Source organism: Oncorhynchus mykiss, unplaced genomic scaffold (genome assembly GCF_013265735.2).
Source record: "Oncorhynchus mykiss isolate Arlee unplaced genomic scaffold, USDA_OmykA_1.1 un_scaffold_530, whole genome shotgun sequence".
NCBI lineage: Eukaryota > Metazoa > Chordata > Actinopteri > Salmoniformes > Salmonidae > Oncorhynchus > Oncorhynchus mykiss.
Genome location: NW_023493977.1, coordinates 1 through 72,089, shown reverse-complemented (window position 1 = coordinate 72,089; position 72,089 = coordinate 1). Strand labels below are relative to the sequence as shown.

Sequence of the window (72,089 nt, the reverse complement as noted above, 5' to 3'; positions counted from 1 at the left end):
ACTGAGAATGAGTAAATGTTCAAAGTCTTATTTTTCAAGAGTCAGTTGAGAATTCGACCAAGACCAGAGATTTCTGTTTGCCTGGCAATCTAACACAGATTTCCTCCTCAGGGGTTTGCATACTTGTCGAAATGACATGTTCAAAACTTCCTGCATTGGCCGGGAATCGAACCCGGGCCTCCCGCGTGGCAGGCGAGAATTCTACCACTGAACAACCAATGCCTTGGAAGGCTGAGTTAACCTCAAAGGCAGGAAATTGTATCATAAAGCTTTTTTTCCAAGAATATGTTCCACTTTGTGGGCTCAACAACATTGTTCACCCTAAAAAAAGAGCAGTACTTTCTCCCCGTCGGGGAATTGAACCCCGGTCTCCCGCGTGACAGGCGGGGATACTCACCACTATACTAACGAGGAGCAGGTGGGTTGGAACTTTGAAAAAACGTGGAGCATTGGTACTAACCCTAAATTTGGAATGTTGGGCTTAAACCCTTCTAACAAAAATATCTGTAGAGACTGAATGGTTGGAGCTAGGAACTACTATGACCCAGCTATGGAAAGCTGAGACTCTCACAAACACGTACATGTAATCGATTTTGCTCTATACCGCTCACAAGCCACACAATACTAGTTTGCAGGTGAGGCGTTTGTGGGTAATCCCAGGACATTGTCACAAATGCCAAACTCAAGACAGTTGTCACTGACAAGTTGGTTACTCTTTCCCATTTAACAACTAAAGCCTTGCAAAAAGTTAATCACCTCACACACTGGAAATCTGCAATGGATTCACCAAAGTCTACTGAGAATGAGTAAATGTTCAAAGTCTTATTTTTCAAGAGTCAGTTGAGAATTCGACCAAGACCAGAGATTTCTGTTTGCCTGGCAATCTAACACAGATTTCCTCCTCAGGGGTTTGCATACTTGTCGAAATGACATGTTCAAAACTTCCTGCATTGGCCGGGAATCGAACCCGGGCCTCCCGCGTGGCAGGCGAGAATTCTACCACTGAACAACCAATGCCTTGGAAGGCTGAGTTAACCTCAAAGGCAGGAAATTGTATCATAAAGCTTTTTTTCCAAGAATATGTTCCACTTTGTGGGCTCAGCAACATTGTTCACCCTAAAAAAAGAGCAGTACTTTCTCCCCGTCGGGGAATTGAACCCCGGTCTCCCGCGTGACAGGCGGGGATACTCACCACTATACTAACGAGGAGCAGGTGGGTTGGAACTTTGAAAAAACGTGGAGCATTGGTACTAACCCTAAATTTGGAATGTTGGGCTTAAACCCTTCTAACAAAAATATCTGTAGAGACTGAATGGTTGGAGCTAGGAACTACTATGACCCAGCTATGGAAAGCTGAGACTCTCACAAACACGTACATGTAATCGATTTTGCTCTATACCGCTCACAAGCCACACAATACTAGTTTGCAGGTGAGGCGTTTGTGGGTAATCCCAGGACATTGTCACAAATGCCAAACTCAAGACAGTTGTCACTGACAAGTTGGTTACTCTTTCCCATTTAACAACTAAAGCCTTGCAAAAAGTTAATCACCTCACACACTGGAAATCTGCAATGGATTCACCAAAGTCTACTGAGAATGAGTAAATGTTCAAAGTCTTATTTTTCAAGAGTCAGTTGAGAATTCGACCAAGACCAGAGATTTCTGTTTGCCTGGCAATCTAACACAGATTTCCTCCTCAGGGGTTTGCATACTTGTCGAAATGACATGTTCAAAACTTCCTGCATTGGCCGGGAATCGAACCCGGGCCTCCCGCGTGGCAGGCGAGAATTCTACCACTGAACAACCAATGCCTTGGAAGGCTGAGTTAACCTCAAAGGCAGGAAATTGTATCATAAAGCTTTTTTTCCAAGAATATGTTCCACTTTGTGGGCTCAGCAACATTGTTCACCCTAAAAAAAGAGCAGTACTTTCTCCCCGTCGGGGAATTGAACCCCGGTCTCCCGCGTGACAGGCGGGGATACTCACCACTATACTAACGAGGAGCAGGTGGGTTGGAACTTTGAAAAAACGTGGAGCATTGGTACTAACCCTAAATTTGGAATGTTGGGCTTAAACCCTTCTAACAAAAATATCTGTAGAGACTGAATGGTTGGAGCTAGGAACTACTATGACCCAGCTATGGAAAGCTGAGACTCTCACAAACACGTACATGTAATCGATTTTGCTCTATACCGCTCACAAGCCACACAATACTAGTTTGCAGGTGAGGCGTTTGTGGGTAATCCCAGGACATTGTCACAAATGCCAAACTCAAGACAGTTGTCACTGACAAGTTGGTTACTCTTTCCCATTTAACAACTAAAGCCTTGCAAAAAGTTAATCACCTCACACACTGGAAATCTGCAATGGATTCACCAAAGTCTACTGAGAATGAGTAAATGTTCAAAGTCTTATTTTTCAAGAGTCAGTTGAGAATTCGACCAAGACCAGAGATTTCTGTTTGCCTGGCAATCTAACACAGATTTCCTCCTCAGGGGTTTGCATACTTGTCGAAATGACATGTTCAAAACTTCCTGCATTGGCCGGGAATCGAACCCGGGCCTCCCGCGTGGCAGGCGAGAATTCTACCACTGAACAACCAATGCCTTGGAAGGCTGAGTTAACCTCAAAGGCAGGAAATTGTATCATAAAGCTTTTTTTCCAAGAATATGTTCCACTTTGTGGGCTCAACAACATTGTTCACCCTAAAAAAAGAGCAGTACTTTCTCCCCGTCGGGGAATTGAACCCCGGTCTCCCGCGTGACAGGCGGGGATACTCACCACTATACTAACGAGGAGCAGGTGGGTTGGAACTTTGAAAAAACGTGGAGCATTGGTACTAACCCTAAATTTGGAATGTTGGGCTTAAACCCTTCTAACAAAAATATCTGTAGAGACTGAATGGTTGGAGCTAGGAACTACTATGACCCAGCTATGGAAAGCTGAGACTCTCACAAACACGTACATGTAATCGATTTTGCTCTATACCGCTCACAAGCCACACAATACTAGTTTGCAGGTGAGGCGTTTGTGGGTAATCCCAGGACATTGTCACAAATGCCAAACTCAAGACAGTTGTCACTGACAAGTTGGTTACTCTTTCCCATTTAACAACTAAAGCCTTGCAAAAAGTTAATCACCTCACACACTGGAAATCTGCAATGGATTCACCAAAGTCTACTGAGAATGAGTAAATGTTCAAAGTCTTATTTTTCAAGAGTCAGTTGAGAATTCGACCAAGACCAGAGATTTCTGTTTGCCTGGCAATCTAACACAGATTTCCTCCTCAGGGGTTTGCATACTTGTCGAAATGACATGTTCAAAACTTCCTGCATTGGCCGGGAATCGAACCCGGGCCTCCCGCGTGGCAGGCGAGAATTCTACCACTGAACAACCAATGCCTTGGAAGGCTGAGTTAACCTCAAAGGCAGGAAATTGTATCATAAAGCTTTTTTTCCAAGAATATGTTCCACTTTGTGGGCTCAGCAACATTGTTCACCCTAAAAAAGAGCAGTACTTTCTCCCCGTCGGGGAATTGAACCCCGGTCTCCCGCGTGACAGGCGGGGATACTCACCACTATACTAACGAGGAGCAGGTGGGTTGGAACTTTGAAAAAACGTGGAGCATTGGTACTAACCCTAAATTTGGAATGTTGGGCTTAAACCCTTCTAACAAAAATATCTGTAGAGACTGAATGGTTGGAGCTAGGAACTACTATGACCCAGCTATGGAAAGCTGAGACTCTCACAAACACGTACATGTAATCGATTTTGCTCTATACCGCTCACAAGCCACACAATACTAGTTTGCAGGTGAGGCGTTTGTGGGTAATCCCAGGACATTGTCACAAATGCCAAACTCAAGACAGTTGTCACTGACAAGTTGGTTACTCTTTCCCATTTAACAACTAAAGCCTTGCAAAAAGTTAATCACCTCACACACTGGAAATCTGCAATGGATTCACCAAAGTCTACTGAGAATGAGTAAATGTTCAAAGTCTTATTTTTCAAGAGTCAGTTGAGAATTCGACCAAGACCAGAGATTTCTGTTTGCCTGGCAATCTAACACAGATTTCCTCCTCAGGGGTTTGCATACTTGTCGAAATGACATGTTCAAAACTTCCTGCATTGGCCGGGAATCGAACCCGGGCCTCCCGCGTGGCAGGCGAGAATTCTACCACTGAACAACCAATGCCTTGGAAGGCTGAGTTAACCTCAAAGGCAGGAAATTGTATCATAAAGCTTTTTTTCCAAGAATATGTTCCACTTTGTGGGCTCAGCAACATTGTTCACCCTAAAAAAAGAGCAGTACTTTCTCCCCGTCGGGGAATTGAACCCCGGTCTCCCGCGTGACAGGCGGGGATACTCACCACTATACTAACGAGGAGCAGGTGGGTTGGAACTTTGAAAAAACGTGGAGCATTGGTACTAACCCTAAATTTGGAATGTTGGGCTTAAACCCTTCTAACAAAAATATCTGTAGAGACTGAATGGTTGGAGCTAGGAACTACTATGACCCAGCTATGGAAAGCTGAGACTCTCACAAACACGTACATGTAATCGATTTTGCTCTATACCGCTCACAAGCCACACAATACTAGTTTGCAGGTGAGGCGTTTGTGGGTAATCCCAGGACATTGTCACAAATGCCAAACTCAAGACAGTTGTCACTGACAAGTTGGTTACTCTTTCCCATTTAACAACTAAAGCCTTGCAAAAAGTTAATCACCTCACACACTGGAAATCTGCAATGGATTCACCAAAGTCTACTGAGAATGAGTAAATGTTCAAAGTCTTATTTTTCAAGAGTCAGTTGAGAATTCGACCAAGACCAGAGATTTCTGTTTGCCTGGCAATCTAACACAGATTTCCTCCTCAGGGGTTTGCATACTTGTCGAAATGACATGTTCAAAACTTCCTGCATTGGCCGGGAATCGAACCCGGGCCTCCCGCGTGGCAGGCGAGAATTCTACCACTGAACAACCAATGCCTTGGAAGGCTGAGTTAACCTCAAAGGCAGGAAATTGTATCATAAAGCTTTTTTTCCAAAAATATGTTCCACTTTGTGGGCTCAGCAACATTGTTCACCCTAAAAAAAGAGCAGTACTTTCTCCCCGTCGGGGAATTGAAACCCGGTCTCCCGCGTGACAGGCGGGGATACTCACCACTATACTAACGAGGAGCAGGTGGGTTGGAACTTTGAAAAAACGTGGAGCATTGGTACTAACCCTAAATTTGGAATGTTGGGCTTAAACCCTTCTAACAAAAATATCTGTAGAGACTGAATGGTTGGAGCTAGGAACTACTATGACCCAGCTATGGAAAGCTGAGACTCTCACAAACACGTACATGTAATCGATTTTGCTCTATACCGCTCACAAGCCACACAATACTAGTTTGCAGGTGAGGCGTTTGTGGGTAATCCCAGGACATTGTCACAAATGCCAAACTCAAGACAGTTGTCACTGACAAGTTGGTTACTCTTTCCCATTTAACAACTAAAGCCTTGCAAAAAGTTAATCACCTCACACACTGGAAATCTGCAATGGATTCACCAAAGTCTACTGAGAATGAGTAAATGTTCAAAGTCTTATTTTTCAAGAGTCAGTTGAGAATTCGACCAAGACCAGAGATTTCTGTTTGCCTGGCAATCTAACACAGATTTCCTCCTCAGGGGTTTGCATACTTGTCGAAATGACATGTTCAAAACTTCCTGCATTGGCGGGAATCGAACCCGGGCCTCCACATGGCAGGCGAGAATTCTACCACTGAACAACCAATGCCTTGGAAGGCTGAGTTAACCTACAAAGGCAGGACTGAATTGGTTGAATGTTGGAGCTAGGAACTACTATGACCCAGCTATGGAAAGCTGAGACTCTCACAAACACGTACATGTAATCGATTTTGCTCTATACCGCTCACAAGCCACACAATACTAGTTTGCAGGTGAGGCGTTTGTGGGTAATCCCAGGACATTGTCACAAATGCCAAACTCAAGACAGTTGTCACTGACAAGTTGGTTACTCTTTCCCATTTAACAACTAAAGCCTTGCAAAAAGTTAATCACCTCACACACTGGAAATCTGCAATGGATTCACCAAAGTCTACTGAGAATGAGTAAATGTTCAAAGTCTTATTTTTCAAGAGTCAGTTGAGAATTCGACCAAGACCAGAGATTTCTGTTTGCCTGGCAATCTAACACAGATTTCCTCCTCAGGGGTTTGCATACTTGTCGAAATGACATGTTCAAAACTTCCTGCATTGGCCGGGAATCGAACCCGGGCCTCCCGCGTGGCAGGCGAGAATTCTACCACTGAACAACCAATGCCTTGGAAGGCTGAGTTAACCTCAAAGGCAGGAAATTGTATCATAAGCTTTTTTTCCAAAATATGTTCCACTTTGTGGGCTCAGCAACATTGTTCACCCTAAAAAAAGAGCAGTACTTTCTCCCCGTCGGGGAATTGAACCCCGGTCTCCCGCGTGACAGGCGGGGATACTCACCACTATACTAACGAGGAGCAGGTGGGTTGGAACTTTGAAAAAACGTGGAGCATTGGTACTAACCCTAAATTTGGAATGTTGGGCTTAAACCCTTCTAACAAAAATATCTGTAGAGACTGAATGGTTGGAGCTAGGAACTACTATGACCCAGCTATGGAAGCTGAGACTCTCACAAACACGTACATGTAATCGATTTTGCTCTATACCGCTCACAAGCCACACAATACTAGTTTGCAGGTGAGGCGTTGTGGGTAATCCCAGGACATTGTCACAAATGCCAAACTCAAGACAGTTGTCACTGACAAGTTGGTTACTCTTTCCCATTTAACAACTAAAGCCTTGCAAAAGTTAATCACCTCACACACTGGAAATCTGCAATGGATTCACCAAAGTCTACTGAGAATGAGTAAATGTTCAAAGTCTATTTTTCAAGAGTCAGTTGAGAATTCGACCAAGACCAGAGATTTCTGTTTGCCTGGCAATCTAACACAGATTTCCTCCTCAGGGGTTTGCATACTTGTCGAAATGACATGTTCAAAACTTCCTGCATTGGCCGGGAATCTAACCCGGGCCTCCCGCGTGGCAGGCGAGAATTCTACCACTGAACAACCAATGCCTTGGAAGGCTGAGTTAACTCAAAGGCAGGAAATTGTATCATAAAGCTTTTTTTTCCAAAAATATGTTCCACTTTGTGGCTCAGCAACATTGTTCACCCTAAAAAAGAGCAGTACTTTCTCCCCGTCGGGGAATTGAACCCCGGTCTCCCGCGTGACAGGCGGGGATACTCACCACTATACTAACGAGGAGCAGGTTGGGTTGGAACTTTGAAAAAACGTGGAGCATTGGTACTAACCCTAAATTTGGAATGTTGGGCTTAAACCCTTCTAACAAAAATATCTGTAGAGACTGAATGGTTGGAGCTAGGAACTACTATGACCCAGCTATGGAAAGCTGAGACTCTCACAAACACGTACATGTAATCGATTTTGCTCTATACCGCTCACAAGCCACACAATACTAGTTTGCAGGTGAGGCGTTTGTGGGTAATCCCAGGACATTGTCACAAATGCCAAACTCAAGAACAGTTGTCACTGACAAGTTGGTTACTCTTTCCCATTTAACAACTAAAGCCTTGCAAAAGTTAATCACCTCACACACTGGAAATCTGCAATGGATTCACCAAAGTCTACTGAGAATGAGTAAATGTTCAAAGTCTTATTTTTCAAGAGTCAGTTGAGAATTCGACCAAGACCAGAGATTTCTGTTTGCCTGGCAATCTAAGACAGATTTCCTCCTCAGGGGTTTGCATACTTGTCGAAATGACATGTTCAAAACTTCCTGCATTGGCCGGGAATCAAACCCGGGCCTCCCGCGTGGCAGGCGAGAATTCTACCACTGAACAACCAATGCCTTGGAAGGCTGAGTTAACCTCAAAGGCAGGAAATTGTATCATAAAGCTTTTTTTCCAAAATATGTTCCACTTTGTGGGCTCAGCAACATTGTTCACCCTAAAAAAAGAGCAGTACTTTCTCCCCGTCGGGGAATTGAACCCCGGTCTCCCGCGTGACAGGCGGGGATACTCACCACTATACTAACGAGGAGCAGGTGGGTTGGAACTTTGAAAAAACGTGGAGCATTGGTACTAACCCTAAATTTGGAATGTTGGGCTTAAACCCTTCTAACAAAAATATCTGTAGAGACTGAATGGTTTGGAGCTAGGAACTACTATGACCCAGCTATGGAAAGCTGAGACTCTCACAAACACGTACATGTAATCGATTTGCTCTATACCGCTCACAAGCCACACAATACTAGTTTGCAGGTGAGGCGTTTGTGGGTAATCCCAGGACATTGTCACAAATGCCAAACTCAAGACAGTTGTCACTGACAAGTTGGTTACTCTTTCCCATTTAACAACTAAAGCCTTGCAAAAAGTTAATCACCTCACACACTGGAAATCTGCAATGGATTCACCAAAGTCTACTGAGAATGAGTAAATGTTCAAAGTCTTATTTTTCAAGAGTCAGTTGAGAATTCGACCAAGACCAGAGATTTCTGTTTGCCTGGCAATCTAACACAGATTTCCTCCTCAGGGGTTTGCATACTTGTCGAAATGACATGTTCAAAACTTCCTGCATTGGCCGGGAATCTAACCCGGGCCTCCCGCGTGGCAGGCGAGAATTCTACCACTGAACAACCAATGCCTTGGAAGGCTGAGTTAACCTCAAAGGCAGGAAATTGTATCATAAAGCTTTTTTTCCAAAAATATGTTCCACTTTGTGGGCTCAGCAACATTGTTCACCCTAAAAAAGAGCAGTACTTTCTCCCCGTCGGGGAATTGAACCCCGGTCTCCCGCGTGACAGGCGGGGATACTCACCACTATACTAACGAGGAGCAGGTGGGTTGGAACTTTGAAAAAACGTGGAGCATTGGTACTAACCCTAAATTTGGAATGTTGGGCTTAAACCCTTCTAACAAAAATATCTGTAGAGACTGAATGGTTGGAGCTAGGAACTACTATGACCCAGCTATGGAAAGCTGAGACTCTCACAAACACGTACATGTAATCGATTTTGCTCTATACCGCTCACAAGCCACACAATACTAGTTTGCAGGTGAGGCGTTTGTGGGTAATCCCAGGACATTGTCACAAATGCCAAACTCAAGACAGTTGTCACTGACAAGTTGGTTACTCTTTCCCATTTAACAACTAAAGCCTTGCAAAAAGTTAATCACCTCACACACTGGAAATCTGCAATGGATTCACCAAAGTCTACTGAGAATGAGTAAATGTTCAAAGTCTTATTTTTCAAGAGTCAGTTGAGAATTCGACCAAGACCAGAGATTTCTGTTTGCCTGGCAATCTAACACAGATTTCCTCCTCAGGGGTTTGCATACTTGTCGAAATGACATGTTCAAAACTTCCTGCATTGGCCGGGAATCGAACCCGGGCCTCCCGCGTGGCAGGCGAGAATTCTACCACTGAACAACCAATGCCTTGGAAGGCTGAGTTAAACCTCAAAGGCAGGAAATTGTATCATAAAGCTTTTTTTCCAAAAATATGTTCCACTTTGTGGGCTCAGCAACATTGTTCACCCTAAAAAAAGAGCAGTACTTTCTCCCCGTCGGGGAATTGAACCCCGGTCTCCCGCGTGACAGGCGGGGATACTCACCACTATACTAACGAGGAGCAGGTGGGTTGGAACTTTGAAAAAACGTGGAGCATTGGTACTAACCCTAAATTTGGAATGTTGGGCTTAAACCCTTCTAACAAAAATATCTGTAGAGACTGAATGGTTGGAGCTAGGAACTACTATGACCCAGCTATGGAAAGCTGAGACTCTCACAAACACGTACATGTAATCGATTTTGCTCTATACCGCTCACAAGCCACACAATACTAGTTTGCAGGTGAGGCGTTTGTGGGTAATCCCAGGACATTGTCACAAATGCCAAACTCAAGACAGTTGTCACTGACAAGTTGGTTACTCTTTCCCATTTAACAACTAAAGCCTTGCAAAAAGTTAATCACCTCACACACTGGAAATCTGCAATGGATTCACCAAAGTCTACTGAGAATGAGTAAATGTTCAAAGTCTTATTTTTCAAGAGTCAGTTGAGAATTCGACCAAGACCAGAGATTTCTGTTTGCCTGGCAATCTAACACAGATTTCCTCCTCAGGGGTTTGCATACTTGTCGAAATGACATGTTCAAAACTTCCTGCATTGGCCGGGAATCGAACCCGGGCCTCCCGCGTGGCAGGCGAGAATTCTACCACTGAACAACCAATGCCTTGGAAGGCTGAGTTAACCTCAAAGGCAGGAAATTGTATCATAAAGCTTTTTTTCCAAAAATATGTTCCACTTTGTGGGCTCAGCAACATTGTTCACCCTAAAAAAAGAGCAGTACTTTCTCCCGTCGGGGAATTGAACCCCGGTCTCCCGCGTGACAGGCGGGGATACTCACCACTATACTAACGAGGAGCAGGTGGGTTGGAACTTTGAAAAAACGTGGAGCATTGGTACTAACCCTAAATTTGGAATGTTGGGCTTAAACCCTTCTAACAAAAATATCTGTAGAGACTGAATGGTTGGAGCTAGGAACTACTATGACCCAGCTATGGAAAGCTGAGACTCTCACAACACGTACATGTAATCGATTTTGCTCTATACCGCTCACAAGCCACACAATACTAGTTTGCAGGTGAGGCGTTTGTGGGTAATCCCAGGACATTGTCACAAATGCCAAACTCAAGACAGTTGTCACTGACAAGTTGGTTACTCTTTCCCATTTAACAACTAAAGCCTTGCAAAAAGTTAATCACCTCACACACTGGAAATCTGCAATGGATTCACCAAAGTCTACTGAGAATGAGTAAATGTTCAAAGTCTTATTTTTCAAGAGTCAGTTGAGAATTCGACCAAGACCAGAGATTTCTGTTTGCCTGGCAATCTAACACAGATTTCCTCCTCAGGGGTTGCATACTTGTCGAAATGACATGTTCAAACTTCCTGCATTGGCCGGGAATCGAACCCGGGCCTCCCGCGTGGCAGGCGAGAATTCTACCACTGAACAACCAATGCCTTGGAAGGCTGAGTTAACCTCAAAGGCAGGAAATTGTATCATAAAGCTTTTTTTCCAAAAATATGTTCCACTTTGTGGGCTCAGCAACATTGTTCACCCTAAAAAAAGAGCAGTACTTTCTCCCCGTCGGGGAATTGAACCCCGGTCTCCCGCGTGACAGGCGGGGATACTCACCACTATACTAACGAGGAGCAGGTGGGTTGGAACTTTGAAAAAACGTGGAGCATTGGTACTAACCCTAAATTTGGAATGTTGGGCTTAAACCCTTCTAACAAAAAATATTTGTAGAGACTGAATGGTTGGAGCTAGGAACTACTATGACCCAGCTATGGAAAGCTGAGACTCTCACAAACACGTACATGTAATCGATTTTGCTCTATACCGCTCACAAGCCACACAATACTAGTTTGCAGGTGAGGCGTTTGTGGGTAATCCCAGGACATTGTCACAAATGCCAAACTCAAGACAGTTGTCACTGACAAGTTGGTTACTCTTTCCCATTTAACAACTAAAGCCTTGCAAAAAGTTAATCACCTCACACACTGGAAATCTGCAATGGATTCACCAAAGTCTACTGAGAATGAGTAAATGTTCAAAGTCTTATTTTTCAAGAGTCAGTTGAGAATTCGACCAAGACCAGAGATTTCTGTTTGCCTGGCAATCTAACACAGATTTCCTCCTCAGGGGTTTGCATACTTGTCGAAATGACATGTTCAAAACTTCCTGCATTGGCCGGGAATCGAACCCGGGCCTCCCGCGTGGCAGGCGAGAATTCTACCACTGAACAACCAATGCCTTGGAAGGCTGAGTTAACCTCAAAGGCAGGAAATTGTATCATAAAGCTTTTTTTCCAAAAATATGTTCCACTTTGTGGGCTCAGCAACATTGTTCACCCTAAAAAAAGAGCAGTACTTTCTCCCCGTCGGGGAATTGAACCCCGGTCTCCCGCGTGACAGGCGGGGATACTCACCACTATACTAACGAGGAGCAGGTGGGTTGGAACTTTGAAAAAACGTGGAGCATTGGTACTAACCCTAAATTTGGAATGTTGGGCTTAAACCCTTCTAAACAAAAATATCTGTAGAGACTGAATGGTTGGAGCTAGGAACTACTATGACCCAGCTATGGAAAGCTGAGACTCTCACAAACACGTACATGTAATCGATTTTTGCTCTATACCGCTCACAAGCCACACAATACTAGTTTGCAGGTGAGGCGTTTTGTGGGTAATCCCAGGACATTGTCACAAATGCCAAACTCAAGACAGTTGTCACTGACAAGTTGGTTACTCTTTCCCATTTAACAACTAAAGCCTTGCAAAAAGTTAATCACCTCACACACTGGAAATCTGCAATGGATTCACCAAAGTCTACTGAGAATGAGTAAATGTTCAAAGTCTTATTTTTCAAGAGTCAGTTGAGAATTCGACCAAGACCAGAGATTTCTGTTTGCCTGGCAATCTAAGACAGATTTCCTCCTCAGGGGTTTGCATACTTGTCGAAATGACATGTTCAAAACTTCCTGCATTGGCCGGGAATCAAACCCGGGCCTCCCGCGTGGCAGGCGAGAATTCTACCACTGAACAACCAATGCCTTGGAAGGCTGAGTTAACCTCAAAGGCAGGAAATTGTATCATAAAGCTTTTTTTCCAAAAATATGTTCCACTTTGTGGGCTCAGCAACATTGTTCACCCTAAAAAAAGAGCAGTACTTTCTCCCCGTCGGGGAATTGAACCCCGGTCTCCCGCGTGACAGGCGGGGATACTCACCACTATACTAACGAGGAGCAGGTGGGTTGGAACTTTGAAAAAACGTGGAGCATTGGTACTAACCCTAAATTTGGAATGTTGGGCTTAAACCCTTCTAACAAAAATATCTGTAGAGACTGAATGGTTGGAGCTAGGAACTACTATGACCCAGCTATGGAAAGCTGAGACTCTCACAAACACGTACATGTAATCGATTTTGCTCTATACCGCTCACAAGCCACACAATACTAGTTTGCAGGTGAGGCGTTTGTGGGTAATCCCAGGACATTGTCACAAATGCCAAACTCAAGACAGTTGTCACTGACAAGTTGGTTACTCTTTCCCATTTAACAACTAAAGCCTTGCAAAAAGTTAATCACCTCACACACTGGAAATCTGCAATGGATTCACCAAAGTCTACTGAGAATGAGTAAATGTTCAAAGTCTTATTTTTCAAGAGTCAGTTGAGAATTCGACCAAGACCAGAGATTTCTGTTTGCCTGGCAATCTAAGACAGATTTCCTCCTCAGGGGTTTGCATACTTGTCGAAATGACATGTTCAAAACTTCCTGCATTGGCCGGGAATCAAACCCGGGCCTCCCGCGTGGCAGGCGAGAATTCTACCACTGAACAACCAATGCCTTGGAAGGCTGAGTTAACCTCAAAGGCAGGAAATTGTATCATAAAGCTTTTTTTCCAAAAATATGTTCCACTTTGTGGGCTCAGCAACATTGTTCACCCTAAAAAAAGAGCAGTACTTTCTCCCCGTCGGGGAATTGAACCCGGTCTCCCGCGTGACAGGCGGGGATACTCACCACTATACTAACGAGGAGCAGGTGGGTTGGAACTTTGAAAAAACGTGGAGCATTGGTACTAACCCTAAATTTGGAATGTTGGGCTTAAACCCTTCTAACAAAAATATCTGTAGAGACTGAATGGTTGGAGCTAGGAACTACTATGACCCAGCTATGGAAAGCTGAGACTCTCACAAACACGTACATGTAATCGATTTTGCTCTATACCGCTCACAAGCCACACAATACTAGTTTGCAGGTGAGGCGTTTGTGGGTAATCCCAGGACATTGTCACAAATGCCAAACTCAAGACAGTTGTCACTGACAAGTTGGTTACTCTTTCCCATTTAACAACTAAAGCCTTGCAAAAAGTTAATCACCTCACACACTGGAAATCTGCAATGGATTCACCAAAGTCTACTGAGAATGAGTAAATGTTCAAAGTCTTATTTTTCAAGAGTCAGTTGAGAATTCGACCAAGACCAGAGATTTCTGTTTGCCTGGCAATCTAACACAGATTTCCTCCTCAGGGGTTTGCATACTTGTCGAAATGACATGTTCAAAACTTCCTGCATTGGCCGGGAATCGAACCCGGGCCTCCCGCGTGGCAGGCGAGAATTCTACCACTGAACAACCAATGCCTTGGAAGGCTGAGTTAACCTCAAAGGCAGGAAATTGTATCATAAAGCTTTTTTTCCAAAAATATGTTCCACTTTGTGGGCTCAGCAACATTGTTCACCCTAAAAAAAGAGCAGTACTTTCTCCCCGTCGGGGAATTGAACCCCGGTCTCCCGCGTGACAGGCGGGGATACTCACCACTATACTAACGAGGAGCAGGTGGGTTGAAACTTTGAAAAAACGTGGAGCATTGGTACTAACCCTAAATTTGGAATGTTGGGCTTAAACCCTTCTAACAAAAATATCTGTAGAGACTGAATGGTTGGAGCTAGGAACTACTATGACCCAGCTATGGAAAGCTGAGACTCTCACAAACACGTACATGTAATCGATTTTGCTCTATACCGCTCACAAGCCACACAATACTAGTTTGCAGGTGAGGCGTTTTGTGGGTAATCCCAGGACATTGTCACAAATGCCAAACTCAAGACAGTTGTCACTGACAAGTTGGTTACTCTTTCCCATTTAACAACTAAAGCCTTGCAAAAAGTTAATCACCTCACACACTGGAAATCTGCAATGGATTCACCAAAGTCTACTGAGAATGAGTAAATGTTCAAAGTCTTATTTTTCAAGAGTCAGTTGAGAATTCGACCAAGACCAGAGATTTCTGTTTGCCTGGCAATCTAACACAGATTTCCTCCTCAGGGGTTTGCATACTTGTCGAAATGACATGTTCAAAACTTCCTGCATTGGCCGGGAATCGAACCCGGGCCTCCCGCGTGGCAGGCGAGAATTCTACCACTGAACAACCAATGCCTTGGAAGGCTGAGTTAACCTCAAAGGCAGGAAATTGTATCATAAAGCTTTTTTTTCCAAAAATATGTTCCACTTTGTGGGCTCAGCAACATTGTTCACCCTAAAGAAAGAGCAGTACTTTCTCCCCGTCGGGGAATTGAACCCCGGTCTCCCGCGTGACAGGCGGGGATACTCACCACTATACTAACGAGGAGCAGGTGGGTTGGAACTTTGAAAAAACGTGGAGCATTGGTACTAACCCTAAATTTGGAATGTTGGGCTTAAACCCTTCTAACAAAAATATCTGTAGAGACTGAATGGTTGGAGCTAGGAACTACTATGACCCAGCTATGGAAAGCTGAGACTCTCACAAACACGTACATGTAATCGATTTTGCTCTATACCGCTCACAAGCCACACAATACTAGTTTGCAGGTGAGGCGTTTGTGGGTAATCCCAGGACATTGTCACAAATGCCAAACTCAAGACAGTTGTCACTGACAAGTTGGTTACTCTTTCCCATTTAACAACTAAAGCCTTGCAAAAAGTTAATCACCTCACACACTGGAAATCTGCAATGGATTCACCAAAGTCTACTGAGAATGAGTAAATGTTCAAAGTCTTATTTTTCAAGAGTCAGTTGAGAATTCGACCAAGACCAGAGATTTCTGTTTGCCTGGCAATCTAACACAGATTTCCTCCTCAGGGGTTTGCATACTTGTCGAAATGACATGTTCAAAACTTCCTGCATTGGCCGGGAATCGAACCCGGGCCTCCCGCATGGCAGGCGAGAATTCTACCACTGAACAACCAATGCCTTGGAAGGCTGAGTTAACCTCAAAGGCAGGAAATTGTATCATAAAGCTTTTTTTTCCAAGAATATGTTCCACTTTGTGGGCTCAGCAACATTGTTCACCCTAAAAAAAGAGCAGTACTTTCTCCCCGTCGGGGAATTGAACCCCGGTCTCCCGCGTGACAGGCGGGGATACTCACCACTATACTAACGAGGAGCAGGTGGGTTGGAACTTTGAAAAAACGTGGAGCATTGGTACTAACCCTAAATTTGGAATGTTGGGCTTAAACCCTTCTAACAAAAATATCTGTAGAGACTGAATGGTTGGAGCTAGGAACTACTATGACCCAGCTATGGAAAGCTGAGACTCTCACAAACACGTACATGTAATCGATTTTGCTCTATACCGCTCACAAGCCACACAATACTAGTTTGCAGGTGAGGCGTTTGTGGGTAATCCCAGGACATTGTCACAAATGCCAAACTCAAGACAGTTGTCACTGACAAGTTGGTTACTCTTTCCCATTTAACAACTAAAGCCTTGCAAAAAGTTAATCACCTCACACACTGGAAATCTGCAATGGATTCACCAAAGTCTACTGAGAATGAGTAAATGTTCAAAGTCTTATTTTTCAAGAGTCAGTTGAGAATTCGACCAAGACCAGAGATTTCTGTTTGCCTGGCAATCTAACACAGATTTCCTCCTCAGGGGTTTGCATACTTGTCGAAATGACATGTTCAAAACTTCCTGCATTGGCCGGGAATCGAACCCGGGCCTCCCGCATGGCAGGCGAGAATTCTACCACTGAACAACCAATGCCTTGGAAGGCTGAGTTAACCTCAAAGGCAGGAAATTGTATCATAAAGCTTTTTTTCCAAGAATATGTTCCACTTTGTGGGCTCAGCAACATTGTTCACCCTAAAAAAAGAGCAGTACTTTCTCCCCGTCGGGGAATTGAACCCCGGTCTCCCGCGTGACAGGCGGGGATACTCACCACTATACTAACGAGGAGCAGGTGGGTTGAAACTTTGAAAAAACGTGGAGCATTGGTACTAACCCTAAATTTGGAATGTTGGGCTTAAACCCTTCTAACAAAAATATCTGTAGAGACTGAATGGTTGGAGCTAGGAACTACTATGACCCAGCTATGGAAAGCTGAGACTCTCACAAACACGTACATGTAATCGATTTTGCTCTATACCGCTCACAAGCCACACAATACTAGTTTGCAGGTGAGGCGTTTGTGGGTAATCCCAGGACATTGTCACAAATGCCAAACTCAAGACAGTTGTCACTGACAAGTTGGTTACTCTTTCCCATTTAACAACTAAAGCCTTGCAAAAAGTTAATCACCTCACACACTGGAAATCTGCAATGGATTCACCAAAGTCTACTGAGAATGAGTAAATGTTCAAAGTCTTATTTTTCAAGAGTCAGTTGAGAATTCGACCAAGACCAGAGATTTCTGTTTTGCCTGGCAATCTAACACAGATTTCCTCCTCAGGGGTTTGCATACTTGTCGAAATGACATGTTCAAAACTTCCTGCATTGGCCGGGAATCGAACCCGGGCCTCCCGCATGGCAGGCGAGAATTCTACCACTGAACAACCAATGCCTTGGAAGGCTGAGTTAACCTCAAAGGCAGGAAATTGTATCATAAAGCTTTTTTTCCAAGAATATGTTCCACTTTGTGGGCTCAGCAACATTGTTCACCCTAAAAAAAGAGCAGTACTTTCTCCCCGTCGGGGAATTGAACCCCGGTCTCCCGCGTGACAGGCGGGGATACTCACCACTATACTAACGAGGAGCAGGTGGGTTGGAACTTTGAAAAAAACGTGGAGCATTGGTACTAACCCTAAATTTGGAATGTTGGGCTTAAACCCTTCTAACAAAAATATCTGTAGAGACTGAATGGTTGGAGCTAGGAACTACTATGACCCAGCTATGGAAAGCTGAGACTCTCACAAACACGTACATGTAATCGATTTTGCTCTATACCGCTCACAAGCCACACAATACTAGTTTGCAGGTGAGGCGTTTGTGGGTAATCCCAGGACATTGTCACAAATGCCAAACTCAAGACAGTTGTCACTGACAAGTTGGTTACTCTTTCCCATTTAACAACTAAAGCCTTGCAAAAAGTTAATCACCTCACACACTGGAAATCTGCAATGGATTCACCAAAGTCTACTGAGAATGAGTAAATGTTCAAAGTCTTATTTTTCAAGAGTCAGTTGAGAATTCGACCAAGACCAGAGATTTCTGTTTGCCTGGCAATCTAACACAGATTTCCTCCTCAGGGGTTTGCATACTTGTCGAAATGACATGTTCAAAACTTCCTGCATTGGCCGGGAATCGAACCCGGGCCTCCCGCATGGCAGGCGAGAATTCTACCACTGAACAACCAATGCCTTGGAAGGCTGAGTTAACCTCAAAGGCAGGAAATTGTATCATAAAGCTTTTTTTCCAAGAATATGTTCCACTTTGTGGGCTCAGCAACATTGTTCACCCTAAAAAAAGAGCAGTACTTTCTCCCCGTCGGGGAATTGAACCCCGGTCTCCCGCGTGACAGGCGGGGATACTCACCACTATACTAACGAGGAGCAGGTGGGTTGAAACTTTGAAAAAACGTGGAGCATTGGTACTAACCCTAAATTTGGAATGTTGGGCTTAAACCCTTCTAACAAAAATATCTGTAGAGACTGAATGGTTGGAGCTAGGAACTACTATGACCCAGCTATGGAAAGCTGAGACTCTCACAAACACGTACATGTAATCGATTTTGCTCTATACCGCTCACAAGCCACACAATACTAGTTTGCAGGTGAGGCGTTTGTGGGTAATCCCAGGACATTGTCACAAATGCCAAACTCAAGACAGTTGTCACTGACAAGTTGGTTACTCTTTCCCATTTAACAACTAAAGCCTTGCAAAAAGTTAATCACCTCACACACTGGAAATCTGCAATGGATTCACCAAAGTCTACTGAGAATGAGTAAATGTTCAAAGTCTTATTTTTCAAGAGTCAGTTGAGAATTCGACCAAGACCAGAGATTTCTGTTTGCCTGGCAATCTAACACAGATTTCCTCCTCAGGGGTTTGCATACTTGTCGAAATGACATGTTCAAAACTTCCTGCATTGGCCGGGAATCGAACCCGGGCCTCCCGCGTGGCAGGCGAGAATTCTACCACTGAACAACCAATGCCTTGGAAGGCTGAGTTAACCTCAAAGGCAGGAAATTGTATCATAAAGCTTTTTTTCCAAAAATATGTTCCACTTTGTGGGCTCAGCAACATTGTTCACCCTAAAAAAAGAGCAGTACTTTCTCCCCGTCGGGGAATTGAACCCCGGTCTCCCGCGTGACAGGCGGGGATACTCACCACTATACTAACGAGGAGCAGGTGGGTTGGAACTTTGAAAAAACGTGGAGCATTGGTACTAACCCTAAATTTGGAATGTTGGGCTTAAACCCTTCTAACAAAAATATCTGTAGAGACTGAATGGTTGGAGCTAGGAACTACTATGACCCAGCTATGGAAAGCTGAGACTCTCACAAACACGTACATGTAATCGATTTTGCTCTATACCGCTCACAAGCCACACAATACTAGTTTGCAGGTGAGGCGTTTGTGGGTAATCCCAGGACATTGTCACAAATGCCAAACTCAAGACAGTTGTCACTGACAAGTTGGTTACTCTTTCCCATTTAACAACTAAAGCCTTGCAAAAAGTTAATCACCTCACACACTGGAAATCTGCAATGGATTCACCAAAGTCTACTGAGAATGAGTAAATGTTCAAAGTCTTATTTTTCAAGAGTCAGTTGAGAATTCGACCAAGACCAGAGATTTCTGTTTGCCTGGCAATCTAACACAGATTTCCTCCTCAGGGGTTTGCATACTTGTCGAAATGACATGTTCAAAACTTCCTGCATTGGCCGGGAATCGAACCCGGGCCTCCCGCATGGCAGGCGAGAATTCTACCACTGAACAACCAATGCCTTGGAAGGCTGAGTTAACCTCAAAGGCAGGAAATTGTATCATAAAGCTTTTTTTCCAAGAATATGTTCCACTTTGTGGGCTCAGCAACATTGTTCACCCTAAAAAAAGAGCAGTACTTTCTCCCCGTCGGGGAATTGAACCCCGGTCTCCCGCGTGACAGGCGGGGATACTCACCACTATACTAACGAGGAGCAGGTGGGTTGGAACTTTGAAAAAACGTGGAGCATTGGTACTAACCCTAAATTTGGAATGTTGGGCTTAAACCCTTCTAACAAAAATATCTGTAGAGACTGAATGGTTGGAGCTAGGAACTACTATGACCCAGCTATGGAAAGCTGAGACTCTCACAAACACGTACATGTAATCGATTTTGCTCTATACCGCTCACAAGCCACACAATACTAGTTTGCAGGTGAGGCGTTTGTGGGTAATCCCAGGACATTGTCACAAATGCCAAACTCAAGACAGTTGTCACTGACAAGTTGGTTACTCTTTCCCATTTAACAACTAAAGCCTTGCAAAAAGTTAATCACCTCACACACTGGAAATCTGCAATGGATTCACCAAAGTCTACTGAGAATGAGTAAATGTTCAAAGTCTTATTTTTCAAGAGTCAGTTGAGAATTCGACCAAGACCAGAGATTTCTGTTTGCCTGGCAATCTAACACAGATTTCCTCCTCAGGGGTTTGCATACTTGTCGAAATGACATGTTCAAAACTTCCTGCATTGGCCGGGAATCGAACCCGGGCCTCCCGCGTGGCAGGCGAGAATTCTACCACTGAACAACCAATGCCTTGGAAGGCTGAGTTAACCTCAAAGGCAGGAAATTGTATCATAAAGCTTTTTTTCCAAGAATATGTTCCACTTTGTGGGCTCAGCAACATTGTTCACCCTAAAAAAAGAGCAGTACTTTCTCCCCGTCGGGGAATTGAACCCCGGTCTCCCGCGTGACAGGCGGGGATACTCACCACTATACTAACGAGGAGCAGGTGGGTTGAAACTTTGAAAAAACGTGGAGCATTGGTACTAACCCTAAATTTGGAATGTTGGGCTTAAACCCTTCTAACAAAAATATCTGTAGAGACTGAATGGTTGGAGCTAGGAACTACTATGACCCAGCTATGGAAAGCTGAGACTCTCACAAACACGTACATGTAATCGATTTTGCTCTATACCGCTCACAAGCCACACAATACTAGTTTGCAGGTGAGGCGTTTGTGGGTAATCCCAGGACATTGTCACAAATGCCAAACTCAAGACAGTTGTCACTGACAAGTTGGTTACTCTTTCCCATTTAACAACTAAAGCCTTGCAAAAAGTTAATCACCTCACACACTGGAAATCTGCAATGGATTCACCAAAGTCTACTGAGAATGAGTAAATGTTCAAAGTCTTATTTTTCAAGAGTCAGTTGAGAATTCGACCAAGACCAGAGATTTCTGTTTGCCTGGCAATCTAACACAGATTTCCTCCTCAGGGGTTTGCATACTTGTCGAAATGACATGTTCAAAACTTCCTGCATTGGCCGGGAATCGAACCCGGGCCTCCCGCATGGCAGGCGAGAATTCTACCACTGAACAACCAATGCCTTGGAAGGCTGAGTTAACCTCAAAGGCAGGAAATTGTATCATAAAGCTTTTTTTCCAAGAATATGTTCCACTTTGTGGGCTCAGCAACATTGTTCACCCTAAAAAAAGAGCAGTACTTTCTCCCCGTCGGGGAATTGAACCCCGGTCTCCCGCGTGACAGGCGGGGATACTCACCACTATACTAACGAGGAGCAGGTGGGTTGGAACTTTGAAAAAACGTGGAGCATTGGTACTAACCCTAAATTTGGAATGTTGGGCTTAAACCCTTCTAACAAAAATATCTGTAGAGACTGAATGGTTGGAGCTAGGAACTACTATGACCCAGCTATGGAAAGCTGAGACTCTCACAAACACGTACATGTAATCGATTTTGCTCTATACCGCTCACAAGCCACACAATACTAGTTTGCAGGTGAGGCGTTTGTGGGTAATCCCAGGACATTGTCACAAATGCCAAACTCAAGACAGTTGTCACTGACAAGTTGGTTACTCTTTCCCATTTAACAACTAAAGCCTTGCAAAAAGTTAATCACCTCACACACTGGAAATCTGCAATGGATTCACCAAAGTCTACTGAGAATGAGTAAATGTTCAAAGTCTTATTTTCAAGAGTCAGTTGAGAATTCGACCAAGACCAGAGATTTCTGTTTGCCTGGCAATCTAACACAGATTTCCTCCTCAGGGGTTTGCATACTTGTCGAAATGACATGTTCAAAACTTCCTGCATTGGCCGGGAATCGAACCCGGGCCTCCCGCGTGGCAGGCGAGAATTCTACCACTGAACAACCAATGCCTTGGAAGGCTGAGTTAACCTCAAAGGCAGGAAATTGTATCATAAAGCTTTTTTTCCAAAAATATGTTCCACTTTGTGGGCTCAGCAACATTGTTCACCCTAAAAAAAGAGCAGTACTTTCTCCCCGTCGGGGAATTGAACCCCGGTCTCCCGCGTGACAGGCGGGGATACTCACCACTATACTAACGAGGAGCAGGTGGGTTGAAACCTTGAAAAAACGTGGAGCATTGGTACTAACCCTAAATTTGGAATGTTGGGCTTAAACCCTTCTAACAAAAATATCTGTAGAGACTGAATGGTTGGAGCTAGGAACTACTATGACCCAGCTATGGAAAGCTGAGACTCTCACAAACACGTACATGTAATCGATTTTGCTCTATACCGCTCACAAGCCACACAATACTAGTTTGCAGGTGAGGCGTTTGTGGGTAATCCCAGGACATTGTCACAAATGCCAAACTCAAGACAGTTGTCACTGACAAGTTGGTTACTCTTTCCCATTTAACAACTAAAGCCTTGCAAAAAGTTAATCACCTCACACACTGGAAATCTGCAATGGATTCACCAAAGTCTACTGAGAATGAGTAAATGTTCAAAGTCTTATTTTTCAAGAGTCAGTTGAGAATTCGACCAAGACCAGAGATTTCTGTTTGCCTGGCAATCTAACACAGATTTCCTCCTCAGGGGTTTGCATACTTGTCGAAATGACATGTTCAAAACTTCCTGCATTGGCCGGGAATCGAACCCGGGCCTCCCGCATGGCAGGCGAGAATTCTACCACTGAACAACCAATGCCTTGGAAGGCTGAGTTAACCTCAAAGGCAGAGACTGAATGGTTGAATGGTTGGAGCTAGGAACTACTATGACCCAGCTATGGAAAGCTGAGACTCTCACAAACACGTACATGTAATCGATTTTGCTCTATACCGCTCACAAGCCACACAATACTAGTTTGCAGGTGAGGCGTTTGTGGGTAATCCCAGGACATTGTCACAAATGCCAAACTCAAGACAGTTGTCACTGACAAGTTGGTTACTCTTTCCCATTTAACAACTAAAGCCTTGCAAAAAGTTAATCACCTCACACACTGGAAATCTGCAATGGATTCACCAAAGTCTACTGAGAATGAGTAAATGTTCAAAGTCTTATTTTTCAAGAGTCAGTTGAGAATTCGACCAAGACCAGAGATTTCTGTTTGCCTGGCAATCTAACACAGATTTCCTCCTCAGGGGTTTGCATACTTGTCGAAATGACATGTTCAAAACTTCCTGCATTGGCCGGGAATCGAACCCGGGCCTCCCGCGTGGCAGGCGAGAATTCTACCACTGAACAACCAATGCCTTGGAAGGCTGAGTTAACCTCAAAGGCAGGAAATTGTATCATAAAGCTTTTTTTCCAAAAATATGTTCCACTTTGTGGGCTCAGCAACATTGTTCACCCTAAAAAAAGAGCAGTACTTTCTCCCCGTCGGGGAATTGAACCCCGGTCTCCCGCGTGACAGGCGGGGATACTCACCACTATACTAACGAGGAGCAGGTGGGTTGGAACTTTGAAAAAACGTGGAGCATTGGTACTAACCCTAAATTTGGAATGTTGGGCTTAAACCCTTCTAACAAAAATATCTGTAGAGACTGAATGGTTGGAGCTAGGAACTACTATGACCCAGCTATGGAAAGCTGAGACTCTCACAAACACGTACATGTAATCGATTTTGCTCTATACCGCTCACAAGCCACACAATACTAGTTTGCAGGTGAGGCGTTTGTGGGTAATCCCAGGACATTGTCACAAATGCCAAACTCAAGACAGTTGTCACTGACAAGTTGGTTACTCTTTCCCATTTAACAACTAAAGCCTTGCAAAAAGTTAATCACCTCACACACTGGAAATCTGCAATGGATTCACCAAAGTCTACTGAGAATGAGTAAATGTTCAAAGTCTTATTTTTCAAGAGTCAGTTGAGAATTCGACCAAGACCAGAGATTTCTGTTTGCCTGGCAATCTAACACAGATTTCCTCCTCAGGGGTTTGCATACTTGTCGAAATGACATGTTCAAAACTTCCTGCATTGGCCGGGAATCGAACCCGGGCCTCCCGCGTGGCAGGCGAGAATTCTACCACTGAACAACCAATGCCTTGGAAGGCTGAGTTAACCTCAAAGGCATGAAATTGTATCATAAAGCTTTTTTTCCAAAAATATGTTCCACTTTGTGGGCTCAGCAACATTGTTCACCCTAAAAAAAGAGCAGTACTTTCTCCCCGTCGGGGAATTGAACCCCGGTCTCCCGCGTGACAGGCGGGGATACTCACCACTATACTAACGAGGAGCAGGTGGGTTGGAACTTTGAAAAAACGTGGAGCATTGGTACTAACCCTAAATTTGGAATGTTGGGCTTAAACCCTTCTAACAAAAATATCTGTAGAGACTGAATGGTTGGAGCTAGGAACTACTATGACCCAGCTATGGAAAGCTGAGACTCTCACAAACACGTACATGTAATCGATTTTGCTCTATACCGCTCACAAGCCACACAATACTAGTTTGCAGGTGAGGCGTTTGTGGGTAATCCCAGGACATTGTCACAAATGCCAAACTCAAGACAGTTGTCACTGACAAGTTGGTTACTCTTTCCCATTTAACAACTAAAGCCTTGCAAAAAGTTAATCACCTCACACACTGGAAATCTGCAATGGATTCACCAAAGTCTACTGAGAATGAGTAAATGTTCAAAGTCTTATTTTTCAAGAGTCAGTTGAGAATTCGACCAAGACCAGAGATTTCTGTTTGCCTGGCAATCTAACACAGATTTCCTCCTCAGGGGTTTGCATACTTGTCGAAATGACATGTTCAAAACTTCCTGCATTGGCCGGGAATCGAACCCGGGCCTCCCGCGTGGCAGGCGAGAATTCTACCACTGAACAACCAATGCCTTGGAAGGCTGAGTTAACCTCAAAGGCAGGAAATTGTATCATAAAGCTTTTTTTCCAAAAATATGTTCCACTTTGTGGGCTCAGCAACATTGTTCACCCTAAAAAAAGAGCAGTACTTTCTCCCCGTCGGGGAATTGAACCCCGGTCTCCCGCGTGACAGGCGGGGATACTCACCACTATACTAACGAGGAGCAGGTGGGTTGGAACTTTGAAAAAACGTGGAGCATTGGTACTAACCCTAAATTTGGAATGTTGGGCTTAAACCCTTCTAACAAAAATATCTGTAGAGACTGAATGGTTGGAGCTAGGAACTACTATGACCCAGCTATGGAAAGCTGAGACTCTCACAAACACGTACATGTAATCGATTTTGCTCTATACCGCTCACAAGCCACACAATACTAGTTTGCAGGTGAGGCGTTTGTGGGTAATCCCAGGACATTGTCACAAATGCCAAACTCAAGACAGTTGTCACTGACAAGTTGGTTACTCTTTCCCATTTAACAACTAAAGCCTTGCAAAAAGTTAATCACCTCACACACTGGAAATCTGCAATGGATTCACCAAAGTCTACTGAGAATGAGTAAATGTTCAAAGTCTTATTTTTCAAGAGTCAGTTGAGAATTCGACCAAGACCAGAGATTTCTGTTTGCCTGGCAATCTAACACAGATTTCCTCCTCAGGGGTTTGCATACTTGTCGAAATGACATGTTCAAAACTTCCTGCATTGGCCGGGAATCGAACCCGGGCCTCCCGCGTGGCAGGCGAGAATTCTACCACTGAACAACCAATGCCTTGGAAGGCTGAGTTAACCTCAAAGGCATGAAATTGTATCATAAAGCTTTTTTTCCAAAAATATGTTCCACTTTGTGGGCTCAGCAACATTGTTCACCCTAAAAAAAGAGCAGTACTTTCTCCCCGTCGGGGAATTGAACCCCGGTCTCCCGCGTGACAGGCGGGGATACTCACCACTATACTAACGAGGAGCAGGTGGGTTGGAACTTTGAAAAAACGTGGAGCATTGGTACTAACCCTAAATTTGGAATGTTGGGCTTAAACCCTTCTAACAAAAATATCTGTAGAGACTGAATGGTTGGAGCTAGGAACTACTATGACCCAGCTATGGAAAGCTGAGACTCTCACAAACACGTACATGTAATCGATTTTGCTCTATACCGCTCACAAGCCACACAATACTAGTTTGCAGGTGAGGCGTTTGTGGGTAATCCCAGGACATTGTCACAAATGCCAAACTCAAGACAGTTGTCACTGACAAGTTGGTTACTCTTTCCCATTTAACAACTAAAGCCTTGCAAAAAGTTAATCACCTCACACACTGGAAATCTGCAATGGATTCACCAAAGTCTACTGAGAATGAGTAAATGTTCAAAGTCTTATTTTTCAAGAGTCAGTTGAGAATTCGACCAAGACCAGAGATTTCTGTTTGCCTGGCAATCTAACACAGATTTCCTCCTCAGGGGTTTGCATACTTGTCGAAATGACATGTTCAAAACTTCCTGCATTGGCCGGGAATCGAACCCGGGCCTCCCGCGTGGCAGGCGAGAATTCTACCACTGAACAACCAATGCCTTGGAAGGCTGAGTTAACCTCAAAGGCATGAAATTGTATCATAAAGCTTTTTTTCCAAAAATATGTTCCACTTTGTGGGCTCAGCAACATTGTTCACCCTAAAAAAAGAGCAGTACTTTCTCCCCGTCGGGGAATTGAACCCCGGTCTCCCGCGTGACAGGCGGGGATACTCACCACTATACTAACGAGGAGCAGGTGGGTTGGAACTTTGAAAAAACGTGGAGCATTGGTACTAACCCTAAATTTGGAATGTTGGGCTTAAACCCTTCTAACAAAAATATCTGTAGAGACTGAATGGTTGGAGCTAGGAACTACTATGACCCAGCTATGGAAAGCTGAGACTCTCACAAACACGTACATGTAATCGATTTTGCTCTATACCGCTCACAAGCCACACAATACTAGTTTGCAGGTGAGGCGTTTGTGGGTAATCCCAGGACATTGTCACAAATGCCAAACTCAAGACAGTTGTCACTGACAAGTTGGTTACTCTTTCCCATTTAACAACTAAAGCCTTGCAAAAAGTTAATCACCTCACACACTGGAAATCTGCAATGGATTCACCAAAGTCTACTGAGAATGAGTAAATGTTCAAAGTCTTATTTTTCAAGAGTCAGTTGAGAATTCGACCAAGACCAGAGATTTCTGTTTGCCTGGCAATCTAACACAGATTTCCTCCTCAGGGGTTTGCATACTTGTCGAAATGACATGTTCAAAACTTCCTGCATTGGCCGGGAATCGAACCCGGGCCTCCCGCGTGGCAGGCGAGAATTCTACCACTGAACAACCAATGCCTTGGAAGGCTGAGTTAACCTCAAAGGCAGGAAATTGTATCATAAAGCTTTTTTTCCAAGAATATGTTCCACTTTGTGGGCTCAGCAACATTGTTCACCCTAAAAAAAGAGCAGTACTTTCTCCCCGTCGGGGAATTGAACCCCGGTCTCCCGCGTGACAGGCGGGGATACTCACCACTATACTAACGAGGAGCAGGTGGGTTGGAACTTTGAAAAAACGTGGAGCATTGGTACTAACCCTAAATTTGGAATGTTGGGCTTAAACCCTTCTAACAAAAATATCTGTAGAGACTGAATGGTTGGAGCTAGGAACTACTATGACCCAGCTATGGAAAGCTGAGACTCTCACAAACACGTACATGTAATCGATTTTGCTCTATACCGCTCACAAGCCACACAATACTAGTTTGCAGGTGAGGCGTTTGTGGGTAATCGTCACAAATGCCAAACTCAAGACAGTTGTCACTGACAAGTTGGTTACTCTTTCCCATTTAACAACTAAAGCCTTGCAAAAAGTTAATCACCTCACACACTGGAAATCTGCAATGGATTCACCAAAGTCTACTGAGAATGAGTAAATGTTCAAAGTCTTATTTTTCAAGAGTCAGTTGAGAATTCGACCAAGACCAGAGATTTCTGTTTGCCTGGCAATCTAACACAGATTTCCTCCTCAGGGGTTTGCATACTTGTCGAAATGACATGTTCAAAACTTCCTGCATTGGCCGGGAATCGAACCCGGGCCTCCCGCGTGGCAGGCGAGAATTCTACCACTGAACAACCAATGCCTTGGAAGGCTGAGTTAACCTCAAAGGCAGGAAATTGTATCATAAAGCTTTTTTTCCAAGAATATGTTCCACTTTGTGGGCTCAGCAACATTGTTCACCCTAAAAAAAGAGCAGTACTTTCTCCCCGTCGGGGAATTGAACCCCGGTCTCCCGCGTGACAGGCGGGGATACTCACCACTATACTAACGAGGAGCAGGTGGGTTGGAACTTTGAAAAAACGTGGAGCATTGGTACTAACCCTAAATTTGGAATGTTGGGCTTAATCCCTTCTAACAAAAATATCTGTAGAGACTGAATGGTTGGAGCTAGGAACTACTATGACCCAGCTATGGAAAGCTGAGACTCTCACAAACACGTACATGTAATCGATTTTGCTCTATACCGCTCACAAGCCACACAATACTAGTTTGCAGGTGAGGCGTTTGTGGGTAATCGTCACAAATGCCAAACTCAAGACAGTTGTCACTGACAAGTTGGTTACTCTTTCCCATTTAACAACTAAAGCCTTGCAAAAAGTTAATCACCTCACACACTGGAAATCTGCAATGGATTCACCAAAGTCTACTGAGAATGAGTAAATGTTCAAAGTCTTATTTTTCAAGAGTCAGTTGAGAATTCGACCAAGACCAGAGATTTCTGTTTGCCTGGCAATCTAACACAGATTTCCTCCTCAGGGGTTTGCATACTTGTCGAAATGACATGTTCAAAACTTCCTGCATTGGCCGGGAATCGAACCCGGGCCTCCCGCGTGGCAGGCGAGAATTCTACCACTGAACAACCAATGCCTTGGAAGGCTGAGTTAACCTCAAAGGCAGGAAATTGTATCATAAAGCTTTTTTTCCAAGAATATGTTCCACTTTGTGGGCTCAGCAACATTGTTCACCCTAAAAAAAGAGCAGTACTTTCTCCCCGTCGGGGAATTGAACCCCGGTCTCCCGCGTGACAGGCGGGGATACTCACCACTATACTAACGAGGAGCAGGTGGGTTGGAACTTTGAAAAAACGTGGAGCATTGGTACTAACCCTAAATTTGGAATGTTGGGCTTAAACCCTTCTAACAAAAATATCTGTAGAGACTGAATGGTTGGAGCTAGGAACTACTATGACCCAGCTATGGAAAGCTGAGACTCTCACAAACACGTACATGTAATCGATTTTGCTCTATACCGCTCACAAGCCACACAATACTAGTTTGCAGGTGAGGCGTTTGTGGGTAATCCCAGGACATTGTCACAAATGCCAAACTCAAGACAGTTGTCACTGACAAGTTGGTTACTCTTTCCCATTTAACAACTAAAGCCTTGCAAAAAGTTAATCACCTCACACACTGGAAATCTGCAATGGATTCACCAAAGTCTACTGAGAATGAGTAAATGTTCAAAGTCTTATTTTTCAAGAGTCAGTTGAGAATTCGACCAAGACCAGAGATTTCTGTTTGCCTGGCAATCTAACACAGATTTCCTCCTCAGGGGTTTGCATACTTGTCGAAATGACATGTTCAAAACTTCCTGCATTGGCCGGGAATCGAACCCGGGCCTCCCGCGTGGCAGGCGAGAATTCTACCACTGAACAACCAATGCCTTGGAAGGCTGAGTTAACCTCAAAGGCAGGAAATTGTATCATAAAGCTTTTTTTCCAAGAATATGTTCCACTTTGTGGGCTCAGCAACATTGTTCACCCTAAAAAAAGAGCAGTACTTTCTCCCCGTCGGGGAATTGAACCCCGGTCTCCCGCGTGACAGGCGGGGATACTCACCACTATACTAACGAGGAGCAGGTGGGTTGGAACTTTGAAAAAACGTGGAACATTGGTACTAACCCTAAATTTGGAATGTTGGGCTTAAACCCTTCTAACAAAAATATCTGTAGAGACTGAATGGTTGGAGCTAGGAACTACTATGACCCAGCTATGGAAAGCTGAGACTCTCACAAACACGTACATGTAATCGATTTTGCTCTATACCGCTCACAAGCCACACAATACTAGTTTGCAGGTGAGGCGTTTGTGGGTAATCGTCACAAATGCCAAACTCAAGACAGTTGTCACTGACAAGTTGGTTACTCTTTCCCATTTAACAACTAAAGCCTTGCAAAAAGTTAATCACCTCACACACTGGAAATCTGCAATGGATTCACCAAAGTCTACTGAGAATGAGTAAATGTTCAAAGTCTTATTTTTCAAGAGTCAGTTGAGAATTCGACCAAGACCAGAGATTTCTGTTTGCCTGGCAATCTAACACAGATTTCCTCCTCAGGGGTTTGCATACTTGTCGAAATGACATGTTCAAAACTTCCTGCATTGGCCGGGAATCGAACCCGGGCCTCCCGCGTGGCAGGCGAGAATTCTACCACTGAACAACCAATGCCTTGGAAGGCTGAGTTAACCTCAAAGGCAGGAAATTGTATCATAAAGCTTTTTTTCCAAGAATATGTTCCACTTTGTGGGCTCAGCAACATTGTTCACCCTAAAAAAAGAGCAGTACTTTCTCCCCGTCGGGGAATTGAACCCCGGTCTCCCGCGTGACAGGCGGGGATACTCACCACTATACTAACGAGGAGCAGGTGGGTTGGAACTTTGAAAAAACGTGGAGCATTGGTACTAACCCTAAATTTGGAATGTTGGGCTTAAACCCTTCTAACAAAAATATCTGTAGAGACTGAATGGTTGGAGCTAGGAACTACTATGACCCCGCTATGGAAAGCTGAGACTCTCACAAACACGTACATGTAATCGATTTTGCTCTATACCGCTCACAAGCCACACAATACTAGTTTGCAGGTGAGGCGTTTGTGGGTAATCCCAGGACATTGTCACAAATGCCAAACTCAAGACAGTTGTCACTGACAAGTTGGTTACTCTTTCCCATTTAACAACTAAAGCCTTGCAAAAAGTTAATCACCTCACACACTGGAAATCTGCAATGGATTCACCAAAGTCTACTGAGAATGAGTAAATGTTCAAAGTCTTATTTTTCAAGAGTCAGTTGAGAATTCGACCAAGACCAGAGATTTCTGTTTGCCTGGCAATCTAACACAGATTTCCTCCTCAGGGGTTTGCATACTTGTCGAAATGACATGTTCAAAACTTCCTGCATTGGCCGGGAATCGAACCCGGGCCTCCCGCTTGGCAGGCTAGAATTCTACCACTGAACAACCAATGCCTTGGAAGGCTGAGTTAACCTCAAAGGCAGGAAATTGTATCATAAAGCTTTTTTTCCAAGAATATGTTCCACTTTGTGGGCTCAGCAACATTGTTCACCCTAAAAAAAGAGCAGTACTTTCTCCCCGTCGGGGAATTGAACCCCGGTCTCCCGCGTGACAGGCGGGGATACTCACCACTATACTAACGAGGAGCAGGTGGGTTGGAACTTTGAAAAAACGTGGAGCATTGGTACTAACCCTAAATTTGGAATGTTGGGCTTAAACCCTTCTAACAAAAATATCTGTAGAGACTGAATGGTTGGAGCTAGGAACTACTATGACCCCGCTATGGAAAGCTGAGACTCTCACAAACACGTACATGTAATCGATTTTGCTCTATACCGCTCACAAGCCACACAATACTAGTTTGCAGGTGAGGCGTTTGTGGGTAATCCCAGGACATTGTCACAAATGCCAAACTCAAGACAGTTGTCACTGACAAGTTGGTTACTCTTTCCCATTTAACAACTAAAGCCTTGCAAAAAGTTAATCACCTCACACACTGGAAATCTGCAATGGATTCACCAAAGTCTACTGAGAATGAGTAAATGTTCAAAGTCTTATTTTTCAAGAGTCAGTTGAGAATTCGACCAAGACCAGAGATTTCTGTTTGCCTGGCAATCTAACACAGATTTCCTCCTCAGGGGTTTGCATACTTGTCGAAATGACATGTTCAAAACTTCCTGCATTGGCCGGGAATCGAACCCGGGCCTCCCGCTTGGCAGGCTAGAATTCTACCACTGAACAACCAATGCCTTGGAAGGCTGAGTTAACCTCAAAGGCAGGAAATTGTATCATAAAGCTTTTTTTCCAAGAATATGTTCCACTTTGTGGGCTCAGCAACATTGTTCACCCTAAAAAAAGAGCAGTACTTTCTCCCCGTCGGGGAATTGAACCCCGGTCTCCCGCGTGACAGGCGGGGATACTCACCACTATACTAACGAGGAGCAGGTGGGTTGGAACTTTGAAAAAACGTGGAGCATTGGTACTAACCCTAAATTTGGAATGTTGGGCTTAAACCCTTCTAACAAAAATATCTGTAGAGACTGAATGGTTGGAGCGGTACTAACCCTAAATTTGGAATGTTGGGCTTAAACCCTTCTAACAAAAATATCTGTAGAGACTGAATGGTTGGAGCTAGGAACTACTATGACCCCGCTATGGAAAGCTGAGACTCTCACAAACACGTACATGTAATCGATTTTGCTCTATACCGCTCACAAGCCACACAATACTAGTTTGCAGGTGAGGCGTTTGTGGGTAATCCCAGGACATTGTCACAAATGCCAAACTCAAGACAGTTGTCACTGACAAGTTGGTTACTCTTTCCCATTTAACAACTAAAGCCTTGCAAAAAGTTAATCACCTCACACACTGGAAATCTGCAATGGATTCACCAAAGTCTACTGAGAATGAGTAAATGTTCAAAGTCTTATTTTTCAAGAGTCAGTTGAGAATTCGACCAAGACCAGAGATTTCTGTTTGCCTGGCAATCTAACACAGATTTCCTCCTCAGGGGTTTGCATACTTGTCGAAATGACATGTTCAAAACTTCCTGCATTGGCCGGGAATCGAACCCTGGCCTCCCGCGTGGCAGGCGAGAATTCTACCACTGAACAACCAATGCCTTGGAAGGCTGAGTTAACCTCAAAGGCAGGAAATTGTATCATAAAGCTTTTTTTCCAAGAATATGTTCCACTTTGTGGGCTCAGCAACATTGTTCACCCTAAAAAAAGAGCAGTACTTTCTCCCCGTCGGGGAATTGAACCCCGGTCTCCCGCGTGACAGGCGGGGATACTCACCACTATACTAACGAGGAGCAGGTGGGTTGGAACTTTGAAAAAACGTGGAGCATTGGTACTAACCCTAAATTTGGAATGTTGGGCTTAAACCCTTCTAACAAAAATATCTGTAGAGACTGAATGGTTGGAGCTAGGAACTACTATGACCCCGCTATGGAAAGCTGAGACTCTCACAAACACGTACATGTAATCGATTTTGCTCTATACCGCTCACAAGCCACACAATACTAGTTTGCAGGTGAGGCGTTTGTGGGTAATCCCAGGACATTGTCACAAATGCCAAACTCAAGACAGTTGTCACTGACAAGTTGGTTACTCTTTCCCATTTAACAACTAAAGCCTTGCAAAAAGTTAATCACCTCACACACTGGAAATCTGCAATGGATTCACCAAAGTCTACTGAGAATGAGTAAATGTTCAAAGTCTTATTTTTCAAGAGTCAGTTGAGAATTCGACCAAGACCAGAGATTTCTGTTTGCCTGGCAATCTAACACAGATTTCCTCCTCAGGGGTTTGCATACTTGTCGAAATGACATGTTCAAAACTTCCTGCATTGGCCGGGAATCGAACCCGGGCCTCCCGCTTGGCAGGCTAGAATTCTACCACTGAACAACCAATGCCTTGGAAGGCTGAGTTAACCTCAAAGGCAGGAAATTGTATCATAAAGCTTTTTTTCCAAGAATATGTTCCACTTTGTGGGCTCAGCAACATTGTTCACCCTAAAAAAAGAGCAGTACTTTCTCCCCGTCGGGGAATTGAACCCCGGTCTCCCGCGTGACAGGCGGGGATACTCACCACTATACTAACGAGGAGCAGGTGGGTTGGAACTTTGAAAAAACGTGGAGCATTGGTACTAACCCTAAATTTGGAATGTTGGGCTTAAACCCTTCTAACAAAAATATCTGTAGAGACTGAATGGTTGGAGCTAGGAACTACTATGACCCCGCTATGGAAAGCTGAGACTCTCACAAACACGTACATGTAATCGATTTTGCTCTATACCGCTCACAAGCCACACAATACTAGTTTGCAGGTGAGGCGTTTGTGGGTAATCCCAGGACATTGTCACAAATGCCAAACTCAAGACAGTTGTCACTGACAAGTTGGTTACTCTTTCCCATTTAACAACTAAAGCCTTGCAAAAAGTTAATCACCTCACACACTGGAAATCTGCAATGGATTCACCAAAGTCTACTGAGAATGAGTAAATGTTCAAAGTCTTATTTTTCAAGAGTCAGTTGAGAATTCGACCAAGACCAGAGATTTCTGTTTGCCTGGCAATCTAACACAGATTTCCTCCTCAGGGGTTTGCATACTTGTCGAAATGACATGTTCAAAACTTCCTGCATTGGCCGGGAATCGAACCCGGGCCTCCCGCGTGGCAGGCGAGAATTCTACCACTGAACAACCAATGCCTTGGAAGGCTGAGTTAACCTCAAAGGCAGGAAATTGTATCATAAAGCTTTTTTTCCAAGAATATGTTCCACTTTGTGGGCTCAGCAACATTGTTCACCCTAAAAAAAGAGCAGTACTTTCTCCCCGTCGGGGAATTGAACCCCGGTCTCCCGCGTGACAGGCGGGGATACTCACCACTATACTAACGAGGAGCAGGTGGGTTGGAACTTTGAAAAAACGTGGAGCATTGGTACTAACCCTAAATTTGGAATGTTGGGCTTAAACCCTTCTAACAAAAATATCTGTAGAGACTGAATGGTTGGAGCTAGGAACTACTATGACCCAGCTATGGAAAGCTGAGACTCTCACAAACACGTACATGTAATCGATTTTGCTCTATACCGCTCACAAGCCACACAATACTAGTTTGCAGGTGAGGCGTTTGTGGGTAATCCCAGGACATTGTCACAAATGCCAAACTCAAGACAGTTGTCACTGACAAGTTGGTTACTCTTTCCCATTTAACAACTAAAGCCTTGCAAAAAGTTAATCACCTCACACACTGGAAATCTGCAATGGATTCACCAAAGTCTACTGAGAATGAGTAAATGTTCAAAGTCTTATTTTTCAAGAGTCAGTTGAGAATTCGACCAAGACCAGAGATTTCTGTTTGCCTGGCAATCTAACACAGATTTCCTCCTCAGGGGTTTGCATACTTGTCGAAATGACATGTTCAAAACTTCCTGCATTGGCCGGGAATCGAACCCTGGCCTCCCGCGTGGCAGGCGAGAATTCTACCACTGAACAACCAATGCCTTGGAAGGCTGAGTTAACCTCAAAGGCAGGAAATTGTATCATAAAGCTTTTTTTCCAAGAATATGTTCCACTTTGTGGGCTCAGCAACATTGTTCACCCTAAAAAAAGAGCAGTACTTTCTCCCCGTCGGGGAATTGAACCCCGGTCTCCCGCGTGACAGGCGGGGATACTCACCACTATACTAACGAGGAGCAGGTGGGTTGGAACTTTGAAAAAACGTGGAGCATTGGTACTAACCCTAAATTTGGAATGTTGGGCTTAAACCCTTCTAACAAAAATATCTGTAGAGACTGAATGGTTGGAGCTAGGAACTACTATGACCCCGCTATGGAAAGCTGAGACTCTCACAAACACGTACATGTAATCGATTTTGCTCTATACCGCTCACAAGCCACACAATACTAGTTTGCAGGTGAGGCGTTTGTGGGTAATCCCAGGACATTGTCACAAATGCCAAACTCAAGACAGTTGTCACTGACAAGTTGGTTACTCTTTCCCATTTAACAACTAAAGCCTTGCAAAAAGTTAATCACCTCACACACTGGAAATCTGCAATGGATTCACCAAAGTCTACTGAGAATGAGTAAATGTTCAAAGTCTTATTTTTCAAGAGTCAGTTGAGAATTCGACCAAGACCAGAGATTTCTGTTTGCCTGGCAATCTAACACAGATTTCCTCCTCAGGGGTTTGCATACTTGTCGAAATGACATGTTCAAAACTTCCTGCATTGGCCGGGAATCGAACCCGGGCCTCCCGCTTGGCAGGCTAGAATTCTACCACTGAACAACCAATGCCTTGGAAGGCTGAGTTAACCTCAAAGGCAGGAAATTGTATCATAAAGCTTTTTTTCCAAGAATATGTTCCACTTTGTGGGCTCAGCAACATTGTTCACCCTAAAAAAAGAGCAGTACTTTCTCCCCGTCGGGGAATTGAACCCCGGTCTCCCGCGTGACAGGCGGGGATACTCACCACTATACTAACGAGGAGCAGGTGGGTTGGAACTTTGAAAAAACGTGGAGCATTGGTACTAACCCTAAATTTGGAATGTTGGGCTTAAACCCTTCTAACAAAAATATCTGTAGAGACTGAATGGTTGGAGCTAGGAACTACTATGACCCCGCTATGGAAAGCTGAGACTCTCACAAACACGTACATGTAATCGATTTTGCTCTATACCGCTCACAAGCCACACAATACTAGTTTGCAGGTGAGGCGTTTGTGGGTAATCCCAGGACATTGTCACAAATGCCAAACTCAAGACAGTTGTCACTGACAAGTTGGTTACTCTTTCCCATTTAACAACTAAAGCCTTGCAAAAAGTTAATCACCTCACACACTGGAAATCTGCAATGGATTCACCAAAGTCTACTGAGAATGAGTAAATGTTCAAAGTCTTATTTTTCAAGAGTCAGTTGAGAATTCGACCAAGACCAGAGATTTCTGTTTGCCTGGTAATCTAACACAGATTTCCTCCTCAGGGGTTTGCATACTTGTCGAAATGACATGTTCAAAACTTCCTGCATTGGCCGGGAATCGAACCCGGGCCTCCCGCTTGGCAGGCTAGAATTCTACCACTGAACAACCAATGCCTTGGAAGGCTGAGTTAACCTCAAAGGCAGGAAATTGTATCATAAAGCTTTTTTTCCAAGAATATGTTCCACTTTGTGGGCTCAGCAACATTGTTCACCCTAAAAAAAGAGCAGTACTTTCTCCCCGTCGGGGAATTGAACCCCGGTCTCCCGCGTGACAGGCGGGGATACTCACCACTATACTAACGAGGAGCAGGTGGGTTGGAACTTTGAAAAAACGTGGAGCATTGGTACTAACCCTAAATTTGGAATGTTGGGCTTAAACCCTTCTAACAAAAATATCTGTAGAGACTGAATGGTTGGAGCGGTACTAACCCTAAATTTGGAATGTTGGGCTTAAACCCTTCTAACAAAAATATCTGTAGAGACTGAATGGTTGGAGCTAGGAACTACTATGACCCCGCTATGGAAAGCTGAGACTCTCACAAACACGTACATGTAATCGATTTTGCTCTATACCGCTCACAAGCCACACAATACTAGTTTGCAGGTGAGGCGTTTGTGGGTAATCCCAGGACATTGTCACAAATGCCAAACTCAAGACAGTTGTCACTGACAAGTTGGTTACTCTTTCCCATTTAACAACTAAAGCCTTGCAAAAAGTTAATCACCTCACACACTGGAAATCTGCAATGGATTCACCAAAGTCTACTGAGAATGAGTAAATGTTCAAAGTCTTATTTTTCAAGAGTCAGTTGAGAATTCGACCAAGACCAGAGATTTCTGTTTGCCTGGCAATCTAACACAGATTTCCTCCTCAGGGGTTTGCATACTTGTCGAAATGACATGTTCAAAACTTCCTGCATTGGCCGGGAATCGAACCCGGGCCTCCCGCGTGGCAGGCGAGAATTCTACCACTGAACAACCAATGCCTTGGAAGGCTGAGTTAACCTCAAAGGCAGGAAATTGTATCATAAAGCTTTTTTTCCAAGAATATGTTCCACTTTGTGGGCTCAGCAACATTGTTCACCCTAAAAAAAGAGCAGTACTTTCTCCCCGTCGGGGAATTGAACCCCGGTCTCCCGCGTGACAGGCGGGGATACTCACCACTATACTAACGAGGAGCAGGTGGGTTGGAACTTTGAAAAAACGTGGAGCATTGGTACTAACCCTAAATTTGGAATGTTGGGCTTAAACCCTTCTAACAAAAATATCTGTAGAGACTGAATGGTTGGAGCTAGGAACTACTATGACCCCGCTATGGAAAGCTGAGACTCTCACAAACACGTACATGTAATCGATTTTGCTCTATACCGCTCACAAGCCACACAATACTAGTTTGCAGGTGAGGCGTTTGTGGGTAATCCCAGGACATTGTCACAAATGCCAAACTCAAGACAGTTGTCACTGACAAGTTGGTTACTCTTTCCCATTTAACAACTAAAGCCTTGCAAAAAGTTAATCACCTCACACACTGGAAATCTGCAATGGATTCACCAAAGTCTACTGAGAATGAGTAAATGTTCAAAGTCTTATTTTTCAAGAGTCAGTTGAGAATTCGACCAAGACCAGAGATTTCTGTTTGCCTGGCAATCTAACACAGATTTCCTCCTCAGGGGTTTGCATACTTGTCGAAATGACATGTTCAAAACTTCCTGCATTGGCCGGGAATCGAACCCGGGCCTCCCGCGTGGCAGGCGAGAATTCTACCACTGAACAACCAATGCCTTGGAAGGCTGAGTTAACCTCAAAGGCAGGAAATTGTATCATAAAGCTTTTTTTCCAAGAATATGTTCCACTTTGTGGGCTCAGCAACATTGTTCACCCTAAAAAAAGAGCAGTACTTTCTCCCCGTCGGGGAATTGAACCCCGGTCTCCCGCGTGACAGGCGGGGATACTCACCACTATACTAACGAGGAGCAGGTGGGTTGGAACTTTGAAAAAACGTGGAGCATTGGTACTAACCCTAAATTTGGAATGTTGGGCTTAAACCCTTCTAACAAAAATATCTGTAGAGACTGAATGGTTGGAGCGGTACTAACCCTAAATTTGGAACTACTATGACCCCGCTATGGAAAGCTGAGACTCTCACAAACACGTACATGTAATCGATTTTGCTCTATACCGCTCACAAGCCACACAATACTAGTTTGCAGGTGAGGCGTTTGTGGGTAATCCCAGGACATTGTCACAAATGCCAAACTCAAGACAGTTGTCACTGACAAGTTGGTTACTCTTTCCCATTTAACAACTAAAGCCTTGCAAAAAGTTAATCACCTCACACACTGGAAATCTGCAATGGATTCACCAAAGTCTACTGAGAATGAGTAAATGTTCAAAGTCTTATTTTTCAAGAGTCAGTTGAGAATTCGACCAAGACCAGAGATTTCTGTTTGCCTGGCAATCTAACACAGATTTCCTCCTCAGGGGTTTGCATACTTGTCGAAATGACATGTTCAAAACTTCCTGCATTGGCCGGGAATCGAACCCGGGCCTCCCGCGTGGCAGGCGAGAATTCTACCACTGAACAACCAATGCCTTGGAAGGCTGAGTTAACCTCAAAGGCAGGAAATTGTATCATAAAGCTTTTTTTCCAAGAATATGTTCCACTTTGTGGGCTCAGCAACATTGTTCACCCTAAAAAAAGAGCAGTACTTTCTCCCCGTCGGGGAATTGAACCCCGGTCTCCCGCGTGACAGGCGGGGATACTCACCACTATACTAACGAGGAGCAGGTGGGTTGGAACTTTGAAAAAAACGTGGAGCATTGGTACTAACCCTAAATTTGGAATGTTGGGCTTAAACCCTTCTAACAAAAATATCTGTAGAGACTGAATGGTTGGAGCTAGGAACTACTATGACCCCGCTATGGAAAGCTGAGACTCTCACAAACACGTACATGTAATCGATTTTGCTCTATACCGCTCACAAGCCACACAATACTAGTTTGCAGGTGAGGCGTTTGTGGGTAATCCCAGGACATTGTCACAAATGCCAAACTCAAGACAGTTGTCACTGACAAGTTGGTTACTCTTTCCCATTTAACAACTAAAGCCTTGCAAAAAGTTAATCACCTCACACACTGGAAATCTGCAATGGATTCACCAAAGTCTACTGAGAATGAGTAAATGTTCAAAGTCTTATTTTTCAAGAGTCAGTTGAGAATTCGACCAAGACCAGAGATTTCTGTTTGCCTGGCAATCTAACACAGATTTCCTCCTCAGGGGTTTGCATACTTGTCGAAATGACATGTTCAAAACTTCCTGCATTGGCCGGGAATCGAACCCGGGCCTCCCGCGTGGCAGGCGAGAATTCTACCACTGAACAACCAATGCCTTGGAAGGCTGAGTTAACCTCAAAGGCAGGAAATTGTATCATAAAGCTTTTTTTCCAAGAATATGTTCCACTTTGTGGGCTCAGCAACATTGTTCACCCTAAAAAAAGAGCAGTACTTTCTCCCCGTCGGGGAATTGAACCCCGGTCTCCCGCGTGACAGGCGGGGATACTCACCACTATACTAACGAGGAGCAGGTGGGTTGGAACTTTGAAAAAACGTGGAGCATTGGTACTAACCCTAAATTTGGAATGTTGGGCTTAAACCCTTCTAACAAAAATATCTGTAGAGACTGAATGGTTGGAGCTAGGAACTACTATGACCCCGCTATGGAAAGCTGAGACTCTCACAAACACGTACATGTAATCGATTTTGCTCTATACCGCTCACAAGCCACACAATACTAGTTTGCAGGTGAGGCGTTTGTGGGTAATCCCAGGACATTGTCACAAATGCCAAACTCAAGACAGTTGTCACTGACAAGTTGGTTACTCTTTCCCATTTAACAACTAAAGCCTTGCAAAAAGTTAATCACCTCACACACTGGAAATCTGCAATGGATTCACCAAAGTCTACTGAGAATGAGTAAATGTTCAAAGTCTTATTTTTCAAGAGTCAGTTGAGAATTCGACCAAGACCAGAGATTTCTGTTTGCCTGGCAATCTAACACAGATTTCCTCCTCAGGGGTTTGCATACTTGTCGAAATGACATGTTCAAAACTTCCTGCATTGGCCGGGAATCGAACCCGGGCCTCCCGCTTGGCAGGCTAGAATTCTACCACTGAACAACCAATGCCTTGGAAGGCTGAGTTAACCTCAAAGGCAGGAAATTGTATCATAAAGCTTTTTTTCCAAGAATATGTTCCACTTTGTGGGCTCAGCAACATTGTTCACCCTAAAAAAAGAGCAGTACTTTCTCCCCGTCGGGGAATTGAACCCCGGTCTCCCGCGTGACAGGCGGGGATACTCACCACTATACTAACGAGGAGCAGGTGGGTTGGAACTTTGAAAAAACGTGGAGCATTGGTACTAACCCTAAATTTGGAATGTTGGGCTTAAACCCTTCTAACAAAAATATCTGTAGAGACTGAATGGTTGGAGCTAGGAACTACTATGACCCCGCTATGGAAAGCTGAGACTCTCACAAACACGTACATGTAATCGATTTTGCTCTATACCGCTCACAAGCCACACAATACTAGTTTGCAGGTGAGGCGTTTGTGGGTAATCCCAGGACATTGTCACAAATGCCAAACTCAAGACAGTTGTCACTGACAAGTTGGTTACTCTTTCCCATTTAACAACTAAAGCCTTGCAAAAAGTTAATCACCTCACACACTGGAAATCTGCAATGGATTCACCAAAGTCTACTGAGAATGAGTAAATGTTCAAAGTCTTATTTTTCAAGAGTCAGTTGAGAATTCGACCAAGACCAGAGATTTCTGTTTGCCTGGTAATCTAACACAGATTTCCTCCTCAGGGGTTTGCATACTTGTCGAAATGACATGTTCAAAACTTCCTGCATTGGCCGGGAATCGAACCCGGGCCTCCCGCTTGGCAGGCTAGAATTCTACCACTGAACAACCAATGCCTTGGAAGGCTGAGTTAACCTCAAAGGCAGGAAATTGTATCATAAAGCTTTTTTTCCAAGAATATGTTCCACTTTGTGGGCTCAGCAACATTGTTCACCCTAAAAAAAGAGCAGTACTTTCTCCCCGTCGGGGAATTGAACCCCGGTCTCCCGCGTGACAGGCGGGGATACTCACCACTATACTAACGAGGAGCAGGTGGGTTGGAACTTTGAAAAAACGTGGAGCATTGGTACTAACCCTAAATTTGGAATGTTGGGCTTAAACCCTTCTAACAAAAATATCTGTAGAGACTGAATGGTTGGAGCTAGGAACTACTATGACCCCGCTATGGAAAGTTGAGACTCTCACAAACACGTACATGTAATCGATTTTGCTCTATACCGCTCACAAGCCACACAATACTAGTTTGCAGGTGAGGCGTTTGTGGGTAATCCCAGGACATTGTCACAAATGCCAAACTCAAGACAGTTGTCACTGACAAGTTGGTTACTCTTTCCCATTTAACAACTAAAGCCTTGCAAAAAGTTAATCACCTCACACACTGGAAATCTGCAATGGATTCACCAAAGTCTACTGAGAATGAGTAAATGTTCAAAGTCTTATTTTTCAAGAGTCAGTTGAGAATTCGACCAAGACCAGAGATTTCTGTTTGCCTGGCAATCTAACACAGATTTCCTCCTCAGGGGTTTGCATACTTGTCGAAATGACATGTTCAAAACTTCCTGCATTGGCCGGGAATCGAACCCGGGCCTCCCGCTTGGCAGGCTAGAATTCTACCACTGAACAACCAATGCCTTGGAAGGCTGAGTTAACCTCAAAGGCAGGAAATTGTATCATAAAGCTTTTTTTCCAAGAATATGTTCCACTTTGTGGGCTCAGCAACATTGTTCACCCTAAAAAAAGAGCAGTACTTTCTCCCCGTCGGGGAATTGAACCCCGGTCTCCCGCGTGACAGGCGGGGATACTCACCACTATACTAACGAGGAGCAGGTGGGTTGGAACTTTGAAAAAACGTGGAGCATTGGTACTAACCCTAAATTTGGAATGTTGGGCTTAAACCCTTCTAACAAAAATATCTGTAGAGACTGAATGGTTGGAGCTAGGAACTACTATGACCCCGCTATGGAAAGCTGAGACTCTCACAAACACGTACATGTAATCGATTTTGCTCTATACCGCTCACAAGCCACACAATACTAGTTTGCAGGTGAGGCGTTTGTGGGTAATCCCAGGACATTGTCACAAATGCCAAACTCAAGACAGTTGTCACTGACAAGTTGGTTACTCTTTCCCATTTAACAACTAAAGCCTTGCAAAAAGTTAATCACCTCACACACTGGAAATCTGCAATGGATTCACCAAAGTCTACTGAGAATGAGTAAATGTTCAAAGTCTTATTTTTCAAGAGTCAGTTGAGAATTCGACCAAGACCAGAGATTTCTGTTTGCCTGGCAATCTAACACAGATTTCCTCCTCAGGGGTTTGCATACTTGTCGAAATGACATGTTCAAAACTTCCTGCATTGGCCGGGAATCGAACCCTGGCCTCCCGCGTGGCAGGCGAGAATTCTACCACTGAACAACCAATGCCTTGGAAGGCTGAGTTAACCTCAAAGGCAGGAAATTGTATCATAAAGCTTTTTTTCCAAGAATATGTTCCACTTTGTGGGCTCAGCAACATTGTTCACCCTAAAAAAAGAGCAGTACTTTCTCCCCGTCGGGGAATTGAACCCCGGTCTCCCGCGTGACAGGCGGGGATACTCACCACTATACTAACGAGGAGCAGGTGGGTTGGAACTTTGAAAAAACGTGGAGCATTGGTACTAACCCTAAATTTGGAATGTTGGGCTTAAACCCTTCTAACAAAAATATCTGTAGAGACTGAATGGTTGGAGCTAGGAACTACTATGACCCCGCTATGGAAAGCTGAGACTCTCACAAACACGTACATGTAATCGATTTTGCTCTATACCGCTCACAAGCCACACAATACTAGTTTGCAGGTGAGGCGTTTGTGGGTAATCCCAGGACATTGTCACAAATGCCAAACTCAAGACAGTTGTCACTGACAAGTTGGTTACTCTTTCCCATTTAACAACTAAAGCCTTGCAAAAAGTTAATCACCTCACACACTGGAAATCTGCAATGGATTCACCAAAGTCTACTGAGAATGAGTAAATGTTCAAAGTCTTATTTTTCAAGAGTCAGTTGAGAATTCGACCAAGACCAGAGATTTCTGTTTGCCTGGCAATCTAACACAGATTTCCTCCTCAGGGGTTTGCATACTTGTCGAAATGACATGTTCAAAACTTCCTGCATTGGCCGGGAATCGAACCCGGGCCTCCCGCTTGGCAGGCTAGAATTCTACCACTGAACAACCAATGCCTTGGAAGGCTGAGTTAACCTCAAAGGCAGGAAATTGTATCATAAAGCTTTTTTTCCAAGAATATGTTCCACTTTGTGGGCTCAGCAACATTGTTCACCCTAAAAAAAGAGCAGTACTTTCTCCCCGTCGGGGAATTGAACCCCGGTCTCCCGCGTGACAGGCGGGGATACTCACCACTATACTAACGAGGAGCAGGTGGGTTGGAACTTTGAAAAAACGTGGAGCATTGGTACTAACCCTAAATTTGGAATGTTGGGCTTAAACCCTTCTAACAAAAATATCTGTAGAGACTGAATGGTTGGAGCTAGGAACTACTATGACCCCGCTATGGAAAGCTGAGACTCTCACAAACACGTACATGTAATCGATTTTGCTCTATACCGCTCACAAGCCACACAATACTAGTTTGCAGGTGAGGCGTTTGTGGGTAATCCCAGGACATTGTCACAAATGCCAAACTCAAGACAGTTGTCACTGACAAGTTGGTTACTCTTTCCCATTTAACAACTAAAGCCTTGCAAAAAGTTAATCACCTCACACACTGGAAATCTGCAATGGATTCACCAAAGTCTACTGAGAATGAGTAAATGTTCAAAGTCTTATTTTTCAAGAGTCAGTTGAGAATTCGACCAAGACCAGAGATTTCTGTTTGCCTGGTAATCTAACACAGATTTCCTCCTCAGGGGTTTGCATACTTGTCGAAATGACATGTTCAAAACTTCCTGCATTGGCCGGGAATCGAACCCGGGCCTCCCGCTTGGCAGGCTAGAATTCTACCACTGAACAACCAATGCCTTGGAAGGCTGAGTTAACCTCAAAGGCAGGAAATTGTATCATAAAGCTTTTTTTCCAAGAATATGTTCCACTTTGTGGGCTCAGCAACATTGTTCACCCTAAAAAAAGAGCAGTACTTTCTCCCCGTCGGGGAATTGAACCCCGGTCTCCCGCGTGACAGGCGGGGATACTCACCACTATACTAACGAGGAGCAGGTGGGTTGGAACTTTGAAAAAACGTGGAGCATTGGTACTAACCCTAAATTTGGAATGTTGGGCTTAAACCCTTCTAACAAAAATATCTGTAGAGACTGAATGGTTGGAGCGGTACTAACCCTAAATTTGGAATGTTGGGCTTAAACCCTTCTAACAAAAATATCTGTAGAGACTGAATGGTTGGAGCTAGGAACTACTATGACCCCGCTATGGAAAGCTGAGACTCTCACAAACACGTACATGTAATCGATTTTGCTCTATACCGCTCACAAGCCACACAATACTAGTTTGCAGGTGAGGCGTTTGTGGGTAATCCCAGGACATTGTCACAAATGCCAAACTCAAGACAGTTGTCACTGACAAGTTGGTTACTCTTTCCCATTTAACAACTAAAGCCTTGCAAAAAGTTAATCACCTCACACACTGGAAATCTGCAATGGATTCACCAAAGTCTACTGAGAATGAGTAAATGTTCAAAGTCTTATTTTTCAAGAGTCAGTTGAGAATTCGACCAAGACCAGAGATTTCTGTTTGCCTGGTAATCTAACACAGATTTCCTCCTCAGGGGTTTGCATACTTGTCGAAATGACATGTTCAAAACTTCCTGCATTGGCCGGGAATCGAACCCGGGCCTCCCGCTTGGCAGGCTAGAATTCTACCACTGAACAACCAATGCCTTGGAAGGCTGAGTTAACCTCAAAGGCAGGAAATTGTATCATAAAGCTTTTTTTCCAAGAATATGTTCCACTTTGTGGGCTCAGCAACATTGTTCACCCTAAAAAAAGAGCAGTACTTTCTCCCCGTCGGGGAATTGAACCCCGGTCTCCCGCGTGACAGGCGGGGATACTCACCACTATACTAACGAGGAGCAGGTGGGTTGGAACTTTGAAAAAACGTGGAGCATTGGTACTAACCCTAAATTTGGAATGTTGGGCTTAAACCCTTCTAACAAAAATATCTGTAGAGACTGAATGGTTGGAGCTAGGAACTACTATGACCCCGCTATGGAAAGCTGAGACTCTCACAAACACGTACATGTAATCGATTTTGCTCTATACCGCTCACAAGCCACACAATACTAGTTTGCAGGTGAGGCGTTTGTGGGTAATCCCAGGACATTGTCACAAATGCCAAACTCAAGACAGTTGTCACTGACAAGTTGGTTACTCTTTCCCATTTAACAACTAAAGCCTTGCAAAAAGTTAATCACCTCACACACTGGAAATCTGCAATGGATTCACCAAAGTCTACTGAGAATGAGTAAATGTTCAAAGTCTTATTTTTCAAGAGTCAGTTGAGAATTCGACCAAGACCAGAGATTTCTGTTTGCCTGGCAATCTAACACAGATTTCCTCCTCAGGGGTTTGCATACTTGTCGAAATGACATGTTCAAAACTTCCTGCATTGGCCGGGAATCGAACCCGGGCCTCCCGCTTGGCAGGCTAGAATTCTACCACTGAACAACCAATGCCTTGGAAGGCTGAGTTAACCTCAAAGGCAGGAAATTGTATCATAAAGCTTTTTTTCCAAGAATATGTTCCACTTTGTGGGCTCAGCAACATTGTTCACCCTAAAAAAAGAGCAGTACTTTCTCCCCGTCGGGGAATTGAACCCCGGTCTCCCGCGTGACAGGCGGGGATACTCACCACTATACTAACGAGGAGCAGGTGGGTTGGAACTTTGAAAAAACGTGGAGCATTGGTACTAACCCTAAATTTGGAATGTTGGGCTTAAACCCTTCTAACAAAAATATCTGTAGAGACTGAATGGTTGGAGCTAGGAACTACTATGACCCCGCTATGGAAAGCTGAGACTCTCACAAACACGTACATGTAATCGATTTTGCTCTATACCGCTCACAAGCCACACAATACTAGTTTGCAGGTGAGGCGTTTGTGGGTAATCCCAGGACATTGTCACAAATGCCAAACTCAAGACAGTTGTCACTGACAAGTTGGTTACTCTTTCCCATTTAACAACTAAAGCCTTGCAAAAAGTTAATCACCTCACACACTGGAAATCTGCAATGGATTCACCAAAGTCTACTGAGAATGAGTAAATGTTCAAAGTCTTATTTTTCAAGAGTCAGTTGAGAATTCGACCAAGACCAGAGATTTCTGTTTGCCTGGTAATCTAACACAGATTTCCTCCTCAGGGGTTTGCATACTTGTCGAAATGACATGTTCAAAACTTCCTGCATTGGCCGGGAATCGAACCCGGGCCTCCCGCTTGGCAGGCTAGAATTCTACCACTGAACAACCAATGCCTTGGAAGGCTGAGTTAACCTCAAAGGCAGGAAATTGTATCATAAAGCTTTTTTTCCAAGAATATGTTCCACTTTGTGGGCTCAGCAACATTGTTCACCCTAAAAAAAGAGCAGTACTTTCTCCCCGTCGGGGAATTGAACCCCGGTCTCCCGCGTGACAGGCGGGGATACTCACCACTATACTAACGAGGAGCAGGTGGGTTGGAACTTTGAAAAAACGTGGAGCATTGGTACTAACCCTAAATTTGGAATGTTGGGCTTAAACCCTTCTAACAAAAATATCTGTAGAGACTGAATGGTTGGAGCGGTACTAACCCTAAATTTGGAATGTTGGGCTTAAACCCTTCTAACAAAAATATCTGTAGAGACTGAATGGTTGGAGCTAGGAACTACTATGACCCCGCTATGGAAAGCTGAGACTCTCACAAACACGTACATGTAATCGATTTTGCTCTATACCGCTCACAAGCCACACAATACTAGTTTGCAGGTGAGGCGTTTGTGGGTAATCCCAGGACATTGTCACAAATGCCAAACTCAAGACAGTTGTCACTGACAAGTTGGTTACTCTTTCCCATTTAACAACTAAAGCCTTGCAAAAAGTTAATCACCTCACACACTGGAAATCTGCAATGGATTCACCAAAGTCTACTGAGAATGAGTAAATGTTCAAAGTCTTATTTTTCAAGAGTCAGTTGAGAATTCGACCAAGACCAGAGATTTCTGTTTGCCTGGCAATCTAACACAGATTTCCTCCTCAGGGGTTTGCATACTTGTCGAAATGACATGTTCAAAACTTCCTGCATTGGCCGGGAATCGAACCCGGGCCTCCCGCGTGGCAGGCGAGAATTCTACCACTGAACAACCAATGCCTTGGAAGGCTGAGTTAACCTCAAAGGCAGGAAATTGTATCATAAAGCTTTTTTTTCCAAGAATATGTTCCACTTTGTGGGCTCAGCAACATTGTTCACCCTAAAAAAAGAGCAGTACTTTCTCCCCGTCGGGGAATTGAACCCCGGTCTCCCGCGTGACAGGCGGGGATACTCACCACTATACTAACGAGGAGCAGGTGGGTTGGAACTTTGAAAAAACGTGGAGCATTGGTACTAACCCTAAATTTGGAATGTTGGGCTTAAACCCTTCTAACAAAAATATCTGTAGAGACTGAATGGTTGGAGCTAGGAACTACTATGACCCCGCTATGGAAAGCTGAGACTCTCACAAACACGTACATGTAATCGATTTTGCTCTATACCGCTCACAAGCCACACAATACTAGTTTGCAGGTGAGGCGTTTGTGGGTAATCCCAGGACATTGTCACAAATGCCAAACTCAAGACAGTTGTCACTGACAAGTTGGTTACTCTTTCCCATTTAACAACTAAAGCCTTGCAAAAAGTTAATCACCTCACACACTGGAAATCTGCAATGGATTCACCAAAGTCTACTGAGAATGAGTAAATGTTCAAAGTCTTATTTTTCAAGAGTCAGTTGAGAATTCGACCAAGACCAGAGATTTCTGTTTGCCTGGCAATCTAACACAGATTTCCTCCTCAGGGGTTTGCATACTTGTCGAAATGACATGTTCAAAACTTCCTGCATTGGCCGGGAATCGAACCCGGGCCTCCCGCTTGGCAGGCTAGAATTCTACCACTGAACAACCAATGCCTTGGAAGGCTGAGTTAACCTCAAAGGCAGGAAATTGTATCATAAAGCTTTTTTTCCAAGAATATGTTCCACTTTGTGGGCTCAGCAACATTGTTCACCCTAAAAAAAGAGCAGTACTTTCTCCCCGTCGGGGAATTGAACCCCGGTCTCCCGCGTGACAGGCGGGGATACTCACCACTATACTAACGAGGAGCAGGTGGGTTGGAACTTTGAAAAAACGTGGAGCATTGGTACTAACCCTAAATTTGGAATGTTGGGCTTAAACCCTTCTAACAAAAATATCTGTAGAGACTGAATGGTTGGAGCTAGGAACTACTATGACCCCGCTATGGAAAGCTGAGACTCTCACAAACACGTACATGTAATCGATTTTGCTCTATACCGCTCACAAGCCACACAATACTAGTTTGCAGGTGAGGCGTTTGTGGGTAATCCCAGGACATTGTCACAAATGCCAAACTCAAGACAGTTGTCACTGACAAGTTGGTTACTCTTTCCCATTTAACAACTAAAGCCTTGCAAAAAGTTAATCACCTCACACACTGGAAATCTGCAATGGATTCACCAAAGTCTACTGAGAATGAGTAAATGTTCAAAGTCTTATTTTTCAAGAGTCAGTTGAGAATTCGACCAAGACCAGAGATTTCTGTTTGCCTGGTAATCTAACACAGATTTCCTCCTCAGGGGTTTGCATACTTGTCGAAATGACATGTTCAAAACTTCCTGCATTGGCCGGGAATCGAACCCGGGCCTCCCGCTTGGCAGGCTAGAATTCTACCACTGAACAACCAATGCCTTGGAAGGCTGAGTTAACCTCAAAGGCAGGAAATTGTATCATAAAGCTTTTTTTCCAAGAATATGTTCCACTTTGTGGGCTCAGCAACATTGTTCACCCTAAAAAAAGAGCAGTACTTTCTCCCCGTCGGGGAATTGAACCCCGGTCTCCCGCGTGACAGGCGGGGATACTCACCACTATACTAACGAGGAGCAGGTGGGTTGGAACTTTGAAAAAACGTGGAGCATTGGTACTAACCCTAAATTTGGAATGTTGGGCTTAAACCCTTCTAACAAAAATATCTGTAGAGACTGAATGGTTGGAGCTAGGAACTACTATGACCCCGCTATGGAAAGCTGAGACTCTCACAAACACGTACATGTAATCGATTTTGCTCTATACCGCTCACAAGCCACACAATACTAGTTTGCAGGTGAGGCGTTTGTGGGTAATCCCAGGACATTGTCACAAATGCCAAACTCAAGACAGTTGTCACTGACAAGTTGGTTACTCTTTCCCATTTAACAACTAAAGCCTTGCAAAAAGTTAATCACCTCACACACTGGAAATCTGCAATGGATTCACCAAAGTCTACTGAGAATGAGTAAATGTTCAAAGTCTTATTTTTCAAGAGTCAGTTGAGAATTCGACCAAGACCAGAGATTTCTGTTTGCCTGGCAATCTAACACAGATTTCCTCCTCAGGGGTTTGCATACTTGTCGAAATGACATGTTCAAAACTTCCTGCATTGGCCGGGAATCGAACCCGGGCCTCCCGCTTGGCAGGCTAGAATTCTACCACTGAACAACCAATGCCTTGGAAGGCTGAGTTAACCTCAAAGGCAGGAAATTGTATCATAAAGCTTTTTTTCCAAGAATATGTTCCACTTTGTGGGCTCAGCAACATTGTTCACCCTAAAAAAAGAGCAGTACTTTCTCCCCGTCGGGGAATTGAACCCCGGTCTCCCGCGTGACAGGCGGGGATACTCACCACTATACTAACGAGGAGCAGGTGGGTTGGAACTTTGAAAAAACGTGGAGCATTGGTACTAACCCTAAATTTGGAATGTTGGGCTTAAACCCTTCTAACAAAAATATCTGTAGAGACTGAATGGTTGGAGCTAGGAACTACTATGACCCCGCTATGGAAAGCTGAGACTCTCACAAACACGTACATGTAATCGATTTTGCTCTATACCGCTCACAAGCCACACAATACTAGTTTGCAGGTGAGGCGTTTGTGGGTAATCCCAGGACATTGTCACAAATGCCAAACTCAAGACAGTTGTCACTGACAAGTTGGTTACTCTTTCCCATTTAACAACTAAAGCCTTGCAAAAAGTTAATCACCTCACACACTGGAAATCTGCAATGGATTCACCAAAGTCTACTGAGAATGAGTAAATGTTCAAAGTCTTATTTTTCAAGAGTCAGTTGAGAATTCGACCAAGACCAGAGATTTCTGTTTGCCTGGCAATCTAACACAGATTTCCTCCTCAGGGGTTTGCATACTTGTCGAAATGACATGTTCAAAACTTCCTGCATTGGCCGGGAATCGAACCCGGGCCTCCCGCTTGGCAGGCTAGAATTCTACCACTGAACAACCAATGCCTTGGAAGGCTGAGTTAACCTCAAAGGCAGGAAATTGTATCATAAAGCTTTTTTTCCAAGAATATGTTCCACTTTGTGGGCTCAGCAACATTGTTCACCCTAAAAAAAGAGCAGTACTTTCTCCCCGTCGGGGAATTGAACCCCGGTCTCCCGCGTGACAGGCGGGGATACTCACCACTATACTAACGAGGAGCAGGTGGGTTGGAACTTTGAAAAAACGTGGAGCATTGGTACTAACCCTAAATTTGGAATGTTGGGCTTAAACCCTTCTAACAAAAATATCTGTAGAGACTGAATGGTTGGAGCTAGGAACTACTATGACCCCGCTATGGAAAGCTGAGACTCTCACAAACACGTACATGTAATCGATTTTGCTCTATACCGCTCACAAGCCACACAATACTAGTTTGCAGGTGAGGCGTTTGTGGGTAATCCCAGGACATTGTCACAAATGCCAAACTCAAGACAGTTGTCACTGACAAGTTGGTTACTCTTTCCCATTTAACAACTAAAGCCTTGCAAAAAGTTAATCACCTCACACACTGGAAATCTGCAATGGATTCACCAAAGTCTACTGAGAATGAGTAAATGTTTCAAAGTCTTATTTTTCAAGAGTCAGTTGAGAATTCGACCAAGACCAGAGATTTCTGTTTGCCTGGTAATCTAACACAGATTTCCTCCTCAGGGGTTTGCATACTTGTCGAAATGACATGTTCAAAACTTCCTGCATTGGCCGGAATCGAACCCGGGCCTTCCCGCTTGGCAGGCTAGAATTCTACCACTGAACAACCAATTGCCTTGGAAGGCCTGAGTTAACCTCAAAGGCAGGAAATTGTATCATAAAGCTTTTTTTCCAAGAATATGTTCCACTTTGTGGGCTCAGCAACATTGTTCACCCTAAAAAAAGAGCAGTACTTTCTCCCCGTCGGGAATTGAACCCCGGTCTCCCGCGTGACAGGCGGGGATACTCACCACTATACTAACGAGGAGCAGGTGGGTTGGAACTTTGAAAAAACGTGAGCATTGGTACTAACCCTAAATTTGGAATGTTGGGCTTAAACCCTTCTAACAAAAATATCTGTAGAGACTGAATGGTTGGAGCGGTACTAACCCTAAATTTGGAATGTTGGGCTTAAACCCTTCTAACAAAAATATCTGTAGAGACTGAATGGTTGGAGCTAGGAACTACTATGACCCCGCTATGGAAAGCTGAGACTCTCACAAACACGTACATGTAATCGATTTTGCTCTATACCGCTCACAAGCCACACAATACTAGTTTGCAGGTGAGGCGTTTGTGGGTAATCCCAGGACATTGTCACAAATGCCAAACTCAAGACAGTTGTCACTGACAAGTTGGTTACTCTTTCCCATTTAACAACTAAAGCCTTGCAAAAAGTTAATCACCTCACACACTGGAAATCTGCAATGGATTCACCAAAGTCTACTGAGAATGAGTAAATGTTCAAAGTCTTATTTTTCAAGAGTCAGTTGAGAATTCGACCAAGACCAGAGATTTCTGTTTGCCTGGCAATCTAACACAGATTTCCTCCTCAGGGGTTTGCATACTTGTCGAAATGACATGTTCAAAACTTCCTGCATTGGCCGGGAATCGAACCCGGGCCTCCCGCGTGGCAGGCGAGAATTCTACCACTGAACAACCAATGCCTTGGAAGGCTGAGTTAACCTCAAAGGCAGGAAATTGTATCATAAAGCTTTTTTTCCAAGAATATGTTCCACTTTGTGGGCTCAGCAACATTGTTCACCCTAAAAAAAGAGCAGTACTTTCTCCCCGTCGGGGAATTGAACCCCGGTCTCCCGCGTGACAGGCGGGGATACTCACCACTATACTAACGAGGAGCAGGTGGGTTGGAACTTTGAAAAAACGTGGAGCATTGGTACTAACCCTAAATTTGGAATGTTGGGCTTAAACCCTTCTAACAAAAATATCTGTAGAGACTGAATGGTTGGAGCTAGGAACTACTATGACCCCGCTATGGAAAGCTGAGACTCTCACAAACACGTACATGTAATCGATTTTGCTCTATACCGCTCACAAGCCACACAATACTAGTTTGCAGGTGAGGCGTTTGTGGGTAATCCCAGGACATTGTCACAAATGCCAAACTCAAGACAGTTGTCACTGACAAGTTGGTTACTCTTTCCCATTTAACAACTAAAGCCTTGCAAAAAGTTAATCACCTCACACACTGGAAATCTGCAATGGATTCACCAAAGTCTACTGAGAATGAGTAAATGTTCAAAGTCTTATTTTTCAAGAGTCAGTTGAGAATTCGACCAAGACCAGAGATTTCTGTTTGCCTGGCAATCGAACACAGATTTCCTCCTCAGGGGTTTGCATACTTGTCGAAATGACATGTTCAAAACTTCCTGCATTGGCCGGGAATCGAACCCGGGCCTCCCGCGTTGCAGGCGAGAATTCTACCACTGAACAACCAATGCCTTGGAAGGCTGAGTTAACCTCAAAGGCAGGAAATTGTATCATAAAGCTTTTTTTCCAAGAATATGTTCCACTTTGTGGGCTCAACAACATTGTTCACCCTAAAAAAAGAGCAGTACTTTCTCCCCGTCGGGGAATTGAACCCCGGTCTCCCGCGTGACAGGCGGGGATACTCACCACTATACTAACGAGGAGCAGGTGGGTTGGAACTTTGAAAAAATGTGGAGCATTGGTACTAACCCTAAATTTGGAATGTTGGGCTTAAACCCTTCTAACAAAAATATCTGTAGAGACTGAATGGTTGGAGCTAGGAACTACTATGACCCCGCTATGGAAAGCTGAGACTCTCACAAACACGTACATGTAATCGATTTTGCTCTATACCGCTCACAAGCCACACAATACTAGTTTGCAGGTGAGGCGTTTGTGGGTAATCCCAGGACATTGTCACAAATGCCAAACTCAAGACAGTTGTCACTGACAAGTTGGTTACTCTTTCCCATTTAACAACTAAAGCCTTGCAAAAAGTTAATCACCTCACACACTGGAAATCTGCAATGGATTCACCAAAGTCTACTGAGAATGAGTAAATGTTCAAAGTCTTATTTTTCAAGAGTCAGTTGAGAATTCGACCAAGACCAGAGATTTCTGTTTGCCTGGCAATCTAACACAGATTTCCTCCTCAGGGGTTTGCATACTTGTCGAAATGACATGTTCAAAACTTCCTGCATTGGCCGGGAATCGAACCCGGGCCTGGAGCATTGGTACTAACCCTAAATTTGGAATGTTGGGCTTAAACCCTTCTAACAAAAATATCTGTAGAGACTGAATGGTTGGAGCTAGGAACTACTATGACCCAGCTATGGAAAGCTGAGACTCTCACAAACACGTACATGTAATCGATTTTGCTCTATACCACTCACAAGCCACACAATACTAGTTTGCAGGTGAGGCGTTTGTGGGTAATCCCAGGACATTGTCACAAATGCCAAACTCAAGACAGTTGTCACTGACAAGTTGGTTACTCTTTCCCATTTAACAACTAAAGCCTTGCAAAAAGTTAATCACCTCACACACTGGAAATCTGCAATGGATTCACCAAAGTCTACTGAGAATGAGTAAATGTTCAAAGTCTTATTTTTCAAGAGTCAGTTGAGAATTCGACCAAGACCAGAGATTTCTGTTTGCCTGGCAATCTAACACAGATTTCCTCCTCAGGGGTTTGCATACTTGTCGAAATGACATGTTCAAAACTTCCTGCATTGGCCGGGAATCGAACCCGGGCCTCCCGCGTGGCAGGCGAGAATTCTACCACTGAACAACCAATGCCTTGGAAGGCTGAGTTAACCTCAAAGGCAGGAAATTGTATCATAAAGCTTTTTTCCAAGAATATGTTCCACTTTGTGGGCTCAACAACATTGTTCACCCTAAAAAAAGAGCAGTACTTTCTCCCCGTCGGGGAATTGAACCCCGGTCTCCCGCGTGACAGGCGGGGATACTCACCACTATACTAACGAGGGAGCAGGTGGGTTGGAACTTTGAAAAAAACGTGGAGCATTGGTACTAACCCTAAATTTGGAATGTTGGGCTTAAACCCTTCTAACAAAAATATCTGTAGAGACTGAATGGTTGGAGCTAGGAACTACTATGACCCAGCTATGGAAAGCTGAGACTCTCACAAACACGTACATGTAATCGATTTTGCTCTATACCACTCACAAGCCACACAATACTAGTTTGCAGGTGAGGCGTTTGTGGGTAATCCCAGGACATTGTCACAAATGCCAAACTCAAGACAGTTGTCACTGACAAGTTGGTTACTCTTTCCCATTTAACAACTAAAGCCTTGCAAAAAGTTAATCACCTCACACACTGGAAATCTGCAATGGATTCACCAAAGTCTACTGAGAATGAGTAAATGTTCAAAGTCTTATTTTTCAAGAGTCAGTTGAGAATTCGACCAAGACCAGAGATTTCTGTTTGCCTGGCAATCTAACACAGATTTCCTCCTCAGGGGTTTGCATACTTGTCGAAATGACATGTTCAAAACTTCCTGCATTGGCCGGGAATCGAACCCGGGGCTCCCGCGTGGCAGGCGAGAATTCTACCACTGAACAACCAATGCCTTGGAAGGCTGAGTTAACCTCAAAGGCAGGAAATTGTATCATAAAGCTTTTTTTCCAAGAATATGTTCCACTTTGTGGGCTCAACAACATTGTTCACCCTAAAAAAAGAGCAGTACTTTCTCCCCGTCGGGGAATTGAACCCCGGTCTCCGGCGTGACAGGCGGGGATACTCACCACTATACTAACGAGGAGCAGGTGGGTTGGAACTTTGAAAAAACGTGGAGCATTGGTACTAACCCTAAATTTGGAATTTTGGGCTTAAACCCTTCTAACAAAAATATCTGTAGAGACTGAATGGTTGGAGCTAGGAACTACTATGACCCAGCTATGGAAAGCTGAGACTCTCACAAACACGTACATGTAATCGATTTTGCTCTATACCGCTCACAAGCCACACAATACTAGTTTGCAGGTGAGGCGTTTGTGGGTAATCCCAGGACATTGTCACAAATGCCAAACTCAAGACAGTTGTCACTGACAAGTTGGTTACTCTTTCCCATTTAACAACTAAAAGCCTTGCAAAAAGTTAATCACCTCACACACTGGAAATCTGCAATGGATTCACCAAAGTCTACTGAGAATGAGTAAATGTTCAAAGTCTTATTTTTCAAGAGTCAGTTGAGAATTCGACCAAGACCAGAGATTTCTGTTTGCCTGGCAATCTAACACAGATTTCCTCCTCAGGGGTTTGCATACTTGTCGAAATGACATGTTCAAAACTTCCTGCATTGGCCGGGAATCGAACCCGGGCCTCCCGCGTGGCAGGCGAGAATTCTACCACTGAACAACCAATGCCTTGGAAGGCTGAGTTAACCTCAAAGGCAGGAAATTGTATCATAAAGCTTTTTTTCCAAGAATATGTTCCACTTTGTGGGCTCAGCAACATTGTTCACCCTAAAAAAAGAGCAGTACTTTCTCCCCGTCGGGGAATTGAACCCCGGTCTCCCGCGTGACAGGCGGGGATACTCACCACTATACTAACGAGGAGCAGGTGGGTTGGAACTTTGAAAAAACGTGGAGCATTGGTACTAACCCTAAATTTGGAATGTTGGGCTTAAACCCTTCTAACAAAAATATCTGTAGAGACTGAATGGTTGGAGCTAGGAACTACTATGACCCAGCTATGGAAAGCTGAGACTCTCACAAACACGTACATGTAATCGATTTTGCTCTATACCACTCACAAGCCACACAATACTAGTTTGCAGGTGAGGCGTTTGTGGGTAATCCCAGGACATTGTCACAAATGCCAAACTCAAGACAGTTGTCACTGACAAGTTGGTTACTCTTTCCCATTTAACAACTAAAGCCTTGCAAAAAGTTAATCACCTCACACACTGGAAATCTGCAATGGATTCACCAAAGTCTACTGAGAATGAGTAAATGTTCAAAGTCTTATTTTTCAAGAGTCAGTTGAGAATTCGACCAAGACCAGAGATTTCTGTTTGCCTGGCAATCTAACACAGATTTCCTCCTCAGGGGTTTGCATACTTGTCGAAATGACATGTTCAAAACTTCCTGCATTGGCCGGGAATCGAACCCGGGCCTCCCGCGTGGCAGGCGAGAATTCTACCACTGAACAACCAATGCCTTGGAAGGCTGAGTTAACCTCAAAGGCAGGAAATTGTATCATAAAGCTTTTTTTCCAAGAATATGTTCCACTTTGTGGGCTCAACAACATTGTTCACCCTAAAAAAAGAGCAGTACTTTCTCCCCGTCGGGGAATTGAACCCCGGTCTCCGGCGTGACAGGCGGGGATACTCACCACTATACTAACGAGGAGCAGGTGGGTTGGAACTTTGAAAAAACGTGGAGCATTGGTACTAACCCTAAATTTGGAATTTTGGGCTTAAACCCTTCTAACAAAAATATCTGTAGAGACTGAATGGTTGGAGCTAGGAACTACTATGACCCAGCTATGGAAAGCTGAGACTCTCACAAACACGTACATGTAATCGATTTTGCTCTATACCGCTCACAAGCCACACAATACTAGTTTGCAGGTGAGGCGTTTGTGGGTAATCCCAGGACATTGTCACAAATGCCAAACTCAAGACAGTTGTCACTGACAAGTTGGTTACTCTTTCCCATTTAACAACTAAAGCCTTGCAAAAAGTTAATCACCTCACACACTGGAAATCTGCAATGGATTCACCAAAGTCTACTGAGAATGAGTAAATGTTCAAAGTCTTATTTTTCAAGAGTCAGTTGAGAATTCGACCAAGACCAGAGATTTCTGTTTGCCTGGCAATCTAACACAGATTTCCTCCTCAGGGGTTTGCATACTTGTCGAAATGACATGTTCAAAACTTCCTGCATTGGCCGGGAATCGAACCCGGGCCTCCCGCGTGGCAGGCGAGAATTCTACCACTGAACAACCAATGCCTTGGAAGGCTGAGTTAACCTCAAAGGCAGGAAATTGTATCATAAAGCTTTTTTTCCAAGAATATGTTCCACTTTGTGGGCTCAACAACATTGTTCACCCTAAAAAAAGAGCAGTACTTTCTCCCCGTCGGGGAATTGAACCCCGGTCTCCGGCGTGACAGGCGGGGATACTCACCACTATACTAACGAGGAGCAGGTGGGTTGGAACTTTGAAAAAACGTGGAGCATTGGTACTAACCCTAAATTTGGAATTTTGGGCTTAAACCCTTCTAACAAAAATATCTGTAGAGACTGAATGGTTGGAGCTAGGAACTACTATGACCCAGCTATGGAAAGCTGAGACTCTCACAAACACGTACATGTAATCGATTTTGCTCTATACCGCTCACAAGCCACACAATACTAGTTTGCAGGTGAGGCGTTTGTGGGTAATCCCAGGACATTGTCACAAATGCCAAACTCAAGACAGTTGTCACTGACAAGTTGGTTACTCTTTCCCATTTAACAACTAAAGCCTTGCAAAAAGTTAATCACCTCACACACTGGAAATCTGCAATGGATTCACCAAAGTCTACTGAGAATGAGTAAATGTTCAAAGTCTTATTTTTCAAGAGTCAGTTGAGAATTCGACCAAGACCAGAGATTTCTGTTTGCCTGGCAATCTAACACAGATTTCCTCCTCAGGGGTTTGCATACTTGTCGAAATGACATGTTCAAAACTTCCTGCATTGGCCGGGAATCGAACCCGGGCCTCCCGCGTGGCAGGCGAGAATTCTACCACTGAACAACCAATGCCTTGGAAGGCTGAGTTAACCTCAAAGGCAGGAAATTGTATCATAAAGCTTTTTTTCCAAGAATATGTTCCACTTTGTGGGCTCAACAACATTGTTCACCCTAAAAAAAGAGCAGTACTTTCTCCCCGTCGGGGAATTGAACCCCGGTCTCCGGCGTGACAGGCGGGGATACTCACCACTATACTAACGAGGAGCAGGTGGGTTGGAACTTTGAAAAAACGTGGAGCATTGGTACTAACCCTAAATTTGGAATTTTGGGCTTAAACCCTTCTAACAAAAATATCTGTAGAGACTGAATGGTTGGAGCTAGGAACTACTATGACCCAGCTATGGAAAGCTGAGACTCTCACAAACACGTACATGTAATCGATTTTGCTCTATACCGCTCACAAGCCACACAATACTAGTTTGCAGGTGAGGCGTTTGTGGGTAATCCCAGGACATTGTCACAAATGCCAAACTCAAGACAGTTGTCACTGACAAGTTGGTTACTCTTTCCCATTTAACAACTAAAGCCTTGCAAAAAGTTAATCACCTCACACACTGGAAATCTGCAATGGATTCACCAAAGTCTACTGAGAATGAGTAAATGTTCAAAGTCTTATTTTCAAGAGTCAGTTGAGAATTCGACCAAGACCAGAGATTTCTGTTTGCCTGGCAATCTAACACAGATTTCCTCCTCAGGGGTTTGCATACTTGTCGAAATGACATGTTCAAAACTTCCTGCATTGGCCGGGAATCGAACCCGGGCCTCCCGCGTGGCAGGCGAGAATTCTACCACTGAACAACCAATGCCTTGGAAGGCTGAGTTAACCTCAAAGGCAGGAAATTGTATCATAAAGCTTTTTTTCCAAGAATATGTTCCACTTTGTGGGCTCAACAACATTGTTCACCCTAAAAAAAGAGCAGTACTTTCTCCCCGTCGGGGAATTGAACCCCGGTCTCCGGCGTGACAGGCGGGGATACTCACCACTATACTAACGAGGAGCAGGTGGGTTGGAACTTTGAAAAAACGTGGAGCATTGGTACTAACCCTAAATTTGGAATTTTGGGCTTAAACCCTTCTAACAAAAATATCTGTAGAGACTGAATGGTTGGAGCTAGGAACTACTATGACCCAGCTATGGAAAGCTGAGACTCTCACAAACACGTACATGTAATCGATTTTGCTCTATACCGCTCACAAGCCACACAATACTAGTTTGCAGGTGAGGCGTTTGTGGGTAATCCCAGGACATTGTCACAAATGCCAAACTCAAGACAGTTGTCACTGACAAGTTGGTTACTCTTTCCCATTTAACAACTAAAGCCTTGCAAAAAGTTAATCACCTCACACACTGGAAATCTGCAATGGATTCACCAAAGTCTACTGAGAATGAGTAAATGTTCAAAGTCTTATTTTTCAAGAGTCAGTTGAGAATTCGACCAAGACCAGAGATTTCTGTTTGCCTGGCAATCTAACACAGATTTCCTCCTCAGGGGTTTGCATACTTGTCGAAATGACATGTTCAAAACTTCCTGCATTGGCCGGGAATCGAACCCGGGCCTCCCGCGTGGCAGGCGAGAATTCTACCACTGAACAACCAATGCCTTGGAAGGCTGAGTTAACCTCAAAGGCAGGAAATTGTATCATAAAGCTTTTTTTCCAAGAATATGTTCCACTTTGTGGGCTCAACAACATTGTTCACCCTAAAAAAGAGCAGTACTTTCTCCCCGTCGGGGAATTGAACCCCGGTCTCCGGCGTGACAGGCGGGGATACTCACCACTATACTAACGAGGAGCAGGTGGGTTGGAACTTTGAAAAAACGTGGAGCATTGGTACTAACCCTAAATTTGGAATTTTGGGCTTAAACCCTTCTAACAAAAATATCTGTAGAGACTGAATGGTTGGAGCTAGGAACTACTATGACCCAGCTATGGAAAGCTGAGACTCTCACAAACACGTACATGTAATCGATTTTGCTCTATACCGCTCACAAGCCACACAATACTAGTTTGCAGGTGAGGCGTTTGTGGGTAATCCCAGGACATTGTCACAAATGCCAAACTCAAGACAGTTGTCACTGACAAGTTGGTTACTCTTTCCCATTTAACAACTAAAGCCTTGCAAAAGTTAATCACCTCACACACTGGAAATCTGCAATGGATTCACCAAGTCTACTGAGAATGAGTAAATGTTCAAAGTCTTATTTTTCAAGAGTCAGTTGAGAATTCGACCAAGACCAGAGATTTCTGTTTGCCTGGCAATCTAACACAGATTTCCTCCTCAGGGGTTTGCATACTTGTCGAAATGACATGTTCAAAACTTCCTGCATTGGCCGGGAATCGAACCCGGGCCTCCCGCGTGGCAGGCGAGAATTCTACCACTGAACAACCAATGCCTTGGAAGGCTGAGTTAACCTCAAAGGCAGGAAATTGTATCATAAAGCTTTTTTTCCAAGAATATGTTCCACTTTGTGGGCTCAACAACATTGTTCACCCTAAAAAAAGAGCAGTACTTTCTCCCCGTCGGGAATTGAACCCCGGTCTCCGGCGTGACAGGCGGGGATACTCACCACTATACTAACGAGGAGCAGGTGGGTTGGAACTTTGAAAAAACGTGGAGCATTGGTACTAACCCTAAATTTGGAATTTTGGGCTTAAACCCTTCTAACAAAAATATCTGTAGAGACTGAATGGTTGGAGCTAGGAACTACTATGACCCAGCTATGGAAAGCTGAGACTCTCACAAACACGTACATGTAATCGATTTTGCTCTATACCGCTCACAAGCCACACAATACTAGTTTGCAGGTGAGGCGTTTGTGGGTAATCCCAGGACATTGTCACAAATGCCAAACTCAAGACAGTTGTCACTGACAAGTTGGTTACTCTTTCCCATTTAACAACTAAAGCCTTGCAAAAAGTTAATCACCTCACACACTGGAAATCTGCAATGGATTCACCAAAGTCTACTGAGAATGAGTAAATGTTCAAAGTCTTATTTTTCAAGAGTCAGTTGAGAATTCGACCAAGACCAGAGATTTCTGTTTGCCTGGCAATCTAACACAGATTTCCTCCTCAGGGGTTTGCATACTTGTCGAAATGACATGTTCAAAACTTCCTGCATTGGCCGGGAATCGAACCCGGGCCTCCCGCGTGGCAGGCGAGAATTCTACCACTGAACAACCAATGCCTTGGAAGGCTGAGTTAACCTCAAAGGCAGGAAATTGTATCATAAAGCTTTTTTTCCAAGAATATGTTCCACTTTGTGGGCTCAACAACATTGTTCACCCTAAAAAAAGAGCAGTACTTTCTCCCCGTCGGGGAATTGAACCCCGGTCTCCCGCGTGACAGGCGGGGATACTCACCACTATACTAACGAGGAGCAGGTGGGTTGGAACTTTGAAAAAACGTGGAGCATTGGTACTAACCCTAAATTTGGAATGTTGGGCTTAAACCCTTCTAACAAAAATATCTGTAGAGACTGAATGGTTGGAGCTAGGAACTACTATGACCCAGCTATGGAAAGCTGAGACTCTCACAAACACGTACATGTAATCGATTTTGCTCTATACCGCTCACAAGCCACACAATACTAGTTTGCAGGTGAGGCGTTTGTGGGTAATCCCAGGACATTGTCACAAATGCCAAACTCAAGACAGTTGTCACTGACAAGTTGGTTACTCTTTCCCATTTAACAACTAAAGCCTTGCAAAAAGTTAATCACCTCACACACTGGAAATCTGCAATGGATTCACCAAAGTCTACTGAGAATGAGTAAATGTTCAAAGTCTTATTTTTCAAGAGTCAGTTGAGAATTCGACCAAGACCAGAGATTTCTGTTTGCCTGGCAATCTAACACAGATTTCCTCCTCAGGGGTTTGCATACTTGTCGAAATGACATGTTCAAAACTTCCTGCATTGGCCGGGAATCGAACCCGGGCCTCCCGCGTGGCAGGCGAGAATTCTACCACTGAACAACCAATGCCTTGGAAGGCTGAGTTAACCTCAAAGGCAGGAAATTGTATCATAAAGCTTTTTTTCAAGAATATGTTCCACTTTGTGGGCTCAACAACATTGTTCACCCTAAAAAAGAGCAGTACTTTCTCCCCGTCGGGGAATTGAACCCGGTCTCCCGCGTGACAGGCGGGGATACTCACCACTATACTAACGAGGAGCAGGTGGGTTGGAACTTTGAAAAAACGTGGAGCATTGGTACTAACCCTAAATTTGGAATGTTGGGCTTAAACCCTTCTAACAAAAATATCTGTAGAGACTGAATGGTTGGAGCTAGGAACTACTATGACCCAGCTATGGAAAGCTGAGACTCTCACAAACACGTACATGTAATCGATTTTGCTCTATACCGCTCACAAGCCACACAATACTAGTTTGCAGGTGAGGCGTTTGTGGGTAATCCCAGGACATTGTCACAAATGCCAAACTCAAGACAGTTGTCACTGACAAGTTGGTTACTCTTTCCCATTTAACAACTAAAGCCTTGCAAAAAGTTAATCACCTCACACACTGGAAATCTGCAATGGATTCACCAAAGTCTACTGAGAATGAGTAAATGTTCAAAGTCTTATTTTTCAAGAGTCAGTTGAGAATTCGACCAAGACCAGAGATTTCTGTTTGCCTGGCAATCTAACACAGATTTCCTCCTCAGGGGTTTGCATACTTGTCGAAATGACATGTTCAAAACTTCCTGCATTGGCCGGGAATCGAACCCGGGCCTCCCGCGTGGCAGGCGAGAATTCTACCACTGAACAACCAATGCCTTGGAAGGCTGAGTTAACCTCAAAGGCAGGAAATTGTATCATAAAGCTTTTTTTCCAAGAATATGTTCCACTTTGTGGGCTCAACAACATTGTTCACCCTAAAAAAAGAGCAGTACTTTCTCCCCGTCGGGGAATTGAACCCCGGTCTCCCGCGTGACAGGCGGGGATACTCACCACTATACTAACGAGGAGCAGGTGGGTTGGAACTTTGAAAAAACGTGGAGCATTGGTACTAACCCTAAATTTGGAATGTTGGGCTTAAACCCTTCTAACAAAAATATCTGTAGAGACTGAATGGTTGGAGCTAGGAACTACTATGACCCAGCTATGGAAAGCTGAGACTCTCACAAACACGTACATGTAATCGATTTTGCTCTATACCGCTCACAAGCCACACAATACTAGTTTGCAGGTGAGGCGTTTGTGGGTAATCCCAGGACATTGTCACAAATGCCAAACTCAAGACAGTTGTCACTGACAAGTTGGTTACTCTTTCCCATTTAACAACTAAAGCCTTGCAAAAAGTTAATCACCTCACACACTGGAAATCTGCAATGGATTCACCAAAGTCTACTGAGAATGAGTAAATGTTCAAAGTCTTATTTTTCAAGAGTCAGTTGAGAATTCGACCAAGACCAGAGATTTCTGTTTGCCTGGCAATCTAACACAGATTTCCTCCTCAGGGGTTTGCATACTTGTCGAAATGACATGTTCAAAACTTCCTGCATTGGCCGGGAATCGAACCCGGGCCTCCCGCGTGGCAGGCGAGAATTCTACCACTGAACAACCAATGCCTTGGAAGGCTGAGTTAACCTCAAAGGCAGGAAATTGTATCATAAAGCTTTTTTTCCAAGAATATGTTCCACTTTGTGGGCTCAACAACATTGTTCACCCTAAAAAAAGAGCAGTACTTTCTCCCCGTCGGGGAATTGAACCCGGTCTCCCGCGTGACAGGCGGGGATACTCACCACTATACTAACGAGGAGCAGGTGGGTTGGAACTTTGAAAAAACGTGGAGCATTGGTACTAACCCTAAATTTGGAATGTTGGGCTTAAACCCTTCTAACAAAAATATCTGTAGAGACTGAATGGTTGGAGCTAGGAACTACTATGACCCAGCTATGGAAAGCTGAGACTCTCACAAACACGTACATGTAATCGATTTTGCTCTATACCGCTCACAAGCCACACAATACTAGTTTGCAGGTGAGGCGTTTGTGGGTAATCCCAGGACATTGTCACAAATGCCAAACTCAAGACAGTTGTCACTGACAAGTTGGTTACTCTTTCCCATTTAACAACTAAAGCCTTGCAAAAAGTTAATCACCTCACACACTGGAAATCTGCAATGGATTCACCAAAGTCTACTGAGAATGAGTAAATGTTCAAAGTCTTATTTTTCAAGAGTCAGTTGAGAATTCGACCAAGACCAGAGATTTCTGTTTGCCTGGCAATCTAACACAGATTTCCTCCTCAGGGGTTTGCATACTTGTCGAAATGACATGTTCAAAACTTCCTGCATTGGCCGGGAATCGAACCCGGGCCTCCCGCGTGGCAGGCGAGAATTCTACCACTGAACAACCAATGCCTTGGAAGGCTGAGTTAACCTCAAAGGCAGGAAATTGTATCATAAAGCTTTTTTTCCAAGAATATGTTCCACTTTGTGGGCTCAACAACATTGTTCACCCTAAAAAAAGAGCAGTACTTTCTCCCCGTCGGGGAATTGAACCCCGGTCTCCCGCGTGACAGGCGGGGATACTCACCACTATACTAACGAGGAGCAGGTGGGTTGGAACTTTGAAAAAACGTGGAGCATTGGTACTAACCCTAAATTTGGAATGTTGGGCTTAAACCCTTCTAACAAAAATATCTGTAGAGACTGAATGGTTGGAGCTAGGAACTACTATGACCCAGCTATGGAAAGCTGAGACTCTCACAAACACGTACATGTAATCGATTTTGCTCTATACCGCTCACAAGCCACACAATACTAGTTTGCAGGTGAGGCGTTTGTGGGTAATCCCAGGACATTGTCACAAATGCCAAACTCAAGACAGTTGTCACTGACAAGTTGGTTACTCTTTCCCATTTAACAACTAAAGCCTTGCAAAAAGTTAATCACCTCACACACTGGAAATCTGCAATGGATTCACCAAAGTCTACTGAGAATGAGTAAATGTTCAAAGTCTTATTTTTCAAGAGTCAGTTGAGAATTCGACCAAGACCAGAGATTTCTGTTTGCCTGGCAATCTAACACAGATTTCCTCCTCAGGGGTTTGCATACTTGTCGAAATGACATGTTCAAAACTTCCTGCATTGGCCGGGAATCGAACCCGGGCCTCCCGCGTGGCAGGCGAGAATTCTACCACTGAACAACCAATGCCTTGGAAGGCTGAGTTAACCTCAAAGGCAGGAAATTGTATCATAAAGCTTTTTTTCCAAGAATATGTTCCACTTTGTGGGCTCAACAACATTGTTCACCCTAAAAAAAGAGCAGTACTTTCTCCCCGTCGGGGAATTGAACCCGGTCTCCCGCGTGACAGGCGGGGATACTCACCACTATACTAACGAGGAGCAGGTGGGTTGGAACTTTGAAAAAACGTGGAGCATTGGTACTAACCCTAAATTTGGAATGTTGGGCTTAAACCCTTCTAACAAAAATATCTGTAGAGACTGAATGGTTGGAGCTAGGAACTACTATGACCCAGCTATGGAAAGCTGAGACTCTCACAAACACGTACATGTAATCGATTTTGCTCTATACCGCTCACAAGCCACACAATACTAGTTTGCAGGTGAGGCGTTTGTGGGTAATCCCAGGACATTGTCACAAATGCCAAACTCAAGACAGTTGTCACTGACAAGTTGGTTACTCTTTCCCATTTAACAACTAAAGCCTTGCAAAAAGTTAATCACCTCACACACTGGAAATCTGCAATGGATTCACCAAAGTCTACTGAGAATGAGTAAATGTTCAAAGTCTTATTTTTCAAGAGTCAGTTGAGAATTCGACCAAGACCAGAGATTTCTGTTTGCCTGGCAATCTAACACAGATTTCCTCCTCAGGGGTTTGCATACTTGTCGAAATGACATGTTCAAAACTTCCTGCATTGGCCGGGAATCGAACCCGGGCCTCCCGCGTGGCAGGCGAGAATTCTACCACTGAACAACCAATGCCTTGGAAGGCTGAGTTAACCTCAAAGGCAGGAAATTGTATCATAAAGCTTTTTTTCCAAGAATATGTTCCACTTTGTGGGCTCAACAACATTGTTCACCCTAAAAAAAGAGCAGTACTTTCTCCCCGTCGGGGAATTGAACCCGGTCTCCCGCGTGACAGGCGGGGATACTCACCACTATACTAACGAGGAGCAGGTGGGTTGGAACTTTGAAAAAACGTGGAGCATTGGTACTAACCCTAAATTTGGAATGTTGGGCTTAAACCCTTCTAACAAAAATATCTGTAGAGACTGAATGGTTGGAGCTAGGAACTACTATGACCCAGCTATGGAAAGCTGAGACTCTCACAAACACGTACATGTAATCGATTTTGCTCTATACCGCTCACAAGCCACACAATACTAGTTTGCAGGTGAGGCGTTTGTGGGTAATCCCAGGACATTGTCACAAATGCCAAACTCAAGACAGTTGTCACTGACAAGTTGGTTACTCTTTCCCATTTAACAACTAAAGCCTTGCAAAAAGTTAATCACCTCACACACTGGAAATCTGCAATGGATTCACCAAAGTCTACTGAGAATGAGTAAATGTTCAAAGTCTTATTTTTCAAGAGTCAGTTGAGAATTCGACCAAGACCAGAGATTTCTGTTTGCCTGGCAATCTAACACAGATTTCCTCCTCAGGGGTTTGCATACTTGTCGAAATGACATGTTCAAAACTTCCTGCATTGGCCGGGAATCGAACCCGGGCCTCCCGCGTGGCAGGCGAGAATTCTACCACTGAACAACCAATGCCTTGGAAGGCTGAGTTAACCTCAAAGGCAGGAAATTGTATCATAAAGCTTTTTTTCCAAGAATATGTTCCACTTTGTGGGCTCAACAACATTGTTCACCCTAAAAAAAGAGCAGTACTTTCTCCCCGTCGGGGAATTGAACCCGGTCTCCCGCGTGACAGGCGGGGATACTCACCACTATACTAACGAGGAGCAGGTGGGTTGGAACTTTGAAAAAACGTGGAGCATTGGTACTAACCCTAAATTTGGAATGTTGGGCTTAAACCCTTCTAACAAAAATATCTGTAGAGACTGAATGGTTGGAGCTAGGAACTACTATGACCCAGCTATGGAAAGCTGAGACTCTCACAAACACGTACATGTAATCGATTTTGCTCTATACCGCTCACAAGCCACACAATACTAGTTTGCAGGTGAGGCGTTTGTGGGTAATCCCAGGACATTGTCACAAATGCCAAACTCAAGACAGTTGTCACTGACAAGTTGGTTACTCTTTCCCATTTAACAACTAAAGCCTTGCAAAAAGTTAATCACCTCACACACTGGAAATCTGCAATGGATTCACCAAAGTCTACTGAGAATGAGTAAATGTTCAAAGTCTTATTTTTCAAGAGTCAGTTGAGAATTCGACCAAGACCAGAGATTTCTGTTTGCCTGGCAATCTAACACAGATTTCCTCCTCAGGGGTTTGCATACTTGTCGAAATGACATGTTCAAAACTTCCTGCATTGGCCGGGAATCGAACCCGGGCCTCCCGCGTGGCAGGCGAGAATTCTACCACTGAACAACCAATGCCTTGGAAGGCTGAGTTAACCTCAAAGGCAGGAAATTGTATCATAAAGCTTTTTTTCCAAGAATATGTTCCACTTTGTGGGCTCAACAACATTGTTCACCCTAAAAAAAGAGCAGTACTTTCTCCCGTCGGGGAATTGAACCCCGGTCTCCCGCGTGACAGGCGGGGATACTCACCACTATACTAACGAGGAGCAGGTGGGTTGGAACTTTGAAAAAACGTGGAGCATTGGTACTAACCCTAAATTTGGAATGTTGGGCTTAAACCCTTCTAACAAAAATATCTGTAGAGACTGAATGGTTGGAGCTAGGAACTACTATGACCCAGCTATGGAAAGCTGAGACTCTCACAAACACGTACATGTAATCGATTTTGCTCTATACCGCTCACAAGCCACACAATACTAGTTTGCAGGTGAGGCGTTTGTGGGTAATCCCAGGACATTGTCACAAATGCCAAACTCAAGACAGTTGTCACTGACAAGTTGGTTACTCTTTCCCATTTAACAACTAAAGCCTTGCAAAAAGTTAATCACCTCACACACTGGAAATCTGCAATGGATTCACCAAAGTCTACTGAGAATGAGTAAATGTTCAAAGTCTTATTTTTCAAGAGTCAGTTGAGAATTCGACCAAGACCAGAGATTTCTGTTTGCCTGGCAATCTAACACAGATTTCCTCCTCAGGGGTTTGCATACTTGTCGAAATGACATGTTCAAAACTTCCTGCATTGGCCGGGAATCGAACCCGGGCCTCCCGCGTGGCAGGCGAGAATTCTACCACTGAACAACCAATGCCTTGGAAGGCTGAGTTAACCTCAAAGGCAGGAAATTGTATCATAAAGCTTTTTTTCCAAGAATATGTTCCACTTTGTGGGCTCAACAACATTGTTCACCCTAAAAAAAGAGCAGTACTTTCTCCCCGTCGGGGAATTGAACCCCGGTCTCCCGCGTGACAGGCGGGGATACTCACCACTATACTAACGAGGAGCAGGTGGGTTGGAACTTTGAAAAAACGTGGAGCATTGGTACTAACCCTAAATTTGGAATGTTGGGCTTAAACCCTTCTAACAAAAATATCTGTAGAGACTGAATGGTTGGAGCTAGGAACTACTATGACCCCGCTATGGAAAGCTGAGACTCTCACAAACACGTACATGTAATCGATTTTGCTCTATACCGCTCACAAGCCACACAATACTAGTTTGCAGGTGAGGCGTTTGTGGGTAATCCCAGGACATTGTCACAAATGCCAAACTCAAGACAGTTGTCACTGACAAGTTGGTTACTCTTCCCATTTAACAACTAAAGCCTTGCAAAAAGTTAATCACCTCACACACTGGAAATCTGCAATGGATTCACCAAAGTCTACTGAGAATGAGTAAATGTTCAAAGTCTTATTTTTCAAGAGTCAGTTGAGAATTCGACCAAGACCAGAGATTTCTGTTTGCCTGGCAATCTAACACAGATTTCCTCCTCAGGGGTTTGCATACTTGTCGAAATGACATGTTCAAAACTTCCTGCATTGGCCGGGAATCGAACCCGGGCCTCCCGCGTGGCAGGCGAGAATTCTACCACTGAACAACACAATGCCTTGGAAGGCTGAGTTAACCTCAAAGGCAGGAAATTGTATCATAAGCTTTTTTTTCCAAGAATATGTTCCACTTTGTGGGCTCAACAACATTGTTCACCCTAAAAAAAGAGCAGTACTTTCTCCCCGTCGGGGAATTGAACCCCGGTCTCCCGCGTGACAGGCGGGGATACTCACCACTATACTAACGAGGAGCAGGTGGGTTGGAACTTTGAAAAACGTGGAGCATTGGTACTAACCCTAAATTTGGAATGTTGGGCTTAAACCCTTCTAAACAAAAATATCTGTAGAGACTGAATGGTTGGAGCTAGGAACTACTATGACCCCGCTATGGAAAGCTGAGACTCTCACAAACACGTAAATGTAATCGATTTTGCTCTATACCGCTCACAAGCCACACAATACTAGTTTGCAGGTGAGGCGTTTGTGGGTAATCCCAGGACATTGTCACAAATGCCAAACTCAAGACAGTTGTCACTGACAAGTTGGTTACTCTTTCCATTTAACAACTAAAGCCTTGCAAAAAGTTAATCACCTCACACACTGGAAATCTGCAATGGATTCACCAAAGTCTACTGAGAATGAGTAAATGTTCAAAGTCTTATTTTTCAAGAGTCAGTTGAGAATTCGACCAAGACCAGAGATTTCTGTTTGCCTGGCAATCTAACAGATTTCCTCCTCAGGGGTTTGCATACTTGTCGAAATGACATGTTCAAAAACTTCCTGCATGGCCGGGAATCGAACCGGGCCTCCCGCGTGGCAGGCGGAATTCTACCACTGAACAACCAATGCCTTGGAAGGCTGAGTTAACTCAAAGGCAGGAAATTGTATCATAAAGCTTTTTTTCCAAGAATATGTTCCACTTTGTGGGCTCAACAACATTGTTCACCCTAAAAAAAAGAGCAGTACTTTCTCCCCGTGGGGGAATTGAACCCGGTCTCCCGCGGACAGGCGGGGATACTCACCACTATACTAACGAGGAGCAGGTGGGTTGGAACTTTGAAAAAAACGTGGAGCATTGGTACTAACCCTAAATTGGAAGTTGGGCTTAAACCCTTCTAACAAAAATATCTGTAGAGACTGAATGGTTGGAGCTAGGAACTACTATGACCCCGCTATGGGAAAGCTGAGACTCTCACAAACACGTACATGTAATCGATTTTGCTCTATACCGCTCACAAGCCACACAATACTAGTTTGCAGGTGAGGCGTTTGTGGGTAATCCCAGGACATTGTCACAAATGCCAAACTCAAGACAGTTGTCACTGACAAGTTGGTTACTCTTTCCCATTTAACAACTAAAGCCTTGCAAAAAGTTAATCACCTCACACACTGGAAATCTGCAATGGATTCACCAAAGTCTACTGAGAATGAGTAAATGTTCAAAGTCTTATTTTCAAGAGTCAGTTGAGAATTCGACAAGACCAGAGATTTGTTTGCTGGCAATCTAACACAGATTTCATCCTCAGGGGTTTGCATATTGTCGAAATGACATGTTCAAAACTTCCTGCATTGGCCGGAA

The 72,089-nt window shown here is 44.1% G+C and overlaps 1 non-coding gene across 1 annotated transcript; it reads right to left on the bottom strand.

Annotated features, from left to right (window-relative positions):
• Nucleotides 1-54,077: 54,077 nt before the first annotated feature.
• On the bottom strand, nt 54,078-54,148 carry trnac-gca. Its single transcript has one exon. It is a non-coding gene; the product is annotated as a tRNA-Cys (tRNA).
• Nucleotides 54,149-72,089: the final 17,941 nt, after the last annotated feature.